The sequence below is a fragment of the Phacochoerus africanus genome, chromosome 3 (assembly GCF_016906955.1).
Source record: "Phacochoerus africanus isolate WHEZ1 chromosome 3, ROS_Pafr_v1, whole genome shotgun sequence".
NCBI lineage: Eukaryota > Metazoa > Chordata > Mammalia > Artiodactyla > Suidae > Phacochoerus > Phacochoerus africanus.
Genome location: NC_062546.1, coordinates 21,897,606 through 21,968,362, shown reverse-complemented (window position 1 = coordinate 21,968,362; position 70,757 = coordinate 21,897,606). Strand labels below are relative to the sequence as shown.

The 70,757-nt window shown below is 50.9% G+C and overlaps 1 protein-coding gene across 5 annotated transcripts; it reads right to left on the bottom strand.

Moving 5' to 3' along the window:
- Nucleotides 1-22,789: 22,789 nt before the first annotated feature.
- On the bottom strand, nt 22,790-70,088 carry KIAA1755 (KIAA1755 ortholog). Of its 5 annotated transcripts, none has more exons than XM_047771109.1 (14): nt 69,798-70,088; nt 56,826-57,023; nt 50,650-52,000; nt 49,777-49,974; nt 44,824-44,947; nt 42,136-42,229; nt 41,057-41,143; nt 39,595-39,711; nt 37,047-37,145; nt 35,253-35,401; nt 32,565-32,703; nt 30,966-31,088; nt 30,088-30,309; nt 22,790-25,488 (listed from the first exon to the last, which is right to left on the bottom strand). In XM_047771109.1, exons 1-14 carry the CDS (start codon nt 69,798-69,800, stop codon nt 24,787-24,789), a joined length of 3,606 nt encoding a protein of 1,201 aa, XP_047627065.1. In that variant the 5' UTR covers nt 69,801-70,088; the 3' UTR covers nt 22,790-24,786. The 5 variants fall into 5 exon arrangements, with proteins under 5 accessions (XP_047627065.1, XP_047627068.1, XP_047627066.1 ...); XM_047771112.1 differs by having other exon boundaries at nt 32,565-32,670; XM_047771110.1 differs by having other exon boundaries at nt 56,844-57,023.
- Between the last annotated feature and the right edge of the window lie 669 nt (nt 70,089-70,757).

The following is a 70,757-nucleotide window of genomic DNA, read 5'->3' as shown; positions in this document are numbered from 1 at the left end:
GGGTGGTAAGAATGGGTAGGATTCTGGAGAGGACCTTGAAGCCGTGTCAGGAGGACTTGCTAACAGATTGAGTGTGAGTGTGAGAGAGAGGCATTGACGATGATTCAAGGGCTTTGACCTAAGAAAGGAAGGAGCTGTCATTGTCTGCGATGTGGCCACTCTGGGAGGAGCTGGATTGGTAGGCGAGAGCAGAAGCTTGGTTTGGGACATGGGAAGTGGGGGCTGCCTCAAGCGGGAATATCAAGTTGATCATCATTAAATAAAGAAGCCCCACTGCTTCTCCCCAAGGAGCATGCACCTGCTGGACTCCGACAGCACACACTTGACTTGGTGATGGTAGCTTGGCCAAAAATGGGTGTCTGCAGGAGTTCCCATGTGGCTCAGAGGGTTAAGGATCTGTGCTGTCACTGCAGTGGCTCAGGTCGTGCTGTGGCCCAGGTTCGATTCCTGGCCTGGGAAACTTCCATGTGCCATGGGCATGGCCCCCCAAAAATCAGCCTACATCCGGAACTTGTTTTATCTCTTTGCCTGGATCCTGAATACACTTGCTCCCTCTCCCACCTGTCTCTCTTTCTGCCTTGGGTCCAGCCCTGCCGGATGGTAGCTGGTTTCTCCGGAGATGCTCTGGGTAGACCTGGAAACTCCGAAGTCAGTTCTGAATTCTCAAGGGCTGCCTATATTCAACATCAGATCATCCAAACATACGCTCCATAGGGGGTAAAAACCCACTCAGTTGCTTTTGTATGATACAAGAACAGACAGTTTATTTTATGTAAGAGGCTTATTAGGCATGTGGAAGGGCTCTGGAACCCACCCCTGCCACTGAAAAGCAGGAAACGGCCAGTGAGTTCCTTCCTCTCCAAGCCTGTCTCCTCATCTGTAAAATGGGCATGAGGTCCTTGCCTGCGTGGAAAGGAAGAGCTCATCAGAGTGAGGCTCGGACCCGTGTCTTCCTCGCTGGCTCCGCATTAGATGGTCCCCTGAGCCGGGTCTGGGATTCCGCCCCAACTGTCAATTGCTCTAGAAGGAACCCTTTAAGACCAGACAGTTCCAGCTCCTGGCCTCCAAGAAATCTGGGACCTATGGATGGGCAGTGGCTTTCCCATGTCACAGACCCTCCCTCTCCTGACCCCAGCATCACCCCCCAGCCACAGGCACATACCCTCAGGGTCTCTTAACCTAAAGTGGAGCGATGCATTCTCCCAAAGAAAACTCCCTCCTCCTGGGCCACCTGCTGCCTCGCCTGAGAGTCTCCCTCTCTCCTTCCTCCCTGGACACGCCCCCTGCCTGTCCTGCTGCCTATTTGTTTGGAATTGCTCAGGCTCCTGCAAACTAGACTTTCAGCGAAGGGTCTAGACTTCCTGAAAGTCCTAGACTTCAGGGCCGTGAACCTAAGTACAAACTTAGGATGGAGCATTGGCTGTGTGCCGAGTGCTGCTATGAGCAAATGTAGTATCACTTACTCAATCCTCTGGGCCACCCCAAGAGGCAAATACTTTTATTTTTCTTTTTACGGCTGTGCCCACGGCATATGGAAGTTCCTGGACCAGGGTTGAACCAGAGCTGCAGCTGCTGGCCTATGCCACCGCCACAGGAACACTAGATCCGAACCACACCTGTGACCTAGAGATGCAGCTTGTGGCTACAGCAGAGCCTTAACCCACTGAGCAAGGCCGGGGATCAAACCCACATCCTCACAGAGACAATGTCAGGTCCTTACCCTGCTGAGACACAACGGGAATGCCTAGATGCTATTCTCAATCCCATTTTACCATTGAGTAAACTGAGGCCCAGCAAAGTTAGAAGAGAGAGCTGGGATTTTTAAAACAGCAATCAGCCCCTTCACCATGGTGTGGTGCTTGTCCAGCAATCTCCCCCTGGTCAAGCCCTAGTGGTCAGTGCTCCAGGCAGCCCCCTTGGCCCTCACTGCTGCTTGTCCCTGATCTGGGGGAGACAGGCCCCTGAGGGTGGCCTCCAGGGAAGATACGTCCAGGCTGAAAAGCAGGACATGCCAAAGTGGGGCCAGGCAAGGTCGCCCCTGGTACCTCCCACCCCAGCTGAGGCCTGGCTGTGCCAGGGGCTGGGCCAAGCAAGCCCTAAAAGCTTAGGAGGGGCCGCCTCCAGGGAAGGCCAGGCCTTGCAAAACAAGCCTCCTCCCTCTGCCAGCTCAGCCTGCCCATCCCTGCTGGGGGCCTGGTGGCAACTCCACCCTCCCCAAGGCCAAGGCTGTGCTTGGCAGGACGTTCAGCCCCAAGAGTTTGAGGCTCCCAGCCCTGTCCTGGGCCCCGACTTCCTCTTTTGAAAAGAGACTCCTTTTCTCTCCCTGGACACATGTTTTGGCCTTTCACTCCCCTGCCCCCCTCCCTGGGCCAGGAGACAGGGAAAGGAGACCCAGGGTACCTACAAATATCTCCTAAGATGCCCATGTACCACCTGGGGAAATCGAGGCCATGAGCATGGAAATGACTTAGCCAAGGTTAGTTAGCTAGCAAAGGGGCGGACCTGAAGCTGGAACTCGGATCTGTGTGCTTCTTAAGCTTTGAATGAACCACACTGCAGGGCCTCGCAGAGGAGGTGGGAGAGGCCGGGAGGGCACAGCGTGGGCTGGGAAGCCCCCAAAGTGGAGAGGGCCAGTGGCTCCCCAGGGACCTGCCTGATGATACTTCCAGGATGCCAGGACCCATGAGTTCCTGGTAATGAGAGAGTTAAGACAGGGCCTTTCAGAGCTGAAAGCATTTCCTTAGAAAAGGAAAAACCAAAAATGAAAGCCCAACCAGACAAAGCCACAATGGATCCACCCCTACCAGGAACATTTGAGCTATAAACTTAGCTGATACATCTGGGCAGCTTGCTGTCTTCATTCATTTATTCACCAAACATTTCTTTCACCGCCCTGTGTCTGGGATTCAGTGATGAGCAAATCAGTCCCTCTTCTCCTGGAGGCAGACCGGTCAAGAGGCAGTTACAAAAAAAGCACATATGTGACCAGCTCTGTGTGAGGTTGGGAATAGGAGATGTGGGCATCCGAGGAAGACTATGGCTAGGAAAAACTTCCAGCAGGAGACGACATCTGAGCCGTGCTTTGAAGGGTGTGTAGGAGTTCGCCCAGGCAGGCAAATGAGAACAGCAGGTGCAAAGCCTGGAGGAGTGGCAGAGCGCAGCTTCTTTAAAGAACAGCTAGGAGGCCAATCGACCTAAAGCAAGGCTGGGGGAACCCACATAGATCCCTGATGCTTAGGTTTCTGAGAACCCCAAGACCTGCTCTGACCAAACAAGGGGCAGAAGGATGCTGTGGTCATGCTAGGGACTGGGCCAAGGACACTCAACAGAGACAGGGAAGCTGAAGGCCAGGCAGTTTCTTTGGAACTTTCTAGAATAGACTCCTGGTACATGCACAGCTCAGGCCAGTGTGGCTCCTTTACTGGACTTGTATTTCCCACTTGAGGTTTCCACAGGTGAGGGGACCCAGGATGTTTAGAGTGAGGCCATGCTGGTGACAGGAGATGCGCTTTTACTGTCACTGAGACCCAAGACCGGCCTGGCCTGCATCCGACACCCCACAGATGCCATTTCTAACTCTTGCCATTGCTTGTTACAGAGAAGCCTGGGGAGGTGGATGAAGTTGCCCTGGGCTGCAGAGCTGGTCAGATGTAGAGTTGGGGCTAGACCCAGGAGTGTCTGACGCAAGCTTCTGCCAAGCACAGACAGGTCCTGAGTGAGGTGGACAGCCACTGAAGCAGCCCTAGGACAGGTTCTGTGAAAGTGGTTTACTTTATTTATTTTTAAAAATTTTTTTGTTTGTTTTTTTAAGGCTGCACCTTCGGCATATGGAACTTCCCAGGCTAGGGGTGAAATCGGAGCTGCGGCTGCCAGGCCTTTGCCACAGCCACAGCAACACCAGATCCGAGTCGCGTCTGCAACCTACACCACAGCTGACGCCAATCCTTAGCCCACTGGAGGTGGGTGGGCAAGGATTGAACCCACTTCCCTATGGGTACTAGTTGGGTTTGTTACTGCTGAGCCACAACGGGAACTTCCAAAGGTGGTTTATTGGGGAAATAGCTCCAGAAAATACTAGAAGGTGAGTGGGGAAGTAGGACCAACTGGGCAGGGCAAGAGGTCAAGCAAAGGGGTACTAGCCAGACAAGTGTCCTGCCGGGCAGATGGTGCAGAGAACAGGGGTCTCCATTACGCTGTACCCAGCAGGCTTTGGCAGGTGCACACCCCAGGGAGTGGGCAGGGGGCCTCCCAGGCATTTCCAGCTCTCCTGGGCACAGGGGAAGGGGCTTCTGCTGCCTGAGGCAGCCCAGGACAGAGGCACAGTTGCAGGCGGTGGAAACAGCTTTGATAAGCTGGTGTGCAGGAAACCAGAGAGAGATCTGAGGGTGTGGGCAGAGCACGGTCTGAGAGTTTCAGAAGGAAGCGGAGCCACCGTCCCAGTCCCTGTCCTCTTGTCTGCATGTGCTGTGTGCATTGTCAATAGTCACGGAGACCCCGTAACCCACCCACCATGTGCTAGGCTCTGGGAATGAATGGAAGAGGCCGCACTGTCCCCACCCTCATGGAGGTTGGAGGCCAGCTCAGGGCCCAGAGGCCAGATTGTCACCGCAAAGAGATGTGAGGAAGAGAGTGTGATTCTTTGAGAACAGAGGAACTAGACCGAAGCCAAGGGTATCCGTGAGGGCTTCCCAGAGGAGGCAATGTCTGCGATGGCGCCGGAGGAGGAAGGGGCACAATACGGGGAGTGGGAACAGTGCCCAGCCCTTCCCAGATTGGGGCCCTTCTGCCCAGGGGCTCCTATGGGAGATGGGTCCTGCTCAGGTCCCTTGGACAAGTGGGCTGAGCTTCAGTTTCCTCATCTATGCAATAGCACTGAGGAGGCTTGGCTTTCTAGCTCTGATCCTTGGTTGAAAGCACCCAAGGATCAGCAGCCTTCTCAGGACTCTCAGGGACCCCCCCTCCCCCTGCGGTCTGACCATGATCTCTGGGCTTATCAGTCTGACCACTGAGTTCCGCTACATGTGACGCCTGGGATTGCAAAACAAGTGCCCAGTTCCTCAGAATGCTGGCAGCTCAGACTCCCTCGGCCCAGACCCCAGATGCCTGTTTTTGCCTGTCCAGGAAATGTGAGCCACCAGGGGAGGCTGACCTGGGGTCAGTGCTTTGAGGCCCTTCCAGAAACAGCTCCTTTTCTGGAGAAATCCTAGCCTCAGTGGTAGCAAACCTGGGTCCAGAACTCAGAGCAGCCAGTGTCTCAGGGAGAGGTCCTTGGGCAGCCTGTGACTGCACAGTCATTACATCTTACTTATCCTTTTGTGGCCTCTGACCCTTCAACGTGTGTTCTTAAATTAACAAACATTTGCTGCAGACCTACTATGTGCCAGGCACTAGGAGAGACAACAATAAACAAAAAACAAGCAAAATAACAAAAACAAAACCCCTGCTCTTGTGAAGCTCGCATTCTGTTAAGGGAGTTAATAAAAAATAGACACGTGTTTGAGTTACCACTGTGGCACAGTGGGTTAAGAATCCAACTGCAGCATCTCGGTTTGCTGTAGAAGTGTGGATTTGATCTCCAGTCCAAAACGGTGGGTTAAAGGATTGGGCGTTGCTGCAGCTGCAGTGTAGGTCACAGCGGCTGTGTCTCAAATTCAACCCCTGGCCTGGGAACTTGCTGATGTCATGGGTGCAGCCATTAAAAAAAAAAAAAGACAAATGTCCTACAATATTGGTGACAAGTACTTTGCAGAAAAATGCAAAAAAGGATGGAAGCTACTAAATAAGACAGGGAAGTCAAGGAAGCATTCCTTCTATGTTCCAGTAAAGACCTGAATAAAATGAGAAAGGAGACTGTGTGGATATCTGCAGAAAGGGTGCACCAAGCAGAGGAGAGGGCAGGTGCAAAGGTCCTGAGGCAGGAATGTGCTTGATGTATGAGGGTGAGCGGTGGTGTGACTGGAGTCCAGTGATAGAGATGGAGAGTGTTAAACGGCAGGGTTGCCGGGTTCCACCCCTGGCCTCGCTCAGTGGGCTAAGGATCCGGTGTTGCCGTGAGCTGTGGTGTAGGTCACAGACGTGGCTCAGATCTGGCGTGGCTGTTGCGTAGGCTGGTGGCAATAGTTCCAACTAGACCCCTAACCTGGGAACCTCCATATGCCAAGGGTGCAGCCCTAAAAAGACAAAAGACAAAAAAAAAATCAAGGTTGCACTGGGGAGTGCATTTTGTTAGTGTGTGTGTGTGTGTGTGTGTTTGAGAGAGAAAGAGACCTAGAGATTCAGTCTTCTGTCTTTCTTTCACCTCCCCCTCCTCATCTTGGCATCTCAAGATTAAGAGGGGGAAACACAGATGATTAAATGATTTAAATATGCAAGTAAAATACCACCTCAGTGAGCACATTATGCAAATATATGCAATTAACATCACAAATGAGGTGAAGCCTCCGGGGCCAGGAACTAATTTCTCTGGGGGCTCCAGCTCCCTTCTCGCCCCTCCCTGCAGCCAGAGACTTCTCAGGGTGGAAGGGAAGGGGCTGGGCAGGCGCTCACAGGCCTGGGCTGTAGGCAGAGCGTCTTCACCTTCCTTATTTCCTCCCTCTGCCCTGCACCTGTCAGAAGCAGGAAAAGTTATTGTTCTATTTTGTAGAAGGAACGAGGGGGGTCTGGAGAGAATGAGGAGCTTAGAAACCAGATCTCAGGCCCCTATACTTAGAGCTTTCTGATGTAAATTTTCCAACCCATCCCTTGGGGAGGTTTGCGTTGCTTGGGGAGGGGCTGCAGCCTCCTCAGGCCTTTAAGGAAGGCAAACTCTCTGGAAAAGGCCAGGTAGTAAAAGTTTTAGGCTTTGCAGGTCATACTCAATGGTGCCCTTGAGATGTGAAAGCAGCCACAGGAGATATGTAAATGAGTGGGCATGGCTGTGTTACAATAAAACTTTATTTATAAAAACAGGCAGTGGGCCAACCCCAGGGCAGTCGTTTACGATGGCTCTAAGGGATCTGGTTTAATCAGAGCTTCCCCTGCAGCAGGACATAGAGCCATTGAAGGCTGTGGGATCCTAAGTAAGTCTCTGCTCCACTCAGCTCCCCCCACCCCCCCCTACCTGCCCCCTGCAAATGTGTACCTTCACCTGTATAAGGCGGGGATATTTGGAGAAATTCTGGCTGAGGTTCAGTAAGGACAAGAGGATGAGACCCATGAGGTTGGGGGATGGCTCAGGATTCAGGTGGGACAGCCCCTGATGAGGCCACTGTTCCTGTACCATCTCAGCATCACAAAGCACCCAAAACTCTGTGTGACAGCTCTTTCGTGATGCTCCCTGATTCTGTGAGCCAGGAAGTCAGACGTGGCAAAATTAGGGATGGTTTGTCCTGATCCATGTTGTCAGCAGGGGGCACTTGAAGGCTGATTTAGTGGCTGGAGGCTGGAATCACACCGAACATATCCCCATTGCAGGTCTGGAAATTGAAGCTGGCTGTCAGCTAGGAGCTCAGTGGGGCTGTGGCTGGAACACCTACACCAGGCCCCTCCGGGTGGTCACTTTCCAGGTGAACTATTTGGAACTGCCATACAGCATGGTGGCTGAGTTCCAAGATACTAGCAAGGCAGTAAAAAGCAAAGGATGGGGTCAAACCAGACTCTGTGATATCTTGCCGAAGAAGAATTCCAGGCAATAAAAGAAAGTGTCACATGCAGCGGACGAGCTTAAGTTAAGAACCAGAGCGTGAATTTCAGAACCCTCTGTGTTCTCTTTACCAAGACCTGGGGAAAAGGTAACGATAACCTCCTAGGTCTTCAGATGGAAACCAAAAGAGGTCTCAGTAATTAAATGGTTTTTAAAAGAACAAAGAATGTAGGAACAAACGATTATTATCAGGCAAGAGATGTAACCATAGCAAAGATAACAAATCAATCATAAAGGCTCCCAGTTCTGTTTCAAAGGTGGGGATCCACTTGAAGCGCATTTTTGAGTTGTTTTGCAGGATCTAACCCCCTCGAGCACTCAACGACCAGACTAACTGGAGCCTAAGGGATGCCGGTGTTGACCTTTGCTGACCCTGGGAACTTCGGCTCAACTAGGTGCCTGGATTTTATCAACCTGGAATAAGATTTGCATCATTTTAATGCTCACATCTCCACCCCTAGGGTAGGGAGGGCTGCTGTTTTTGAACACACGCGTGTGTTTGAGCATGCTGTCACCCCACACAATTGCATCTAGAACTCTGCCTCTACATGGAGGGTCACACCTGCCCTTTCACGAATACGCATGTGCCCTTAACTTAAAACTCTCCTGATCTTGTTTGGGGAGGCAGTGCTTGGAGCGCTAACTCCCTGTCTCCTTACTTATCACAAGTAATAAAGGCATCTGCTTTAATCGGAAGTACTTGGTGTGTTCACTGGCTAAGCACCCCAAGCAGCAGACCCATTGCATCCGGTAGCAAAGACAGCCAAGTAGATTTGCATCTTTATGACCTAGTTTTGGAAGTCACTTTGGCCACACTCAATTGGTCAAAGCGTCACAAAGGAGAGGGAACATAGACCCCACTGGCTCAATAGGAGGAGAGTCAAGGTCAAGTTATAAGAGAAGCATGTGAGATGATAGATGCCGTTGTGGCTGCCTTTGGCAAATACAATCTGTCCCATATATATGTGTGAAGGCCCCAGAGTGGGGCCTGGACCCAGGACCTTCTGGTTCAAGGCAGCATCAGTGCTGTCCCTGGGAGCCTGTATGGCTCAGACCCCTCTCTCAGATGCAGTCATGCCTTTTCTGGTCAAACACAGCTGATGCTCAATCCTGGATCTCCTTCCAGAGTGAATTTGCAGCAGGAACATATTAAGAGTCAGAGCTGCTGAAGCCTTTTTCTTAGAAACAATAAAGGAAACAAAAGCAAAACCCCCACCCACCCGTCAGCCCTGTGACCCCAGCTTTGCAGGACTGTTGGCCAACAGATGGGGAAATGTTGAGACAAAAACCGGCTGGAAAATGCTTCCTTGAGCCACAGGACGTCGTTATGTGTGGAGGGCTGGAAGGTGGGGCTGGGATCCTGGCTTGGACCCACAGAGCAGAGACCCTCAGAGAGCGGATGGTCGAAATTGGGCCCCTGAAGAGGCCAAGAGGACCCCAGGGTCACAGAGTCAGGAGCAGATTTCAGGGTGGAAAGAATCATTGAGATCGGGGTTGCTGAGATTCAGGGGTAAGAAGGGAGAGCCAGGCCAGCCTCCAGCTAGGTTAACAACCAGCTCTCTTCTCCAGAGAATTCCAGATTTCCACCTCCTCCACCATCTGATACTCTTCCAGCAAAAGGAGGAGAATCTGGGGCTTAGAGAAGGGGAGGGACCTGCCTGGGGGCTCACAGCAAACCAGTGGCCGAGCCAGGGCTCTGCTCCTAGGGGCCCCTGCCTCCTTCCACTGAGGCGGTCCAGCAGAGGCCTCTCGGAGTTCAGAATCTCTTGTAAATGAGTCAGGAATAATGACAGCCACCTCCCACTCATGGCCCTTCAATGCGGAGCATTCCATGCGTCTCCTTCAACTTCACGACAGCCCTGGAGGGTAGGGACTCTGACTGGCAGGCTTACTTTCCAGAGGAGGAAATGTGGCTTTCAGGGAAATAAATGATAGAGTGGGATGAGACCCTAGATGCGGCCCTTATGCGCAGGTGCACATTTAGGGGAGGGAAGTGGCCCACCCTGAGAGCGCTGGGGATGCTGGGATATTTCCTTTCCTTGCTCAGAGGCATTGGAGCTTCCCGTCTCAGGTCATTGGCAATTAGATCTCCCAAGAGCCCCGGCCAAATGTGGCTATGTCAACAGGACTTCATGGAGGAAGGGGGGGGGGCGGTAATTGGCCCAATTTTAACAGATGGGCCAAATGAGGTCTGGGGACGAAAGCAGGTCATCCCCCTTCTGGAGGAGTTGAGGTTGGGGAGCTAGACCCTGGCTGACATCCTGCCCACAGCTTCTTCCCCAGGGTGAATGGGATGCTTGGGATTGATAAAGAAACAGGGAGGGGCCAGCAGCTCCCTCCCTGCAGGCCTCAGCTGATTGGATCATCTCCATGACTCATCACCACATCCCCGGGGCCCCAAGGCTGCCTGGACGCCACTTCTTTGCCCCAGCCTTGCTTCTCAGCAGTGAGGGGGCACCAGACCTGCCTGTCCCCACCCCCTGTTCCCAGGAATGTGTTCTCCTTCAGTGAAACACACCAGCTGGGTAGGGTTACCACGTAATATTTTTTTTTCTTGCTTTTTAGGGCCACGCCTGTGGCATATGGAGGTTCCCAGGCTAAGGGTCTAATTAGAGCTGCAGCTACCGGCCTACACCACAGCCACAGCAACGTGGGATCCAAGCCATATCTTTGACCTACCCCATGGCTCATGGCAACACCGGATCCTTAACCCACTGAGCAAGGCCAGGGATTGAACCCGCAGCCTCATGGGTCCTAGTCGGGTTCGTTAGCTGCTGAGCCATGAAGGGAACTCCAACTACGTAATTTATTGTCCAAACAAGAACATTTTGGGGCACTATTAATAATTATGTGGGGACAGTAGACACTAATCAAGACTGTCCAAGGCAAACGTCTGGCTACCCTACTGTTGGGTCCTTGCTTAGCTCAAGGTATTAGGAGGACAAAAGTCAGACACCAAGGCACCAGGCATAAGCTAGGACAGAAGACTGGAAGACTTCTGGGGCAGGTATATTTTTGAGAACTCCTCAAGTCACGGGGCACCGCTAAGGGGATCCAAATCTACATTTAGAGATTCAGAGCACATTCTGAAATGAGACTGCCTGGGTTCACATCTGTTCTACCACTTACGGGCTGTGTGAGTTCAGATCTGTTACCTAACCTCTCTGACCCTCAGTTTCCTCATTTGTAAAACCGACCTACCCACAAAGGACTGCGGTGAGGAGGAAGTGAGATAACCCAGGCTAATCAACAATGCTGGCACAGAATAAATGGGCATGGTTATTATATCAGTTTTATGAATATTAATTAACAACGTCAGAGAGTGAGTGGGGCAGACCTCCAGGCCTCAGGGCCCTCAGCTTATACACAGTCCCATGGGAATGAAGGCCAGATGAAGGGAGTTAGTGCTAGGCATGAAGGGTAAATCAAGGGCTGTGGGGATCAGAGATGTAGGAGAGGTTTTCTGACTTGAGTCGGGGCATCTGGGTGGGCTTCCTGGAGGAGGTAGCCTCTGGGTAGTGTCTGAGTCCAGGCTCTTTGAAACAGTAAGATCATAGCTCCTGTTTCTCAAAGAAAAGAAAAAGGTTAACTTGATACATAAACCCCAATGTTCACAGCAGCATTATTTATAGTAGTCAAGATCTGGAAAGGAGGGTATGGATTGACTGGGAGTTTGGGGTTAGTAGATGCAAGATATTACATTTAGAATGGATAAGCAGGAGTTCCCATTGTGGCTCAGCGGTAACAAACCCAATTAGTATCCATGAGGATGTGGGTTCAATCCCTGACCTCACTCAGTGCCATGAGCTATGGTGTAGGTCACGGATGTGGCTCAGATCTGGCGTTGTTGTGGCTGTAGCAACGGCCTGCAAGGGTAGCTCCGATTTGACCCCTAACCTGGGAAGCTCCATATGCCACGGGTATGGCCCTAAAAAGCAAAATAAATAAATAAGTTAATTAAAAAGAGAAAAGTAAAAAATAAAATAAAATAAAAATTGTGAATCACTATGTTGTCCACTCAAATCTTATATAATATTATAAATTAACTATACTTCGATTAATTTTTTTAAAAAGAAAGAAAAAGTCATATTTCCTGTTTCTAAAGAGATTATGATGCCCCTTTTTCCTGGTATAGACACCAAAAGAGAAAGTTTATTTAAGTTCTGCTTTCTATCTTACAACAACTTCCACACTCTTTTTTTTTTTTTCTTTTTAGGGCCACACCGGCAGCATATGGAGGTTCCCAGGCTAGGGGTATAATTGGAGCTACAGCTGCTGGTCTACACCACAGCCACAGCAATGCCAGATCCGAGCTGCATCTGCGACCTACACCACAGCTCATGGCAATGCCAGATCCTTAACCCACTGAGCAAGGTCTGGGATGGAGCCTAAGTCCTCATGCATACTAGTTGGATTCGTTAACCACTGAGCCACGACGCACGTTCTTTTTGAGAAGTCATGCCTATTGTTTCATGCCAGTTTCGAGGAACACAAGGCCCTAGAGCTTGCTGAAGCATGGAAAGAGCAGAGGGCAGCAATAATTGAGCGCTAGAAGCACTAGCGGGCAGGGCAGCCAGGCCTGAGGATGGGGGCTTGGGGCTGGCGGCTAGACTGGGAGCCAGGACATTTGCTGCCTATGTGTGTCCTGAGGCTGGCTCTGGGCCCATCAGCTTTGGTCCTTCCTCACCTGGGACTCCTTTTTTGCTTTCTATGGAAACAGCTGGACAGAGTAGCCCTCTGAACTTGAGTTTACACATGATCAGTTCAGAAACCATCCAGCATCTCTGACTCCCAAGTCCAAAACCGGGGAAAGAAATTTTATTGGTGAACTTGGGTCACGTGTCTACCTCTTCCTCCAACTGGTTTATGACCAAGGGGTTGTGCCACAGTGTAAGCAGAGAGCTGAAGGGTGGAACATTGGACATTCATCCTGTAGAAAAAGGAGGCGGCTTTTCCAGGAGGAGGGCACAGCGGGTCAAAGGCTCAGAGGTGGGAAACAGAGCCACCCTGAATGGCTAAAGTTATGGCAGCACTTTCTGTGATGGTCGAAGGGCTGCTCTCACAGGACCATCCCTGTCCCTGTGCCTAGACACAGACAAGGCCCAGAAAGAGAAATCACAAGTGAATCAGCAGCAGAACCAGAGCTAAACCCATTTCCTTCTCCCGGCCCAGGCTTGAGTGTCTGAGGCTTAGGAGATTGTGGGGGTAGAGGTGCAGGGAGAATGAAATCAAGAAATAACAGGCTTCGCAGGAGTGATAATGACATTTTAACTTGAAAATTGCAAGGAGACAGGGCTGTGGAGGCGTATGCAAATTTCCACTCATATGAGATGCAAATGAGCCTGCTTGCTGCTGCCTAGTGCACCTGGATGTGGCTCAGTGACAAATCCTAATGGGCACCGCATGGCTGTGTGATTGATTATCAAGGCCAGCTGGGATGACAACTGCACTCCCTTTCTGGAAGCTGGGGGAGATAAGACTGTTTCTAGAGTGCCCTCTGATGGTGGACCCTAAGGCATGGCCCTGTGTAGCTCAGGGATGGCAGATTTGGGACACATCTATTTTGCTATCCCTGCCTCCGTCCATAGCAGACATCATTAATCAGTAATAGAATTCCTTCTCACTGAGCCAACCAGGTGCTCTAGGCAGTCCCTACTAATCAATCAAAGTTGGCATTCATTCATTCATCCATTTATCTAACAAATTTTGTTGAGTTTCTTCCCTGTGCATTGAACAGGCAGGTTCAGTTCCTGCTCTCATGAAACTCACAGTTGAGGGGGGTTATGAGCATTAATAAAATATTACAAAATCGCAATTGAGGTAAGTGCTATGAAGGAGAACCACATAGTTTTGATAAGGGGGGATTTTGACTCCTTCAGGATGGCCAGAAAGCCTGACTCTGTTGCTGATATCTGAAGGATAAGAAGGGCTTAACTAATTGAAAAGGGGCGGAAGAACATTCCAGGCCTTGAAAGGAGAAAAAAATTGTAAGCATTGTCAGAGCTACACCCAGATTGTCTATGATCGTTTTTTGTTTCTGTGCATCTCTCCTCTGCCTTCTGTTTTGTTTGTTTAAAGAAAATAAAAAGCTTTATTGCGATGTAGTTGATGTGTCATGCAATTCACCCATTTGAAGTATACAAATCAATAGTTTTCAGTATATTCATAGATACAGGCAACCATTACTGTTGTCATTTTCAGAACATTTTCATGACCTCAAAAAGAAACATTTAGTGATTCATATCCTCCCATCCCACAGTCCCAGTCTTAAGCAATCACTTCATCTAATTTCTGTTTCTATAGATCTGCCTGTTCTGGACATTTCATATAAATGGAATCATATAATACATAATCTCATAAGTCTGGCTTTTTTCACTTAGCCTGCAGTTTACAAGTTTCATCCATGTTGTAGCCTTATCAGTACTTCTTTTCTTAAAAAGATTTCTTGTTGTAGTAAAATACACATAACATAAAATTTGCCATTTTAACTATTTTAAAGTGTACAACTTAGTGACGTTAATTACATTAGCAGCCTGCAAACATTACCACTATCTATCTCCAAAAAATTTTATCCCTCCACATAGAAACTCTGTAACCATGACACCATAATTCCTTATTCCTCCCTCCTCCCAGCTCCTGATAACCTCTAATCTCTTTTATGTCTCTATGGATTTGCCTCTTCTAGATATTTTATTGAATCATACAATATTGGTCCTTTTGGTCCGATTTATTTTATTTAGCAAAAGGTTTTCAAGGATCATCCATATTGTAGCATATATCAGAACATCAGGATAATATTCCGCTATATGTATGTACCAATTTCAATGGGCATTTGGGTTATTTCCACCTTTTGGCTAATATGAATAAGGCTGCTGTGAACATTGGTGTAAGAATCTGTTTGAGTCCCCGTTTTCCATTCTTTTGGGTATATACCTAGGAGTTGAAGTTCTGGGTCATTCTATGCTTACTTTTTTTTTGGCCGCCCCCTCCGCATGCAGAAGTTCCCAGGCCAGGGATGGAACCTGCATTACAGCAGCAACCTGAGTGACAGCAGGACAATGCCAGATCCTTTCTCCATGGAGCCACATGGGACCACTTTTTTGACCTTTTTGAGGAACCACCAAAATATTTTCCACAGGGCTGTACCATTTTGCATTCCCACCAGCAATATACAAATATTCCAGTTTTTCTACATACTCGTCGATATATATTTTCTGGGGGGTTTTGTTTGTTTGTTGTCTTTTGTCTTTTTAGGGCCACACCTGAGGCATGTGGAGGTTCCCAGGCTAGGGGTCGAATCGGAGCTGTAGCTGCTGGCCTACGCCCCAGCCACAAAATCGCCAGATCTGAGCTGTGTCTGAGACCTACACCACAGCTGAAGGCAACACCGGATCCTTAACCCCCTGGGCAAGGCCAGGGATCGAACCTGCATCCTCATGGATACTTGTCGGATTTGATAACCATTGAGCCACGACAGGAACTCCTATATTTTCTGTTTTTTTGATTATAGCTATCATAGTAAGTGTGAAGTGTTACCTCATTGTGGTTTTGAGTTGCATTTCCCTAAAGACTAATTAAATTGAACATCTTTTTGTGTGCTTGTTGGTCTTTCGTTTGTCCTCTTTCGAGCAATGTCTATTCAAGTTCTTTACTCATTATTACACTGGGTGGCTTGTCTTTTTGTTTCCCAGGTGTAGGAATGCTTTATATATTCTGGATGTTAAACCCTCACCACATATCAGATTTGCAAATGTTTTCTCCCATTCTGTCAGTTGACTTTTCATTTTCTTGATAATGTCCTTGATGTGAAGTTTTTAATTTTGGTGCAGTCCAGTTTATCCATTTTTACTTTTGTTGCTTGAGCTTTTGGTGTCATAGCTAAGAATCCATTGCTTGTGAAGATTTACCTTTATGTTTTCTCCTAAAAGTTTTATAGTTTTAGCTCTTACGTCTAGGTTGTTGATTCGTTTTGAGTTAATTTTCGTATATTAGAGGTCCAACATGATTCTTTTATATGTGAAAATCCAGTTGTTCCAGCACCATTTATTTAAGAGCCTATATTTTCCACAGTGAATGGACTTAGCATCTTTGTTGAAAATCAATCAACAGTACGTGTATGGCTTTATTTCTATTTTATTTGTCTAGATGTCTATCCCTATGGCCATACCACACTCTTTTGATTAATGTACGTTTGTAGTAAGTTTTGAAACGGGAAACTGTGAGTCCTCCAAGTTTGTTCTTTTCAAGGTGTTTTGGCTACGTGGGGCCTCTTGTAAGTCCATATGAATTTGAGGACTGGCTTTTCTATTTCTGCAAAAAAAAAAAAAAAGAAAGAAGGCTGTTGTAGTTTTGATAGGAATTATGTTATGTTGAATCTATAGATGGCTTTGGGCAGTACTGAAATGTTAACAGTATTAGGTCTACCTACCCATGAACATGATGCCTTTCTGCTAATTCATGTCTTTAATTCCTTTCAGCAGTGTTTCATATCTTGCAGTGTTTTAAAGCCTTTTGCCTCTGATTAAATTTGTTCTTAAGTATTTTATTCTTTTAGATGCTTTTGGAAATGAAATTGCTTTCTTAATTTCCTTTTCAGGCTGCTCACTGAGGATGTGTAAAAACAACTGATTTTTTGTGTTGATCTTGTAACCCACAACTTTGTTGAATTTGCTTATTAGCACCAGCAGCTTTCTTGCGGATTGCTTGGTATTTTCTACACACGGAATCATGCCATCTGTGAATAGAAACAACTTTATTCCTTCCTCTCCAATTTGGATGCCTTTCCTTTCTTTTGAAAAGCTAATTGCTCTTTTTCTTGTCTAATTGGACAATTTTTATTTCACTTTTTGTCTAATATTCTTGTCTAGAACTTCCAGTAAAATATTGAATAGCAGTAGTGAAAACAGGCATCCTGTGATCTCAGGGGAGAGCTTTCAGTCTTTCAACATTGAGTTTGATCTTGGTTATGGGTTTTTCATAAATGCCATTCATCATATTGAGTAAGCTTCCTTTTATTCCAGTTTTCAAAATGGTATTTTGCTGTTTTTCTCTCTTTTTTTCTTTTTTGTCTTTTTGCCTTTTCTAGGGCTGCTCCTGCGGCATATGGAGATTCCCAGGCTAGGGGTCCAATCGGAGCTGTAGCCACCGGCCTACGCCAGAGCCACAGCAACGCGGGATCCGAGCCTCATCTGCAACCTACACCACAGCTCACGGCAACGCCGGATCCCCAACCCACTGGGCAAGGCCAGGGATCGAAACCGCAACTTCATGGTTCCGAGTCAGATTCGTTAACCACTGCGCCACGACAGGAACTCCTGTTGTTTTGCTTTTGTTTTTGTATTTTGTTTTGTTTGTTCCCTGGTGGCTCAATGAGTTAAGGATTTGGCTTTGTCACAGCTGTGATGCGGGTTCCATACCTGGCCCAGGAACTTCTGCATGCTGCAGGTATGACCGAAAAAAGTCATGAAAGGCTATTGGATTTTGTCATATGTCTTTTCTGCAGCAATTGATAGGATCATGCTTTCCCCCTCTTCATTCTATTAATGTAGTATATTACATTGATTAATTTTCTTATGTTTAACCACCCTTGCATTTCTGGGATAAATCCCACTTGGTTACACTGTATAATTCTTTTACTGTGCTATTGTGTTTGGTTTGCTAGTACTTTTTTTTTTTCAATTAAAATTTTTTTTGTTTTTTTACTTTTTTAGGGTAACACTTGCAGCATATGAAAGTTCCCAGGCTAAGAGTCAAATCGGAGCTGCAACTACTGCCTATGCCACAGCCACAGCAACGTGGGATCCGAGCCACATGCCACAGTTTTCAGCAATGCTGGATCCTTAACCCACCGAGTGAGGCAAGAGATTGAACCTGTAACCTCATGAAGACTAGCTGGGTTCTTAACCTGCTGAGCCACAGTGAGAACTCTTGGTTTGCTGGTATTTCATTGAAGATTTTTGCATTTATGTTCATAAGGTATATTGACCGGTAATTTTCTTTTCTTGTGAAACGTTTATCTGGCTTTGGTATCAGGGTAACACTAGCTTTATAGAATAGGTTAGGAAGTAACTTCATTTCTTTTTGTGGCTGAATAATACCCCATTGTATGGTTATACTACATTTTGTTTATCCGTTCATTGGTTGATCAATATTTGGGCTGCTTCCACCTTTTAGCTATGACAATTCTGCTATAGAACTCCATGTAGAAATTCTTTCGTGGACCTATGCGTTCATTTCTTTGCGTGGAATTGCTGGGTCCTTTGGTAACTTGATGCTTAACCATGTGAAGACCTGCCAAACTGTCTTCCGAAGCAACCGCATAATTTTACATTCCCACAGCAACGTATGAGGGTTCCAGTTTCTCCATATTCTGCCAACACTTATTACTGGGCTTTTTTATTCTAGCCATCCTAGTGACTGTGAAGTGATATCACACAGCGGTTTTGATTTGTATTTCCTTGATGGCTAATGATGTTGAGCATCTTTTCATGAGGTTATTGGCATTGTATGTATCTTTCCTAGAGAAATGCCTGCTCAGATCCTTTATCTATTTTCAAGTTGGAGTGTGTTTTTTTGTTTGTTTGTTTTTTTGGTCTTTTCAGGGCCACACCCGCAGCGTGTGGTGATTTCCAGGCTAGGAGTCGAATCAGAGCTGTAACTGCCAGCCTATGCCACAGCCACAGCAACATGGGATCCAAGCCACCTCTGTGACCTACACTGCAGCACATGGCAACGCCAGATCCTTAACCCACTGAGCAAGGTCAGGGATCAAACCTGCATCCTCATGGATACTAGTCAGATTCGTTTCCACTGAGCCATGATGGAAACTCCTCAAGTTGGAGTTCTTAAAACTTACAATTTAGTGGTGAGAGTTTGCTACATATTCATAATACAGAATATTATCTTATTTTTTTTTAAATTATTTTTGTCTTTTTCTAGGGCCGCATATGGAGGTTCCCAGGCTAGGGGTCTAATTGGAGCTACAGCCACCGGCCTACACCACAGTCACAGCAACGCTGGATCCAAGCCGCATCTTCGACCTACACCACAGCTCACGGCAACACCAGATCCTTAACCCACTGAGTGAGGTCAGGGATCAAACCCATAACCTCATGGTTCCTGGTCGGAATCATTAACCACTGAGCCAGGATGGGAACTCCCAGGATATTATCTTCTATGGGCCCACACCTGCAACCCTCCTCCAAGCGCTGCCCTGGGGCTCCTGGACCCTGATTCATGCAGCAGGTTTTGCAGAGGACTGCAGTGCCTCCGAGGTGTGAAAATACCCTCCAGGGGTCCCCACGTGATCAAGCAGAGGCTGGGGAAGTTGCACTTTGGTCTGAAGTTGAGCCTCGGCTTCCTTCCATTCTAGGTCCTGTTTCCCTTTTCTGTGGTGTCTCTCATGAACGCCTCTTCAGCAAATGGCCTGCACCTGAATCCTCATTGCCAGGTCTGCTTCTAGGAGAACTTGACCCCAGAAAGAGCTTGGAGTGACCGAGGGACAGAAAGGAAGTCGGTGTTGCTGAAACTTGGAGAACATGGAGATTGGGGAGTAAGGTGAGGCTAGAGTGGTGGGCGGAGGTCTGGCCGCACAGAACTCTGTGGATCCCAGCGATGGGTTGGGGGGGGGAGGCTATCTGGAGAGTTCTCGGTTGCCACTGAGCTGTTTTAAGCTGGGACTGGTTTATTTTGTTCTTTGATTTTTGTTTTTTGTCTTTTTGCCTTTTCTAGGGCCGCTCCCTCTGCATACGGAGGTTCCCAGGCTAGGGGTCTAATCAGAGCTGTAGCTGCCAGCCTACGCCAGAGCCATAGCAAAGCCGGATCCAAGCCGTGTCTGCGACCTACACCACAGCTCACGGCAACACCGGATCCTTAACCCACTGAGCAAGGCCAGGGATCAAACTCACAACCTCATGGTTCCTAGTCAGATTCGTTAACCACTGAGCCACGACAGGAACTCCAAGGGACTGGTTTATTTTGCATTTTGCAAAAATCCCTCTCTGTGTGGAAAATGGATAAAAGGGCCCAGGTGTCAGCAGGAAGGATACTGTTACAACCACCCGGGGCAGAGGGGGTGGAGGCTGGGATGCAGCTGGGAAGGTGGAGGTGGAGTAGAAGCAGAAAATTAGAGATGAGCAGCCTGGATTTGGGGGCTCTGGGGAAGTTCAACGACAACTTGCAGGTTTCCACCTGGGCACCTGGCTGGTCATACACAGAAAGGGAGGCAGGATTGGGAGGGCAGACCAGGAGTCCTGCAGGCCAGACAACACCATCTGGCCATCCCAAACCCCCCATTTCACAGATGGAGAAAATAAGGCCCAAGGAAGTACAGTGGTTCACCCAGGACCCCATCATGCCCCAGTCTGAAGGGGATGGGACACAGGATTCCTGCCACGCAGCAAGAGGCCTTGTTTTTTCTCTAGGGGGCCCCCCGGCTCTGGCCTCAGAGGCTATTTTGCAGCTGGGAGAGGGTGGGGTTTCAGGGCTGATGGGTTTGTTCTAGGCTGGAAGCCAGTTCACTGCTTGCAGAGAACAGAACATCTCTGTTTCATGAGGGCAGCCTGTCCCCTGACACCGGCCAGCTGCCCCGGCTGGGTCCAAGGTGGGTAACATGAAAACGTGAGACTGTGGGTGTCCACCTCAGGGTGGCTGGCATTCGCTCTCCTGGGCCTGGCAGGGACCAGACCCCGAGCCAGATTCCAAGGTGTCCCTTTCTCTTGTCCTTTCCTTGCTGTGCGACTTTGGGCCGGTCACCTCCCCTCTGCAGTCTTCAGTCTTTTCCTCTGTGAAGCAGAGACATCCTAGAGCATGACTGTTGTTCCCTTGGGGCTGTAGGGACTATCAGATAGAGACATGGAGGGACAAAAAGGTACTCTGTAAGCTGTAAAGTGCTTAAACGTCTCTGGACTCGGTCCTACTTCTGCCCCAAGCCACCCCCTAGTGGATTTCTCCTTTACAAAGCAGCCGCCCCTCTGGAAAGGAAAACATCCCAGTGTGGGGCTCAGGGACCCCGAGATCTTATCATCCTGGTCCTGAAGGCTTGACAAACCCATTGGACAGATGGGGAAAACTGAGAGGCAGCCATCTGCTCGGAGTCACCAGGTTGTTAAGCCTGGACTCAAGGGCTCTTCGATCCCAAAGAAGAGAAAGATCCGGATCCACGCAATGACCTGAACAGACAGACAGGTAGACAGAGGGCCAGAAAGAGGAAGAAACCTGCCGGGGTCATGCAGGCAGCTGGCAGCGGGACCACAGTGTCACGTGAGGTCCCTGATGCCCAGACCCTGCTCCTCCTACCCACCCCTTGTCTACCATCCTTGGAGCTTGAAAAGGGGGCTCCCGCCACAGTGGGGCATCTCCAGGCATGTCTCTGGCAGACTTAGGTCTTTTGTCAGCCCCATTTTCTTTCCATCAGAACAGGCTGTAAGCTTCCTTTTTTTCTTTTTCTTTTCTTTTGAGGGCCACATCCACGGCATATGGAAGTTCCCAGGCTGGGGTCGAATTGGAGTTGCAGCTGCCAGCCTACGCCACAGCCGCAGCAACGCTGGATTCTTAACCCACTGGGCGAGGCCAGGGAACAAACCCCAGTCCTCATGGGTACTAGTCGGGTTTGTTACCACTGAGCCACAACAGGAACTCCCAAACATTCTTAAAAGATCCCACAGACACAGCACCTCTGCGTCCTCCGTGCAGCCTTTAGGGATTAGCAAGGAATCTTTAGGGGGGTGAGGGCAGGGTTGGAGGGGAGCACGTCAGGCTCCCCTCCAGGGGCAGGTCAGGGCAAAAGTCAACCAACCAGCTCATTTTGGCTTTTGAGAGACAACTGGGGATCCAGAAAACTAATTAGGGAATCTACACAATTCAAAGAGTGAAAAATTTTTTGGGAATTCCTTGGTGTCCTCTGGAAAAATTTCCTCCATGATTTGCTGGGTAATGAAATCAGGGGCTGGTAGGGTTTGTGCCAAAGTAAAACAGTACATACCATTTAATGAACACCTACTAGGTTCCAGGGGCCTGAGAGCTTTTCTCATATTAACTCATCTAATACTCACGGCAAGCCTCTGAGGTCTGACGATTCTCACTTTATGAGAGAGGAAACCAAGGCACAGAGAGGCAGCCTTGGAGTTCCCGTTGTGGCGCAGTGGTTAACGAATCCGACTAGGAACCATGAGGTTGCGGGTTCAATCCCTGCCCTTGCTCAGTGGGTTAAGGATCCAGCGTTGCCGTGAGCTGTGGTGTAGGTCGCAGATGTGGCTCAGATCCCGCATTGCTGTGGCTCCGGCAGGTGGCTATGGCTCTGATTGGACCCCTAGCCTGGGGAACTTCATATGCTGCGGGAGCAGCCCAAGAAATGGCAAAAAGACAAAAAAAAAAAAAGGAAAGAAAAAAAGAAAACCAAAAAACAAAAAACCAAAAAACTTGGCCAAGGACTCACATCCTATGAGCCATGAACCCTGGGTAGGAACCTGGTCCCTCTATCCCCAGAGCTGTGTGACTGACCCCATGCCACTCTGCCCTTGGTGCTCCAGGTGGCCAGATAAGGACTCTCAAAGGGCTGAGCTCTGCCCAGCCACAGCTCCTGGGTACATGACACTGTCCAGGCACAGCAGGTCTGCTGAGGGGACAAAGCCTGCAGGTTTCCAGTCCATTTGGTTGAGGGTCGTTCAGCATTTGATTGTAATCTTGTTGTTTTTATGTGAGAAGGTGTGTTCCAGTCCTTCTATTCTGCCATCTTAATCCCGTCTGATCCTATGCCCTAGCGCCCACCCTCGCCCATTGCGCCGATGTCTTCATCAGACAGATGTGGGCATCATCTGTTCCAAACAGCAGCCTGCCTCTGGGGGTTCTAGTCCTCTGAGTGTGGGCCCATGGCCACTGCAGAACCAGCAATCAACCCAGGCTGGTCTAAGGATGAGTCCCAAGCATTGGTGTTGAATCAAGTCCTGGCTCTGCCACTCACTGTGTGACACTGGGCAGCTCTGCCACTCGCTGTGTGACACTGGGCAAGGCATCACTAAACCTCCCTGGCTCTCTGTTTCCTCCTCTGTAAAATGAGGTGAAATTAGTACTGGTTTCATAGGATTGTTGTGAAAAATTCAACAAGCCCTCTAAAGCTTTTAAAGGGTTTAATACCAAGTCAGGCACTAAAAATGCAGGATAAATATTTTCCATTAATATTATTATTATACTTCACTTCTGCATCCTCCTTTCCCCCATGGGCTGCTGTGAGTAGACAAGTTGTTAGAATTTGGCTCATTTTAGAAACAGAAGGATGCATAAGAAAGCTTTGGGGACCCCTCCCTCCCAAGGATTCTTGGATCATCCATACCCCTCCGCAGCCCCCCTCATCTCTCACAGTAGCTGTAGTCTCTCAGAAGTCAGTTTTCATCCTTGCACCCCAGGTACCCTGGCTCCCTGCCTGTGGTCCCCACTGGCTGGATGCTGTTGCTATGGCAACAGCATTTTAAGAGCCTTCAGCCCCCCTCTGAGGCAATAGGCATAGATGGAGATGGGCTGATCAAATGCCTCCTGCATTCTTAGGCCTGTCTGGACAGAAGTCAGGAGACTGGAATTCAAGAATCAGAGCTGGCTTGGGGCGGGGGCGGGGAGGTGGGTGCTCAGACCTCGACCCCAAGTGTTTCCCAACAGTACCCTGCCTCACTGTGTTGCAGGGGGGGAAACCAAGCAGTTGGTTACAAATGCAATTCCAGCCACCCCTGGCCCCAAGGGTCTGATTTTAATTAACTGGGGTGGGATCCCTTAGGAAGTTGCCTTTGATAGGCTCTGCTCGTGGTTCTGAGGCAGACCGGCCCCAGACCACTCTTGACGAAATCTTGAGCCCCGGAAGATTCCTGAAGACATTTGGAGCATTGAGGTTTGTGTGGCTCTCTCTGCCGAGATGACGCCTGAGAAACCCTGTTTGTCCTCCTAGGCCTCCTCCTGTCCTCCTTCTCCTTCCACAGCCTCAATTTGTGGGAGGATGTGTACCCCACCCTCTTTCCCAAGCCAGGAAAATTCCAGGGCTAGGCTACCAGAGGCCATCTTGGTGATGCATCCCATTAAGGCAGAGACAGGCGCACGCTCCCAGGATAATGGCATTCAGGGGAGGCACTAGCCAGGGTCACTCTGGGCAGCGTGAAGGCTCACTGTCTTCTGGAAGCTCTGAGACAGAGGTGGAAAGGCCTCCTCCACCCTCCCCCGCCCCACCTGCTGGATGGGGACATGGCTCCCTAACCCACCCAGCCCCAACGACCAGCAGAACCCAAGGACACTGGGCACCAGAGCCTGTGTCTAAAGAGAGGTGGGGCTTGCAGTAGAGAGAGGATGGCAGGCTCCGAGGAGCTCTGGTGGGGAGGGGAGGAAGAGAGAGATCTGGGAGCGGGAGGGGGTCCTCTCTGGGGTTCCTTGATCTTGAGTTGGAGGAGCCAAGTGACAGAGAGGCAGCAGACGGCCCACCTCCCTTCCGCGCTCCGCGTGCACTGACTGGCCTCCAGCAGGTGATTCTCTCTGCCCGAGGCCGGTGATGCCAGCGAGAAAATGACATGCGGTAATTCTCTTGACAGCACACCCTTTATTCCTTTCCCGACTCGCCTCCCGGCTCCTCCGCCAGTGGTTCCTGGGATCCCTGCCAAATAAACGTGCATTTGAACCCTTGTCAAGGGTCTGTTTCGTAGGACCTTAAGACAAAAGCCACTCCCAAGTCACCCCACCCCAGGTTCTATACAAAGTCAACTCTGCCCCTCGGGCCCTCGGGGGGAGTTTGTGTACCCCTGAACCCCAGCAGGGGGTTCTGCCTGCCTAAGTCGGAGGCCTGTGGAAGAGCCTGTCCCAACAGCTCTTTCCACGATGGGACTCCAGGGTCTGGGAGCCAGTCCCACGCTCAAGTGGTCCAGCATTGCCCGCCACGCTGACTTTTCTGAACGTGTGAGTCGGGTCTTCCTGGAGCTTCCTTGGGCCCGGGAGTAGGAGCGGGTTCTCGTCCTCTGAGCTCAGCGAGGCCGAACTCAGCCATGTCCTGGTCATCCGGGGTGCCCCAGCTCCATCTAGCAGGCCCCCCCACAACCCCTCCGACCCCAGAGTCTGATGTGATTGACGGGAACTCCTGGCTACAGGGACGCAGGGGGACTTGTGTGGGGTGAGTCCTCCAGAGACGTCAGTGAGCCTGTCCCCTCCGAGGAGAAGCTGCCCCCGGCAGCGTGGGGGCCCCGACTCTGCCTGGGGAGCCGCTGCCAGGAGAAGAGGGTGGTGAGAAAACCCTCAGGGGCAGGATCCAGGGGCCCGTGGGGGCTTTTGCCTCCATCAGCCTCGAGAGCCTGGCCAGCTTCCTGGGGCGGAGGGGCCGCTTGGACATTTCTGTTCTGCCCCCGTCTGGGGGCCCAAGGAGGCCAATAGGATTTGGCCGAACGATCCAGGCCTGGTGAGTCTGGGAGGGGCAGGACCCGTCCTCCCTCGGGAGTGACTTCTCCATTCGTCCCCTGGCGCTTGGCAGCCACCTCTCGGACTTCCAGGCGTGCTGGGAGGACAGGGGGACCCGTCGGGCAGGGACAGCGGGCCAGTGCCTTCTTTAGGAGGGTCTGGATCTCCTCGTGTCTCTCCCGGGCCTCCTCCCACAGGTCCTGGCCCAGGCCCTCCTGGCTCAGTGAGGCCACCTGCAGCCCCATGGCTGTGAGCTTCTCGGCCGGGAACTCGGACGCCAGGCGCTGCAGGTAGCGGTGGAGGCGACGCTGGTCCCCAGGGCTGGCTCTCTGGGCCTTGCCCAGCCTGAGCTGTGTCATCAGGTCCTGGCAGTCCATATGGAACCAGGTCACCTGGGAGACAAGAAGAGAGGGAGGTGGGGGCACCACAAGGACGGGGACGTGCCTCTCCAAGCAGAGGGGAAGCTTGAAGAATAAGTATTACTAGACTGGGTTAATACTAAATGTCCAGTCAATATTAGGGTCCCCCTCAGGTGACACTGACTTTCTCCACCGACCATGATGACAATATTCCCCCTCTGTTAGCCCTGAGAAGCAGAGCCAGCACCTGGGATCTTCAGGCCCAGTGTCATAGACCTAGAAGCCACCCTCTCTGGGGCTCAGTTTCTCCTCTGTAAAGTGGAGATTATGATAGATCATCATGAAAATTAAAAAAAAAATTTTTGTTTTTTTTTGGAGGGGGAGCATATGGAGTTCTGGGCCAGGGACCAGATCTGAGCTGCAGGTGCGACCTAAGCCACGGCAGTGCTGAATCCTTAACCCACTGTGCCTGGCCCAGGATCGAACCTGCATCGCAGCGCTCCCAAAATGCCACCTGCCCTGTTGTGCCACAGTGGGAATGCCAATCACAAAAATTTGAGAGCTGAACATGTGCATTCTCAATTGAATGAACCCCTGATAAGTGGTGCTGAGGGAGGAGTCCAGCTAATGTTTACAGAGCACCAACTGTTTGCCAGGCTCTATGCCTCTGGTGTATGATCACACTGAACCAGCAGCCCATTTTACAGAGGAGGAAACTGAGGCTCAGAGAAGGGAAATCACTGCCCCATCATGCTGCAAGTCGGAGAGGAGCTGGGATTGGAACTCAGCTCTGTCCAGCCTTCAAGACAGTACCTTCCCAGCGGCTCCTTGCCCGGATGAAACTGGCCCAGGCAGGGCCATGGCCTTGCAGTCACACAGCGAGACTGTCAGCCAGCTCAGGCCTGGAGGCCTCCTCACTCAGGCCAGGCCTCTGTCCCATTTTAGGGTTCTGCCTGTCCCCACGTCACCCACAAAATGTCTGCAGGCTGCAAAGAAGCCAACACGTTCCCAGCAGCTTGTGAAAAACACAATCTTTCTCTCCATTAATTTAGAAGCCGACAGCGAGCTGTTAGGCGGTAGGGACTGTAGAACCATTTTCTCCAAGGAAACCATCTTTCCACGGATTAAGGGAACTTGTCTTTAGATAAATGGCTTCATATTCGCGGAAGCGCACGCAGCTCATGGCTGGGAAAGGGCTCCATAAATCTCCGTTAGCGGCACAATCGTGTTATTATTATTTAGTGCCAAAGCTGTCGCATGCCCGCTCTCCACCTGGGGCTGAGCCCAGCCCCAAGCCGTCCTATCTGTCTGTCTGTCTGTCTGTCTGGGACCAGATATTCCGGGCCAAGCTGGACAGAGAAGGGGATGAATCTTGCTCCACCCTTTTTTGTGTGGAGTAAAATTCAGGGCCAGAGGGGAGAAGGGGCCTGCCCAGGTGGAACAGGGAGATATGGCCCAGGTGGGACTTGAGGGCAAGGCCACCCCCTCCTGTCCTGTAAGGCCTGCAGCAGACTCCACCCTCCCGCAGTCACCCCAGCCTTCCGTCCCCCTCCAGACTCTCACTCCTCCCACTGAGATAGAACCAGGACCCAGTCAGACCCCGTCCTCTGCCTCGGGGTGCCCAGCTCTGAAGTGACAGATAAGGGGCAGGCGAGCAGGGGCTGAAGCAACAGATTGCAAATCACCATGAAGTGATCAGGCCAGGTGATGAGCGAGAAGGAGAGGCAGGGGCGGGGTGGCCAGGAAGGGCCTCTGTGAGGTGGGGACATGTGACCTGAGTGCCACAAAAGGTAAAAAGCCAGCCTGTCCAGGGGAAGAGCTATCCAGGCTTAGGGAACAGCCTGTGCAAAGGCCTCAGAAGACCTAGAGTTGGTTTGGTTTCTCCAGGGAAGTCCAATGGGACTAAAATTAGCAAACAAGGACAGAAGCTTCCAGATGCCCTTAACTCATGTGGCAATACTCCTCTTCCTCCTCCTAATGATAAGAATCCGATTGGTGTTAAAAGTAATAATCCCGAATTCGAGCTAAAGGCAAGGGGTTGTTTGCATTTAATTTAATTCTGTCACCACCCTGCAAGGCCAGCACTACAGCCAGAAGACCTGGGTTTGAATCTCAGTTATGCTGCTGCCTCACTGTGTGACTGTGGGTGAGTGACTTGACTTCTCTGTGTTTCCTGCCTCATAGGGTGGATGTGACAATAAAACAGTATGTGAAGTGACTAGAACAGGGCCTGCACATGATAAGAACTACATACATAAGGCCTTTTTTTTTTTTTTTTGGCTGTGCGCACAGTATATGAAAGTTCCTAGGCCAAAGGATTGAACTCGTGCAATAAAAAACAACCTGAGCCACTGCAAGTGACAACACCAGATCCTTTTTCCTTTTTTTTACAGTTGCACCTGTAGCATATGGAAGTTCCCAGGCTGGAGGTCAAATCAGAGCCACAGCTACAGACCCAGGCCACAGCCACAGTAACCCAGGATCCAAGCTGCATGTGTGACTTAGGCCATAGCTTGCTGCCACGCTGGATCCTTAACCCACTGGGTGAGGCCAAGGATCGAACCCGCATCCTCACAGAGACACCATTGGGATCTTAACCCACGGAGCCACAACACTAACTCCCATGCCATGCCAGGTCCTTAACCAGTTGCGCCACCAGGGAATCAAGCATTGGTTATTATCACCATTACTACCGATGAGGAGCTGAGGCCATGGCAGTGAAGGTCGCATGGCCCAGGCAGGCATAGCCTTGACTCTGTCTCAGGTCCTGCTCTCTCTCTCTCTAACTTCTGAACAGCTGGGAGAGGGGGAACCCTTCACTGCCTCTGCCCACATCAGCCTCCCTTGTCTGCTGCCCAAGGGAGACAGAGCGTGGCCTGTCTTTCCAGTGTCCCCGGCATGAGTGGACCGGAGTCCCTCCCACTGCCCCAAAGCATCCTGTGTTCTCCATCCCCCGTGTGCCACCTGACAGCTGGGAGGCTGGAGTCAGGCTCTCCCCACACTCTGTCCTGAGTGCGAGGCGCCGCTCAGGGCGCTGGACCCAGGCCAGAGCTGTGGATTCTTGTCTCACCTGGGTTACAGATCCCTTGGGCTGCTCCCTTCTCACCCCCAGGCCTCTGTTTCCCCATCAGAAAAAGGAGGGATTTGGCTAAGTGCATTTAGGAAGGGTTGGGGCTCTTCCGTGAAATCCTGCTTGACCACCGGTGCTCTGGGGAACTTTGAACAAGCCACTTTCCTCTTCAAGCCTTAGTTTCTTCATCTGTAAAATGGGAACCATGGTGGCACCCCTCCCTCACACGGACAGGCTGAGAATTAAATTGAGCGAGGCTTGTGAAGTGATTTTAGGAGGGTCTGGCATGGAGTACACAGTTGATAACGTGGGCTGCCCCATCGCCCTCATCTAATCCTCATCACCATCGTCATTGCACCTGCTCGGACCCGGGAACTGGCTGTCATCTCCCCTCCCTCACTTTGCAGAAGAACATGGACACATCTGGATTCAAATTCCAGCTCTTCTTTTCTCTAGCTGTGTGGCCTTGGGCAAGGTGCTTCCCCTCTCTGGGCCTCAGTTTCCTCGTCTGTAAAATAGGGCTGATCAACTTTGCCACATGGAATTGAGATGACAGATGCAAAGCCGTGGTGTTGTTCTCCCCACCCCCCAACTCACCTCTGCCCATACCCCCTCCCTCCTGGCCAAACTCTGGGTTCCTGGTGAGGACTGAGGCCACTGTTCTGAGGATGCTCAGAGCAGCTTCTGGGCCCACCCTCAGCCAACTGTCCCTTCCTCCCCTGGCTGTCCCCTACACCCCCCCCCACCCCTGCCTCTGCACACGGTAATGGAGGACACAGGAAAGAGTACCATCGCTTGCTGTGTGACCTGGGCTAAGTGATGGCCCTTCTCTGATCCTGTTTTCCCAATTCCACAACAGAGGGTTGGGACAACATCAAGGTTTTTGCTTTTTGGATTTTTTTTTTTTGCTTTTTAGGGCCATACTTATGACATACGGTAGTTCCCAGGGTCGACATGGGAGCTACAGTCGCTGGCTCATGACACAGCCACAGCAATGCTAGATCCTGGCTGCATTTGTTACCTATGCCGCAACTTGCAGCCATGCCAGGTCCTTAACCCACTGGACGAAGCTAGGGATCGAACCTGCATCCTCATAGATACTAGTCAGGTTCTTAACCCACTGAGCCACAATGGGAACTCCGAGATCAAGGTTCTTAGTCTGGTCTTGACCCTATGAGGTTGCCCACAGAAGTCTAGCTGTGGAGAGAAAGTCCATGGCTTTGACTGGATTCTCAGAAATCCCCAGGCTCCCTCCCCTAATCCCAACCTTTAAGAAACAGGTGATGTCTGAGGGCCTTTGCAAGCTGACGTCCGGAGTCACAGGGTGTAGAGAGACAAGCTGGGGCTGGGGATCAGCCAGATCTGGTTTAGGAGGGGAATAACCTCACATACCTCATTTCCCTTCTGGAAAACACAGGTAACGCTTTTACCCGCTCACAGGACCACGGGATGACTCATGCAAAGAGCCCAGTGCTGTGTCTAGGCTGCCCCCTGCCCCCACCCTACCTCCTGGGGGTTTGGTGGGGTGGGGGCAGTCTAGGCGGCTGGTCCACGAGGCTCACCTTCTTGCAGAAGCGGTGGAGGTGGAGCAGCGTCTCCAGGTCCGTGCGCTGCCGCTCGGCTGCCATGTAGAAGTGGGTCAGCTTAGCCTGGAAGGCCCGCTGGGTGAAGGCGAAGGCCGCCAGCTCCGGGAGCTCCGATCCTCCTGCCTCCCCGGCCCCTCTGGCTGCAGCTTCCAGCTGGGCCGCCTGCTTGGACAGCTCCAGGCCACGGCGGTACTGGGCCTGAGCGGGGAGCGGGGGTGTCTATGCAGCTCCAGCCTCAGCCTGGGCCTCCCCCAGAAGTCGGGAACCTCCCGCTGCCCCACTGCTGAATTCTGAGACTTCCTGAGCCTCAGTTTCCCCATCTATAAAATGGGGATCCAGGGTTCACTTTGCCCAGTTGGGACTCTGCTTAGTGTCCCCTTCTTCTGGAAGAATTCCCAAGCCCCAAAGTGTGACTTAGAGGCGCCTCATCTGCGTGCCCACAGTTCTCCCTTTCTGGCTGTTTCCTTGTTGCCTCTCTTCTCCCTGGCCCCCCACCATCACTGGCCTGCAAGGTCCCTGATGGCTGGAAAAGAGGCTGAATCACCCTGCAGCCCAGAGCCCAGCTCATCAAGGTTGCAGATTCCCCGCCTCTCCTCACTGAGGCTGGTTCAGTAGGGCCGGCGTGGGACCCTGGAATTTATATTTTAGGAAACCCACCAGGGATTCTGAGATTGGTCTTCTTTGCACTTGGGAATCAGGGAAGGCTTCCTGGAGGAGACAGTATCCAGCTGCTCTCATTATTTCGGGAAGCTTTCCTGCCCTTTCCCACCTCTGCACCTTTGCCCCAGCAGTACCACCCGCTCTCCTGCCCTCTCCATCTGCTCCAGCCCTGCTCCTCAGTTTTAGGAACCCACCGCAGCCTGCAGGAAGAAGTCCTCAAACATGGCGTGGTTCTTCTCCACTGTCTCCAGGCTTCCATCCTTGGGGGTCAGCACTTGCAGGTACTGGCTTCCCTCCTGCTCCATCCAGTTGCTGACCTGGACGTGAAGGGCTGCTGGGGAGATGTCCCTTGGCCAGCTCCCCATCTTCCTAGGAGGCTGAGGTCTTGTCCTCAGTCTCTCAGGGGCTGGGCCTGTGCCCACGGGCCTGAACTAAAACCATCCCAATTCCAGGGAGGAGAAGAGACAGCTCACGGGGCATGGGGTACACTGTCCTATTCTTAAATTATCCGGAGGGGAGAGGGCGCCCCACGTGCACCACCTGAAGACCAGAGCCCTGAGCACCGTAGGCCCCGAGGGCAGACTCTCCAAATGAAGTCACAGGATGGCAAATGCTGTTAGCTTACTCTGTCCACTCAGGGCTGTCCAATCAGAAGAGGAGTGATGAGCTCCCCATCCCTGGGGGCATGCAACCAGTACTAGAGAAAAAGCTGCCTGCTGTAGAGGAAGGTGTATGGGCCTGTTCTGCACTCCCTGTGTGAACTGGGCAAGTCACTGCCCCTTTCTGGGCTTCAGTTCATTCAGTGGTAAAACGGGGTAGATGTGAGGATTCAGTGAGACTGAGAAGGTAAAACGGCTCTAGGCTTCATGAACACAAGTCCTCTTTGTATTCTGGGGTGTCCTTAATTTTTTTTATTTTTATTTTTTTGCTTTTTAGGGTCGCACCTGCAGCATATGGAGGTTCCCAGGCCAGGGGTCGAATCAGAGCTGTAGACACTGGCCTACACCACAGCCACAGCAATGTGGGATCCGAGCCGTGTCTGTGACCCACATCATAGCTCACAGCAACACTGGATCCTTAACCCACTGGGCGAGGCCAGGGATCGAACCTGCAACGTCATGGGTCCTAGTCGGGTTCGTTAACTGCTGAGCCACAAAGGGAACTCCTGGGGTGTCTTGAAGAGCATCAGTCACTTTATCCTCATAAAGCCCCATGGGGCAGGCATTAATATTATCCCCCATTTGACAGATGAGGAAACCGAGGCACTGAATGGCTACACAGCTTGTCTAGGGTCGCACCACTCGCTAGTAAGTGCAGGAGCTGGGACTGGAACCCAGGCCGTCTGGCTCCAGGCGCACTGTCCTCCATGGCCCCAAGCATGAAGGAGAGGCTGATTTGAGGCACCAGTATTTGGACAGAGTGGTGCCAGGTGTGGGCTCCAGGGTCAGACCCCTAGGTGTACGACTACGGGCAGGTGACGTCACGTCTCCTAGTCAGTTTCCTCATCAATGGGTAGGAGAAACCCTAGCATCTTCCCCATGTCCCTTGTAAGGGATGAGGTTATAAAATGGTGGGGGCCCAGGGCTTGGCACAAAGTTGGTGTTTAATAAAGGCAGCTTCCAGCGTTATGTCTTCACCCATCATGCATGTGTGGAGTGCGCGTCAGGTGCTCCAAGATGCCCACCTGGTGTCCTTTGTACCAGAGCAAAGCGCGTGGCTGGGGCAGGGACTGGGGGGGCAGAACCCCGGCCCGCTCCCGCCCCCACCCCAGTCCCTGGGCAGCCTCCTCTCACCTGGTGGATGGCGGCTTCCAGGCGGCCCAGGCGGACACGGAGCCCCAGCCTCCTCAGGAGGTGGTTGGATGCGGTGACGAGGACATGCAGCTGCTCGTCCACGAGGCTGTACAGGGCAGTGGCTTCAGCCAGATGGCTCCTGGGGAGCCGAGGAGGGTGAGAGAAAATGCAATAGGCTGGTCCCCCTGCCCTCCCCTGCCCACCAACACACCTGCCCCACACAGGCCCGCCTCCCTGACTCCCACCCACTCTGTGGTCCTGGCCTGGGCATTCCAGCTGCTGACTTGCTGTGTGACCTTGGACAGGTCCCCACACCTCTCTGGGCCTCAGCCTTGGCCCTCTGTGGGACTGGGAGGACCAGAGGACACAGCGGGAAACCAAATGACCCTCCCTTTGCCTAGGAGTGTATGAATCGAGCTGGAAAGTTCCAGGTTCAAATCCCAGCCCTACTACTTTCTAGTAATAGGACTTTGTGCAAATTTCTCACCCTTTCAGTGTCTCCATTTTTTTTTCAGCTATAAAAAGTGGGAATAACAAGACCCACTTCACAGAGTGGTTGTGAGAATTAAACGCTCTAACCAACCCCTTGGCTTTCAACCCTGGCTACATAGTAGAACCTGTTCTAGGAGCTTAAAACATCTCAGTGCCCAGGCTCCTTCCCCATCCGGGCCAACCGAGTCTGGCTCAGAGCACCGCCTGGATATCAGCGTAATCCCACCATCGCACACTCAAAACACTTAACCCAGTGCTCGAGCCACGGTGCTGTTGGCGCTTGTTATTTCTATTGCAATGATGGTGAGTGGTGGTAGCACACTTCTCCACTCTGGCCTCCATTTTACAGATGAGAAAACTGAGATCCAGAAAGAGGAACTGACTCTCCTGCATGGCAATCTGAGTTGGAACCCAGTCCATGGCCTTTTCTGACTATTTTTTTAAAAAATGGTCAAGGAGTTCCCATCGTGGCTCGGTAGTTAACGAATCTAACTAGGAACCAGGAGGTTGGGGGTTCCATCCCCAGCCTCGCTCAGTGGGTTAAGGATCCTGTGTTGCCGTGAGCTGTGGTGTAGGTCGCAGACGCAGCTTGGATCCCATGTTGCTGTGGCTCTGGCGTAGGCTGGCAGCTGTAGCTCTCATTCAACCCCTAGCCTGGGAACCTCCATATGCTGCAGGAGTGGCTCTAGAAAAGACAAAAAGACAAAAGACGAAAAACAAAAAACAAACCAACAACAACAAAATGGTCAAAGCCAGCAAGATAATAAATGATGGGGCACAGATGGGATTTCATGTGAAACTTGGGTGAAAGGAGGACTCTCAGGGCCTTCCGACACCCCTCAAATCCCACCCATTTTCCTCTGCCCTAGAAGGAAAAGGAAAAAGAAGAGATAAGGGAGCCCGTTTTCCTGGAGGAAGGCTTGCTCTGAGCCTTCTCATCTGTCTGCAGCTTCCCATGGGTCACTGCCCTTCCAGGGAAGGGGCGAGCGCCCAGGGTATGTGAATGGGATGGAAAATGCCAGTCTGTCTGGCAAAGGGAGGGAGGGAGGGAGTGGTGGACAGGCAGGGGCTGCGGAACAGACATGCAGAGTGGCTCACATGGGACCACAGCGCCCCCTGGTGGAGCGCTGGCTAATGGCCAGCGGTCTCCAGGGGCCTGTGGTGGACCAGAGGGGCTTGGGGGCCGAGCCTGTGAGACAGGGGCAAGCTGGGAAGACAATGCCAGCCCCACCCGGAGCTGCAGAGAGACGAATCCACACCCAGCATCAGGGCCCACCACTGCCCAGCACTCACATCCGCATGAATCTGTGTGTGCAGTGCTGAGCCCTGGACCAGGCTGCCTGGGTTCAAAACCCTGACCCCAACATGTCCCAGCTGTGACCCTGGGCAAGTGACTTAACCTCTCTCAGAGCCTCAGGCTCCTCCCATACAAAACAAGGATAATACTAAGATCCACTTTGTGGGTGGAAATTAAACAAGTTAATATTCGTAAAGCCCTTAGAACAATGCTGTGTTCATACTAAGCTATTTAGGGTTGGTTAAATAAACAAAATGTTCTTGGAAGCTTGGGCAAACTTTGTAGTTGCGTTCCTTCTAATAGAGATAAAATATTTATAATTACTGGCTGATTTAATTACTGATTCCCCCACCCCTATATTTAAGAAAATTGGTACTTTCTAGGAATAAGTATTGTTTGCTTTGTGGTCCTGAGACCCTGACACACCACGAGGCTGTGTCCCCACACCAGGGAAGGCAAGGCGACGCAGGGATTAGTGCTCAGATGGCCTGGCTCTTGCTTCCCTTCGCTCAGCCTCAGTATCCACCTGCCAAATAGGAGGATGTGAGTCTCACGTGGTCTTGTGAAGAATAAGAGATGGATCCATGAAAGCGTTCAGCACAGTGTCAGGGTCAGAGAGACTGCCTGGTCCGTGAGGGGGTTCAAAAATGGGCAGGAACGGTCCTCGATGCCCATCCTGACTATGTCCAGGGCTAGGAGGGGTAGCAGAGAAGGGACAGGAAACTTGCCAAGATGGGGTCCTATGACTGAGCCTCAGCCTGGGATATGGGCCCTGCAAATACCCCATCCTGGGCATCCCCGGGGCATGCCCTATGTGTCCCCTCAGAGAGGGGCCTCAGCTCCGACCCCCTGCCCGGGGAACAGGACAGGGTGGAGGAGGAAAAGACTGGTGTCCATACCTGACGTCTGGGTTGAAGTTGAGCCTGCTGCCCTCCTGCTGCAGCTGGGCCAGGGTGGCTCCGCCTTCGCGCTGGAGGCTCAGCAGGCCTGGGTCCCTCAGCACGGCCTCCATCAGCTCCTTGGACTTGCTCAGACACCTGGCGGCCTCCTGTCAGGGTAGGGAGGTGGCCTGAGACCCAATCCCCACTCTCTCTCGACAACCATCCAGGGCTCCCCACACCCTGATCACGCCTGACTCCCCTAGTCTGACATTCAAGGTCCCTGTGTCTTTTCTATCTCTAAAACAGCTCCTGAAGCTGAGCTTCCTCTCATTGCCATGGCAACCTCACAGTTCCAAGTGCCATCACGTCTTGCTGGGACACCCATCCCAGCCTCTTCACTCATCTCCCCACAGCACTCTGGCTCCCCCTGCCGTCTGTTCTCTGAATGGCAACCAGAAGGATGTCAAAGCACCAATCTGATCATCCCGCAGCTACTGCTTAGAACACTTCAGTGGCTTCTCTGCTTGTTTAGAATTAAATCTCAACCCAACTCCTCCCTGATACAGCCCCATGGATCCATAAGATCCTCCAGTTCTCTCCTTCCCCTCCCCCACTCTGTTCCACACTGGCCTCCTTGTTCTTCCCGAACATACCAAGCTCAGTCCCCTTCCCGTTCCCATGGTAGCCTTCGTCTCATCCTTCAAGGCTCAACTTCAATACCGTCTCTTCAGGGAGGCCCTCCTTCCCCTTTATGCTCAATCTTACGTTCAGAGCATTCAGCACCACTTGTAATATGTCCACTTTTTTTTTTGTCTTTTTGCCATTTCTTGAGCCGCTCCCGTGGCATATGGAGGTTCCCAGGCTAGGGGTCAAATCAGAGCTGTAGTCACCAGCCTACGCCAGAGCCACAGCAACACGGGATCCGAGCTGTGTCTGCGACCTACACCACAGTTCACGGCAACGCCAGATCCTTAACCCACTGAGCAAGGCCAGGGATCTAACCCCAACCTCATGGTTCCTAGTCGGATTCATTAACCACTGAGCCACGACGGGAACTCCGACATGTCCATTTTTCATCTGTTTTTTTATTTTTTTACTTTTTTGTCTTTTTAGGGCTGTACCTGCAGCATATGGAGGTTTCCAGGCTAGGGGTCAAATCAGAGCTGCAGCTGCTATGCCACAGCCACAGCCACACCAGATCCAAGCCATGTCTGTGACCTACACCACAGCTCACGGCAATGCCGGATCCTTAATCCACTAAGTGAGGCCAGGGATCAAAACCTGCGTCCTCATGGATGCTAGTCAGATTCGTTTCCACTAAGCCACAATGGGAACACCTTCATCTACTTTATTTTTTTTCTTTTTTTAGGGCTGCACCTGCAGTTCCCAGGATAGGGTTCCAATGAGAGCTACAGTTGCTGGCCTCTGCCAGAGCCACAGCAACATCAGATCTGAGCTGCATCTGCAACCTACACCACAGCTCATGGCAACACCAGATCCTTAACCCACTGAGCAAGGGCAGGGATTGAACCCACGACCTCATGGTTCCTCGTCTGATTCGTTTCCTCTGCGCCACGACAGGAACTCCTCATCTACTTTTTAAATGATGACCTCTACTACTACACCATAAAGCCCCATGAGGACAGGGACAAATCGACTTGCTCCAGGATGGGTCTCCAGGGCATGACACCTAATGATGGTTTGATAAATATCAGTTAAATGAATAAATGAAAACAGGGCCCCTTCACTGAGCCCTTGGGCCACAGAACCCAGGGTGATGTCTGGCTTTCCCACCTCATGCTCCTGGCTCACCTGCACCCCTCCAGGGGGGTCACCCTTCTCCAACTCCTTGATGGACGCCTTTAGCAAGGAGGAGGCCCTCCGGAGGTCAGCAAGGAAAGGATCCAGCTTCTGCAGGAGAAAAGGCAGAGTGGGGGTGTCAGCCTGGGCCAGTGAAGATGCTGCCTCTCCCACCCGCCAGGAGGACATCAGGGGACATTAGGCAGTGGTTCTCGCGTGTCAGCTGTATCAGAATCATCACCTGGAGGGCTGCTTAAGATCCAGGCTGCCGAGCCCTCCTCCTGAGTTTCTGGTTTAGTTTCTCTGGTGGGGCCTGGGAATGTGCCTTTCTTTCTTTCTTTTTCTTTCTTTCTTTTCCTTTTTAGGAGTGCACCTGAAGCATATGGAGGTTCCCAGGCTAGGGGTCTAATAGGAGCTACAGCTGCCAGCCTACGACACAGCCACAGCAATGTCAGATCCGAGCCGTGTCTGTGACCTACACCACAGCTCATGGCAATGCCAGATCCTTAACCCACTGAGTGAGACCAGGGATCAAACCCGCATCTTCACCAGTCAGGTTCTTAATCCACTGATCCACAATGGGAATTCCAGAATGTGCATTTCTAACAGGTTCCCAGGTGATGCTGATGCTGCTGGTCCAGGGACCACAGTTTGAGAACCACTCATGCTGAGAAGGAGAGAGAACAAGAAAGAAGACAGGCCTGACCCCCTCCCAGGCCAGTGTGGCTACCCTGGGGGAGGGGAAGGGAGGAGGGGTGACAGGGCAGGGGGAGGAGGACATGCTCTGCTGGGTCCCACTTCAGCCCAGCTCTATCTCTTACTAGCTATGAGGCCTTGGGTAAGTTACTTAACCTCTCTGTGCCTCCACATCCTCTTCTGTAAAATGGGATCACAGTAGTTCCTGCCTTAGAGGCTCGTGAGAGTTCAAAAGTGGATTGATTTGTGCCAGGCCCTTAGAATGGCATCCACGGTCATCCTCATTATCAGTTGTATGTGTTGGGTCTAGAGATAAGATTTCATTTAAAGGGAAGGTCTTAAAGCAAAAATAAAGTTCAAAAGTCACTGGATTAACTGGAGCTTCTGGAGAGGGGAAATGGGGGCGTGAGGGACAAGCAGGGAAAAGAGATTTTTCTGAACATTCTTTCATACCATTTCAATTTTTTTTTTTTTTTGGTCGTTTTTAGGGCCATACCTGCAGCACATGGAAGTTTCTAGGCTAGGGTTCACATTGGAGCTGCAGCTACCAGCCTACGCCACAGCCCCAGCAACACCAGATTCGAGCCGTGTCTGTGACCTACTCACGGATACTAGTCAGGTTCATTACCGCTGAGCCACAACAGGAACTCCACCATTTGAATTTTGAGCATATAGTCTCTTCACAAATAGATACAATCTTAAAAGGAAAAGCACTAGGGCCAGAAGCAAATAAGCAAAGCGCCACATCCGAATACAGACCAGTGGTTCTCAGTGGGGGATGGTTTCTCCCCCTCCCCCCCACCTCCCTAGGGGACACTTGGCAATGTCTAGGGACATTTTTGGTTGTCATAGTGTGTAGGATGTTATTGTCAGAGTGGGCAGGGGCCAGGGATGGTGCTAATCATGTGACAGTGCACAAACAGACCCCTTAAAAGAATTCTCTGGCCCCAACTGTGAACAGGGCTGAGATTGATCTGCCCTGAGTCCAGGTTTAAGCCCCGTAAGTTCCTGTGTGCAGTTGTGGAAGTTGCACCCATCCTGTGCGTCCTCAAGGGTTCAACTGGATATGAGATGCCCCTTCGAAGGGATGGGGTGAGAGGAATTGAGGTCACACGGGAAAGGAGCCCAGCCCTGGCAGTTTCCTTCCTTCCTCCTCCCTCTTACAGGAAGGGGCACATCTGCCTTCCCCATCAGACCCCAGCTCCTCGAGTTGAATTGAATTGTAGTTAATATTAACAGAGCTCGGAGTTCCCATCGTGGCTCAGTAGTTAACGAATCCAACTAGGAATCATGAGGTTGCGGGTTCGATCCCTGGCCTTGCTCAGTGGGTTAAGGATCCAACGTTGCTGTGAGCTGTGGTGTAGGTTGCAGACGTGGCTCGCATCCTGAGTTGCTGTGGCTCTGGTGTAGGCCGGTGGCTACAGCTCCAATTAGACTCCTGGCCTGGGAACCTCCATGTGCCACGGGAGTGGCCCTAGAAAAGGCAAAAAGACCAAAAAAAAAAAAATTAACAGAGCTCTTAGTGTGTGCCAGACACTCATCTAAGCTCTTCACCCGCATTAACTCAATCCTCACATCTGCCCCATGAGGAGGTGCTATTACTATGCCCCACTCTGTCATTGAAGAAAAGGGCTCAGAGAAGGTATATCACTTATCCAAGGTCACACAGCAGAGCTGGGGTTGGAACCCAGGCCATCTGCTCCAGAGCCCGAGCTTTTAATCACTCCACTCTGCACCCTCAGTATAAATTTTGGTTGAATGACTGGTTTTGAACTTGACAAGCTCAGTGGATCCATGGGGCAGGACAGTGGAGGGAGAAAGAGAAGGGGCGAGGGTGTGGGCTGAAGGCTGTGTGGTTAGACACCTGGAAGAATTGCACCCACTCGCCGGGGCAGTAGGGGAAGGGGCCTTCCAGGGCCGTGGGCAGCTGGCTGGGGTCCACGTGGTGGCTGAGGGCCTTCAGTGAGGGCAGCACCTCTACCTGCAGACAAAAGAAGCAAGTTAAAAGGACCAGGGAACCCAGGGTAGAGACAGACTTTGAGAAGGTCCTGCCCAGATGCATGCCCCAGCATCACTCAACTCCCACGGGGAACGCTGGCCCTGGCTTTAGGTGTTGCTTTCTGGGCTAAGGATCTTCTCTGGAAGCTCTGACAAATCAAAATTGAGACCTGGACCCTGGCTAAGGAGTGGCAAATAAACAGCATTCGTACTGCCACTCCTATTCTGTGCCCAAGGCAGACATCGTCAATCAATCACGGCACGCCCTCCCTCTGAGCTGGGCTCTTTCTCGACATGGTTGTCCAGGCCATCACAGAAATCTATTAAGCTGGCCTTTGCCATGAAACTTCTTTTTAATCCTTGCACTATTCTCTAAGGACCCATCAAGGTACTATCTCCTTGGTTTGAGAAAGGTCACCAAATCCTAACAGTATCCCCTGAAACGTGGAAGAGAGGCTAGGCAGTGAGGCTTCTCCCAGGCAGGGAAGCTTCTCTCAGGCAGGGAAGCTTGAGGCTTATGCTACGAACAGCTCCAGATACCCAAGCTTGGGATGGGGAGGATTCTGTGGGCTTCTACAGCCCATTTTGCATCCCTGGTACTTAAAATGTGGTCCACCTAGGAGCATGCTAGACATGCAGATTCTCAGGCCCTGTCCAAAGCCACTTAAGCAGAACCTGCACATTGACAGTATCCCCCAGAGATTCATTGCACCTCAAAGCTTGAAGAGTATATCTCTAGCTCACAATCTGCCTCTTCACCAACTGAGAGGTAGAAGGAGACCTTTAAAATCACTTCCTAAAACAGGACAGGGGGCAGGGTGCCCATGCTCATGACTGTGGCACGTGGCCCTGACTCAAGAGAGCTCCAGCCTCTTTCTTGTGAAGTCCCGAATCAAGTCAGCATCTGCACTGGCGATGCTGAGACAAACTAGGGAGAAAGACACAGGGAGATCCAGGTGGTGGCATGCAGAAAGGGCGCCTCTGCCTCTAGCTTGCTGTGGGGCCTTGGGCCTCAGTCTCCCCAGCTGAGAAGAAGCAGGGAGGGGTTGCCTACATGAAGCTTTCAATCAGGTTTCAGGCCATGTGCCACTCTCAGTCACGTGGGAGGGCCTGGCAGGAGCTGCCAGGGAGAAATAATTCTGGGACTGATATGGGACTGGCTGCCTCACGGGCAGGGCTGGAGAGTTGCAGCATCTAATTGACCAACACCCCATTATTCCAGGGCCTCTCCTAGCTCGTGAATTCTACCATCTCCCCCCCCCCCCCGCCCCCGGCTCAGTTCAAAGCCAGCTCCTCTCCGCCTCAGTGGATGCTGCCCTCCCCCTCACCTGGATGCCAGGTAACGCCTCCAGCTGGAGAGCATTCTCCTTCTCCCCCAGGAAGAGCAAAGCACCGATGGAGGTTGGGATGAGAGCCTGTCAGAGGGAACAATTTCAGAGCCGACGTGCCTAGGAATTGGCAAGAATGGGCAATCTTGCTGGAGGAACCAGGCAATCTTGCTGGAGGAACCAGGGGCCTTGGCTGAGCCTCCCTGATAAGTCGTGGGCAAGGGGGCCACGGGGACAGGGGTGGGGGGTCCCCAAGGGCTGAGACCCGTACATGATCTGGAGAGCTGGGATCCTTATTTGGAGGATGAGTCCAATGACCTACTGGGAGTCACAGGAAGAAGTCACAGCAGCTCCAAGCTGGGCTGTAAACTCCCTAGATGCCCCGCCCCTGCTGGGTCTCAGCTTCCCCATCGTTGGTAACGGGAGAAGGAGGAGGAAGAGAAGGGGGAGGTCAGACCCTGAGGTGAGCATGGGCCAAACTCCCATTTACTGGCTGCCATACTGGTTGGTTCAGAATCTCATCCCTCCCCCATTCTCAGCTCAGAAGGTTCACATGGGCCAAGCCCAAGTCCATGAGTGTGTCACCTTCCCCTGACCACGGAGATTGGCTGATGGATGGACACCTGAGCCAGTAGGGCTAGGGAGACAAAAGCAACTTTTGCCAGGACTTCTGGGAAAAGAATCGCTCTTTCCTACTGGACTTGAATGAAAAACTGTATGAAGTCACAACCGCTGAGAACCAGACTGCCACCAAGATGAGACCCTGGCTGAGAAGAGCACTCTCCCAGGAGGAGCTAGAAATGCAGAGAGAGGAACCAGATCCTGGTGACAATATTTGAGCCTGTGAATCAAGCCATACTTAGAGCTGGGTTTAACTCTTGACTGTCCAGTCACAGGAACCCATGAATACCCTTTGTCTATAAGCGTGTTGGGGCTGGGGTTTCTGTTATTTGCAGCTAAGAATCCCTCCCTGCCTAGGGTCCTGGTCCCAGCTCTGACCTCCTCAGGATCTGTGACTATCAAAAGGCCCCCAGTGCTCCCAAGACTTGCTAGGCTGAGGCTGCCCACCTCCCACTCACCTGGGTGGCCTGCAGGGCACTGACCAGACCAGGATGTGGGGGCTGTTTCCTGGCATCGATCACGACTGCCAGCCCCTGGGTTTTATCTTCAGGCCTGTGGGTGGTAAATAGAATTGGCAGTCTTGCTGGGTGAACCAGGGCCCACCAGGGCAAAGGACCTAGTGGGAGGTAAGGGAAACTGGCTGCTAGAAGCCTGGATATACAGGTAAACTCTTCAACCCACCAGGCAAAATTCCAGTGCCTCCTCCCGCCGCTGACACATACTCACTTCTAGGAAGCCTTCCATGATTCTTCTGTAGGGAGAGTCCATTGCTCCCTCTTTGGTGCTCCCACAGCACCCCACACAGCCCTCTCTTACACCTAATAATCATAAACTATAAGCCTCTACCCCAGTTGCAGTAGGTGAGTCACCCAACCTTCATCCACCTTTTCTGTATGAGCGGAAGGCTCCTTTTATTCAAGAATCCAATTCCTTCCCTATAACCATGCCGCCCCCCGACTGTCTTCTGATTGGTTGAGGCCAACGTAGGTACCCAATTCCCCTGGTCAATGATTGGTTTAGATAGGAGCCATGTGACATTTTCTGGCCAATGAGATGTGTGGGAATTTTGCTGGGGCCTTCTGGGAAAGATATTCTCTCCTTTAAACGTTCTTACAAAGAGATACAAGGCAGAGATCTAGAGTGACACATTTCTTATCACAGAGATATTTTGAATTAGAATTTGTTACTTGCAGCCAAAATATCCTCACTGGTTCACTGTGCGCTTTTCAGTGATTCCTTGAGGATCTTCCAAACTAGCCCAATGGTCAGGACTTGCTAAAATACTGATTCCTCACCCCCACCCCCACTCCATCCCCCAAGAATTCTGTCCAGCAGGTAGGGAGGGGATGGAGCCAGGGAGTCTGTGGTCCCATGTGCCCTGGCCGTTCAGCCAGGTTGGGAAAACAACTCCCAACTGCCTTCAAGCCTTATAACCACTCAGTTGATGGACAAAACCAGAGAAGGCCAGTGTGGGGTGGAGGCCAGCATCCCCTGGGCAAGCTGTTTCACCTCTCTGGGGTCCATTTCCCATCCGTACAGGGGATAATTATTGTGCGGGTTTCTGTGGGCCGTGGTGCGCGCTGATGGATTCATTACTGTGAGGTACTCAGAGGCTGCGCAGAGTAACGGGGATGTATGTGCCTGCTGTTACCACATTCTAGGAGGGGAACCCCAGGCACAGGGTGGTGACCCGGCAGTGGGAGGAGGCTCTCGGAGGTGAGGCCAGGTCCCTGACTTTATGGCCCACACTGTGACTGCCTCTGGCTATGCCCACACTGGGAGGGAGGTTTGTTCCCACACTTGTCTCCAGAGCCAGCCTGGAGGCCCCCAGAGGTCAGGCCCGGATATGAGAGTGTCCGGGTCCCTAGCACAGCCCAGCATGAAGCCGGGCCCAGGGCAGGTGCCCAGCAATGGTGGTTCAAAGCAGGAGGGGAGAGGCAAGCCCAGCACGTGAGAACCCAGTGCATGGTTCACACGGCACCCCACTCCCACCTCTCGTGACCATGCTCAGTCCTCAGAGCCCACTTGGTCATCCCTTTCTTTTAGGTGAGCTTCAGAGAGGGGAGGTTACTACCCCTGTGTCACACAGCAAGTTGGTGGAATTCCAGCATTCTGTCTACCAAGCTGACCACTTGTGAGCACAGAAAAGGAGGGGTCCCATCTCCCCCTCAGCTCAGAAAAGCCACTCCACCCTGGACAAGAGGAAGGAAAAAGTCTCAGTGGCCAGCAGGTGGCAGTGGTGGCTCTTGTGGGTTGGAGTCCTTGAAGAAGTTTCTAAAAGGTTCCATCAGTCCCTCTACCCTCTACGCCAGCTGCAGAACCTCTAGGTTGGGATCTATAGCCACAGTCCCAAGCAAACACCATTCTGGAACCACCCTGGCTGGAGGTTGGGACTCAGAGGAAAGATGGTGCCTCTTTCCACCCCCAGTCCAACAGGAAGTCTGACTGAGAGGCAGAAGGGAGGGCCAGTGTTAGAATTCAGCCTGGTCACTCATCATTCACTCATTCTTTTGCTCTCTCACTCGTTCATTCATTCACTCACTCACCCTTTCCTTCATTTATTCAAGAAATAGTTATAATTCAGATGCCAGCTCAAAAATCGCCTCCTCAAGGAAGCCTTCCCTGATTTCTCCATTGAACTAAGCCGCCCCATCCTGCCCCATGCCCTATGCTGTAAGAGTGGCTCTCAAAGTCTGTCCCCAACCCAGCAGCATCAGTATCACCAGGAAGCGTGCTAGAAATTCACATTCTCAGGCCGTACCCAGGCCTACGGAATCCGAAACTCCAGGGAGGGGGCCCAGCTACCTGTTTTAACAGGGGTCCAGATGATCCTGATGAATGTCCAGTTTGCGAACATCCCTCTACAATAGCCCGCTGTTTTCTTCCTTCCTCACACTAACACCCCTGCAAGTTGCTTGTGACCATCTGTTTCTTGCACACCGCCCACCTCCCCCAGCAGCCTGGGAACGCCCAGATGGCAGGGACCAGGTCTGTCCTGCTTTCCTGCAGCAGCAGGCTCAGCACTGGCTCTGGCAGCAGATGACTGGACAGAAGGCTATGGAACCTCTCTATGTGGTACCTGGTCCCGGGCTCTGGGCTGGGAGGTCGAGGGGGGATGGAGGGATCAGGCTGGCCCAACCCCTTACCTGGGGATGGTGCACAGGTAGGAGAACAGCTTGGTGACCTCTGAGGCCGTGCACCATGGCGCCTCCCAGAGGCTGTTGCTGGTTGACACCAGAAGCAGAGGCCGCCCCGCCCTGTCCCGGCCGCCTAGAGGAGAAAGTGCACATGTGAGTTCGGAGAGCTTCGGTGGAGTCCCCGCCATGGGAACCTGCTCTGTGGCCACCAGGCCTTTGCCCATACTGGTCCCTTTGCCCGGAATGCCTTTTCTCTCTTCCCCCTATGAACTCTGAACTCCTATTCATACTTCAAGACCCTGCTCAAAAGTCACTTCCTCAGAAAAATCATCTCTGAAGCCTTCCTCCATGCAGAGGCCCCCTCACCCCCACTCTGGATCCCCTCTGAACTGGGCACCCTGGGAAGCAGAGCTCGCAGAATGAGCTTTGGGGTCACACAGACCGGGGTGTAAGTGCCAGCTCTGCACTGACTCGCTGTGTGTCCTTAGGCAAGTCCGTGTGTCTCTGAGCCTCCGTTCCCTCATCTGCTAAATGGGGGCGGAAACAATGTGGAGCTTTGGGGGGGGGGTTATGTCACAGACTAAATGAAACAGTTTCTGAGAAGCACTTAACACAGGGCAAGGAGCTCATGAACAGCAGTTGTTACAATGATCCTTATCCCTTTGTCTCAGCCCCAGGGGTGAGTGTGCAGCTGTGGCCGCCAGCTCACTATTTATTCTTGCAGACTTCCAGCCGTGAGTTCTTCACGGACTATTTCCTGTTCCAGGAATCAGGGCTGGGTGCCCCCCTCTTCCCACAGGGGTCAAGAGTCTGAGACCAAGGGGGTCAGCACGGCCTGTGTACACTGTGGGGAAGAGGGAATACAGTAGGGGAAAGAGGCGCAGGTCTGTGGAATCTGGGCCCGTCCTGCACCTTGGGCTCGGAGCCCTGCCCGCCAGGGTCCCTTCACTCAAGGCTGCCCTGAAGTGACAGCCACTTACTCCATGCAGGCACAACCCGCCACCATGGGTAGGTGTGTTAGACCCTTTGTAGCTCATGACGCCTTGGACAAACTTAGCCACCTTCACACGTGCTGCCTTACACAGGGGAGCAACCATCTAGAACATTCTTGCACATGTTTGAAAATGTGACATAATTTTAAAACTTAAAAATCCACATTTGCAAAGGAAGTTCCCATCGTGGCTCAGTGGTTAATGAACCTGACTAGGATCCATGAGGATGTGGGTTCGATTCCTGGCCTGGCAGGTTCCTAGGTTAAGGATCCTGTGTTGCTGTGGCTGTGGCATAAGCCAGCAGCTGTAGCTCCAACTGGACCCCTAGCCTGGGAACTTCCATGTGCCATAAGTGTGGCCCTAAAAAGAAAAAAAAAAAACCAACTACATTTGTATATGTATTTTTCTACTAAAATATATACATTAATACATTTGTATGTATACACAAGTATAGACGTGTTTGTGTGTATATACATATATTTAATATGTATGCATATATGTTCATATCCTCTTGATAGCATGGGTTTGATTTTTCCCAGCAGTCGTTTACAAATCCCAGAAGGAAAACATTTTGTTGGGGGCAATATGGGAAATTTGAAAATGAGCCGGGTATTGAGGAATACTAGGAATTATTTCTAATTTTGTTAGGTGTGCTAAATGACACTGTGGTTATAGGGGAAATGTCCTCGTAGTTAACAGATGTGCATTGAAATATTTTCAGGTAAAATATGAAGATGTGTAATTCACTTTAAAATACTTCTGAAAAAATAAAAAAAGAGGAGGAGTTCCCACTGTGGCACAATGGGATCAGCAGCGTCTCTGCAGCAGTAGGATGCAGGTTTGATCCCCAGCCCAGCACAGAAGGTTAAAGGATTCAGCATTGCCCCAGCTGTGGCATAGGTCAAAGCTGTGGCTTGGGTCTGATCCCTGGCCTGGGAACTTCATATACTGTGGGGCAGCCAAAAATGGAAAAAAAAAAAAAAAAAAAAGGATGAAATGTGGCCAAATGTTAAGATTTATTAAATCTCAGCAATAGCTATATGGATACTCATTATACTATAGTCTCTACTTTTCTGTATGCTGGAAATTGTTTATCAAAAAAGTTTTTAAAAGGTGAAATAATTAAACCATGAAAAAAGCTGCCTAACTTACAAAGTTAAAGATGTTTGTCCATAACCCATGGAAATCCTCTCAGAGACATAGGGTTCTTTAGGTCAGGAAATGCTATATTATGTCTCTGGAGCCATTTTATGGATGAGGAAACTGAGGCCTGGGGAGGGAAAGCCCTGCCCAGAACAGGGCTCTGGGCACAGATGCTGGCTGAGGGCACTGGAGGGAAGGGCAGCTGTCCGCCTGAGCTGCCTTCACCTGGGAGGTCCCTTTGCCCCGGATGCTGCCCAGGAACACCATCAGCAGCACCTCAGAGCCTGCCTGGAAGCTGCATGCTTCACTTTTGGGTTAGGAGTTTCAGGAGGAGATGGGGACAGCAGGTGGGGAGGTGGCGGGGGATGAGGGTGACCCAAAGCCACCAAACTGCCTTTCTGAGGCAGTCACTCCAAGTGTGCGGGGAAATGATATGCAGTTTAACTGGCAAGCAATTTAAAGCATTTTTTATATTAAAACAAGTGTGGGAGTTCTTTTGTGTCTCAGCGGGTTAAGAACCCCACATAGTGTCCGTGAGGATGTGGGTTGGATCCCCGGCCTTGCTCAGCGGGTTAAGGATCCAACCTTGCCCACAAGCCACGATAGAGGTCACAGATGCAGCTCAGATCTGGTGTTGCTGTGTCTGTGCTCTAGGCCGGCAGCTGCAGCTCTGATTCCACCCTTAGCCCAGAAACTTCCATATGCCACGAGGGCGGCCCTAAAAAGAAAAAAACAAAAAACAAACAAAACAAAACAAACACCACCCCAAGTGTGAATATATTCTTAGGAAGAATACAAAATATCTAGACATTTTAAAGACAATGATTTTAAGGATACAGACAGAGCAACCAAGAGTTCAGGGTGACATTTCAACCCCTGGGACAAGATCGCTGATGGAGGCGTTCAAGGGAGGGAAAGGAAAGAAGGGCCACATGGAGAACGTTCATTCGCTCAAGTAGTTTTTGAGCACTGACTCTGTGCCAGGCACAGTCCAGGCACTTGCGCCCCATCTGTCTATGATGGAAGCCAGACAAGTTACAAGAGAGTACAGTTGTGGAAAGAGTGACAGAGAGTTAAGTCCAGTCTGCTTCCTCTCCTCCTCTTATGCAAGGAGGAGCCTGAGGCTCAGAGAGGGCAAGTGATTCCTCCTAGGTCACACAGGGAGCTAGAGGTAGAGCTGGAACTAGAACGAATATCTCCTGCCTCAAAGAATGGGGTCTTTGATGGATAAAACCTGAGCTCTTGGAACATGACAGCCCTAAAAGGATCATGAGACTTTGTATGCAATTAATGTGAAAACAAAGAGCAAAAGCTTCGACAAAGACAACCAAGAAGAGGACAAAATGACAGGAGCGTCACAATGACAGAGCAATGTCTCCGTGGACATGTCCTGCAGAGATTTAGAAGTCCACGAAGTAAAACAGAATTGCAGGACAATTAGTTCTACGAAAGCGCTGTGATTACTCTTGCTGCCAGAACTTTGCACATGCTATTCCCTCTGCCTGGAACACCATTCCCATCACTTTACATGCATAACACCTATTCACACTCTATGACTGAACTTCACATTACTTCCCCCAGGAAGTCTTCCCTGACTTCTCCTTTACCCCAAACCTGGGCCGGGGGCCTTATCTGTCCTCCCACAGTCTCCTGTATGCCCCAGGGTCACATTTTTTTCCACACTGGATTATAATCACCTATCCGAATAACCTGTTGAATTTTTCCCACCACTAGAATATTGACTTCCTGGGAGCAGGCTTGGTTCCCTGCCAAATCCTCAGTGCTGAGCCCAGGGCCTGGCACATAGCAGGTGCTCAATAAATATTTATTGCAAAGATGAATAAATATTAAAGGGAATGATAACACTGTCAGTCCTGGAGGATGTTAAAGCCCAAACCAGACCCCTTCATCAGGCCAGACACCCACCCCCCAGAGGCTCTAAGTATTGGCTGTAAACTGGCTCACAGATGCCCCCTTGTCTGAAGAACCCCCTCTGCTGAACCGGATCACAGGCTCACCTGCACCCCCATCCCAGGGTCGGCCTGCAGTTGATGATGGACAGATCCAGGTGGACAAGGGGCCAGCAAACCCTGTCCCCCCTGCCACACCTTAAGATGGACTCATCTCTGTGGTGTAATTCATGCTCCGGAGCCCCCCAGGGCATCAGGCCACATCTGGGCTTCACTCCTCCCCCGCCCCTCCCTGCTTCCCTCACTCCCCATCCCCTGAGAGTAACTTTTAGGAAAATCACTTTCCCGCGTTCCCGTGGTGGCTCAGCTTGGTATCCATGAGGATGGGGGTTCAGTCTCTGGCCTCACTCAGTTGGGTTAAGCATCCAGCATTGCCATGAGCTGTGGCGTAGGTCGTAGGTCGCTTGGATCCCAAGCATTGCTGTGGCTGTGGTGTTGGCTGGCAGCTGCATCTTCAATTTGACCCCTAGCCTGGGAACTTCCATGTGCCGTAAGTGTGGCCCTAAAAAGTAGGATAGAATTGGTAGGGTAGGGTAGGCTAGGATAGAATCGAATCAAATCACTTTCTCAAGGGTCCCTGTCTTAGGCTCTGCTTCTAGGAAACCTGGCCTAAGACAGCCATCTTGAAGACCTCACTGAAAGTAGGATGGATGAATTCCTAGACATTGCTTTCATACCATCCAACTCCATCATTGGAAAGATGAAGCATCTGAGTCCCAGGGAGGCTTGGTCCAGAACACAGGCCTCCAGGACTTTCCCCTGCCTTCCCCACACCCACCAGCATCCGAGGATGCTCAGGCAGCCCCATCCCCACCTTCACAGCTCCCTCCTCTCCCCCTCTCCTCCAATCCGAGGACCTGGCAGGGATGCTATCCTGGAATGGAGGACCTCCACGCTCAAAGCCCCAATCCTGGGCTCAAGCCCTGGTGGTTCCTCATCCAGAGCGGGGCTTTTTTCTGGAGGGGCTGCAGAAGCCTCTGGGAAGCCAGTCTTTTCCTCTGTCAGTGGGTCTGAGTCAGCGTCTGGGCCAGATGTTTTGGTCTGAGTTGTTCCAGCTGGAAAAAAGCAGCAACAAAGGAAAGGGCGTTAAGCAGAAGATGAATTTTTTCCCCAGGGGAGATGTTTTCTCTTTCACATTCTGACTAATAACTATAGCTTCCAACATTGATCTCCTTCTGTGTGGCAGGCATTGTGCTAAGCTCCTTCTGTCTGGTGCGTCTCTGGAACTCACAATAACTCTAGGAGGCAGGCGAGATCCCCATTGCACAGATTGAGAGAGAGAGAGATCCAGACTTAGAGGAGTTAAGCTACAGCCACAGCCACATGGGATCCGAGCCGCATCTGTGACCTACACCACAGCCCACGGCAATGCTGGTCCAGAACCCACTCAGCAAGGCCAGGGATCAAACCTGCATCCTTGTGGATACTGGGTAGGTTGGTAGCCTTCTGAGCCACGACAGGAAGTCCCAAGAGGGGTTAAGTTCTTGATCAAGGTCACCCAGCCAGTGCATGGCCAAGCTGGGGTGTAGACTCAGGCCATCTCCACATGGTCACAACACCTTGCTCAATTCCAGACCCATGAGACTTCAAGCTTCTTGACATGCCACCTTGTACTCTAAACTGCTGAGACTGCAGAGTCTCTGCACTGTCCCTGATAGCCGGTGCCACTCTGTCACCTGATCACATCCAGAGAACAGTTACCCCTCCAGCAGAGCCAGAGGGCATCTTACCTTTCCCCAAGCACCGGTCTCGGCTGGGTTTGGGAGAGTAGAGCAAACACAAGATCTTCCAGGGCCCATCGGGCTGGAGTGAGGCTTTCTCGGTGGGCACAGCAGCTTGCCTCAGCCCCTTTAAGAATGAGAATTTGGGCCGAGATGTGGGGGACCTGCAGGAGGAGGTGTTTTGACCTGGGCTGGTCACAGGCTTGGGAAGTCTCCCCCTTCCCTGTTTGGTCCTGTCTTCCATCCTGTTTTCAGGGGCTGGAGCAGGACAAGGAGAAGCTGGGCGCAGCCGGGGAGAGGATGCTTGTTTTGGTTTAGGCCTGAGCTGGACCATACTCTCTGGGTTTCCCAGAAGTCTCTGTGTCTTGGTGGCAGCCGGCTCTTCTGAGACACCTGCCCCGAGGCCAGAGACATAATGCAGTGGGTTTACAAGGACGTGGAGGTAGGGGTCTTGGGGCTGGTGTTCTGAGTCTTGCATGGGAACTTTATCATTAAGCTTTCCCCTCAAACCCCAGACGCAGAGTTCCTCTTCCAAGCTTTCTGGCTTCTCACAAGCCCATTTTTCCAAGGAAGACCCCCCTTTGGCCCATGAGAGAGGCAGCATCCTTTCACAGAAAGGGATCTCCTTAGTTCCAGCTAGCTCCTCCAGTGCCCCCAAAGGGTACCCACTGGATGTGCCCACCTCCTGAATGGGAGACCCTCCTCTGCTCTCCTGGGAAAAGTCCACAAGAGCCACATAATCTCCCTCCAAGTCCTGGCTGGTGACGTCGTCCATCCTGAAGGCCACCTCCCCAGGCCCAGCTGGCTCCACCTTGATGAGTCCTGGGTACTTGTTCCCACGCGTCCTGCTCTTGCCCCTGGCCAAACTCCGGGTGAGCAGCACCTGGCTGCCTGGGGATCTGGCCTGGTGCAGCTCTTGAGAGCTGCTCAAATCCAGTGCCTCTAATTGAAGGGACCCCCAGGCTGGGGAGAGGACATTCTCTGTTTGGGGTCTGTCATTCACAAACTCTGGGCTGGTTATCTTGGTCCAGGGCACAGAGACTACCCCATCTTCTGAAGCTACCAAGCAATTGTGGAGGGGACCTCCTTCAAAGTCACTGTTGATGGCCTCCAGCCAGGCTTGGGTGAAAAGCATAGCATAGGCTGACACAGGAATAGGCTTCGCGTCCACTGTGCGGAGGTCCACAGAGAGGCACTTGATCATGATGCAAACGGATTGCTCCTCCTGGGGCTCAACTTGGAGGTAGAAGTCACCCTGGCGCAACAAGAGGGGATTGAGGGGTGCCAGGTGGACCACAACCTCATCTCGCAGGCACAATGGCCAGCCCTCGTGCAGGAACAGGCAGTGTGAGTAGGGGGCCTGCAAAGAGAAAGGGGTGGCATCAGAGAATCCAGCCCTGAAAGCCCCACCCATGAGTTTGCTTCCTTCTCCCCCCCCCGCCCCCAGAAAGAACCTTGAACAGGTCGGAGACGAAGATGAGACGAGAGAGGTGCTTACGACACAGCATCCAGGGAGGACCTGCTATCAGCATCCTGTAAGTCACACAGCTCCAACACAGGTGCCTAGGATGCAGCATCCAAGGAGGACCTACTCTCAGCATCCTGGAAGTCACACAGCTCCAACACAGGTGCCTAGGATGCAGCATCCAAGGAGGACCTACTCTCAGCATCCTGGAAGTCACACAGCCCCAAGAGAGGTGCCTAGGTTGCGGCATCCAGGGAGGACCGACTCCTAGCATCCTGTAAGTCGCACAGCCCTGAGAGTGGGCGCCTCCTTAAAAGTCATGCCTTCGATGCCTCCTGCCTCACCCTAGTCCTGGTTCTGACCTTGAAAATACTTGCTAGCCTACTGGGCCAAGGAAGAAAAGCTCTGAGTGTCAGGCACTAGTTAGCAAGCACCTTTCAGGGCTGGCTCCTGCTGGCTCCCTTCTCCTCATCCATGAAAACGTCTCTCAAGCCCACTTAAACTAAACTTTCTACTTTAGGGCCAAGGAGATGTGGGTTCCAAGGTCTGAATCACTAATTTGTGCAAATTACTTAACTTCTTTGAGCCTCAACTTCCCTATTTGCAAATAAGAATAACAATACAGGAGTTCCAGTCGTGGTGCAGTGGTTAAGGAATCCGACTAGGAACTGTGAGGTTGCAGGTTCGATCCCTGCCCTTGCTCAGTGGGTTAAGGATCTGGCATTGCCGTGAGCTGTGGTGTAGGTCACAGACATGGCTCAGATCCCGAGTTGCTGTGGCTCTGGTGTAGGCCGGTGGCCACAGCTCTGATTTGACCCCTAGCCTGGGAACCTCCATATGCCGTAGGAGCGGCCCAAGAAATGGCAAAAAGACAAAAAAAAAAGAAAAGAAAAGAAAAGAAAAAAGAATAACAATACATATTGGTATTATTGGGTTGCATGAGAATTAAGTGAAATTATAAATACATACCTTTCAAATACATTGTTTTTTAAAAACCAATACAATGGGCAACATATAAAAAGCTGTTCAGTAAATATTACTTCCCTCTCCTTTTGACAATGTTGGCCTTTTGAGAAATGGCAGGATTTCCAGCTTTTTAAAAAAGTTATTTATTGCCTTTGTTCTGTTCTCTACTTTGTAGAGTGATTTCAGAGTGAAGTCGAGACACTACTAAGTGAGAAGTTAGGAAAGCTGATCTTGCCACTAACTTGCTGGAAGGCCCTGAAAATTCATTCCACTGTTGTGGGTCTGAATGTCAGACCCAGAATATTTATCTGTTTATTATTTATTTACTTCCCATTAGTGGTTGACAACGTGGCAGGTGAGTCTCAACTATGAAATTTTTTTTAAAGAGAAGGTTCCAGCAAGTCTCTGCAAAGGTAGACACAGCAAGTCATCCCAGGGCAGCCTCCACACAGTAACCCTGAGTTGAGCCATTCCATGAGACTGCCAGGGCTGTACAGGCCCAGTGTTCAACGGTGACACCATGTGGCAACAACAGAAACAACAGCTTGGCCAGAGGGACAACAGGTCTTTGCCCACCTGACTTTTGGAAGAGTCTGGTCTGATCCCTGCGGATTGAATAAGCTCCAGATAATCTCAGGTAATTTGGATGTGTATATGGGATACCTCCAGAGAGTGACACTGAACTTCCTGATAATTAAGCAAGTGTTTCCTGGAATTATTAATTGCATAAATAATGAGATCTGACCATACTTGCACCTACCATGTTGATAAACCAGTTCATTTCAGTTACACTATAGATTCACCTGTCTCTGGGACTCTTCATATCCATAAATCCCAGGAATCTCTGAGTTATACCACCCTTTTTCTTTTTTTTTTTTTTTTTGGTCTTTTTGTCTTTCCAGGGCCACACCTGCGGCATATGGAGGTTCCCAGGCTAGGGGTCCAATCGGCACTGTAGCTGCCGGCCTACGCCAGAGCCACAACAACACAGGATCCAAACCGTGTCTGCAACCTACATCACAGTTCATGGCAACACCAGATCCTTAACCCACTGAGCGAGGCCAGGGATCGAACCTACATCCTCATAGATGCTAGTCGGGTTCGTTAACTGCTGAGTCACGACCGGAATTCCTATACCTCCCTTTTCACATGGCCCTCTGCTATTTACAACATCCTTTCCCTCACCTCCTCAGTGAAGGAGACAAAATAGCCCAGCGGTATTTTGCAAATAGCAAAGCACCACAGGAATGACAGTTACAGTCCCTTTATGTGATTCAGAGTAACTCTGTGGTGCAAGCAGTTTGGGAATTATTATCCTCACTTTACAGATGAGAAAACTGAGGCTCACGGGGGTGAAAGAACTGCCTCACAGTCACACAGCTAAAAAGCAGCAAAGGCAGGACTTGTGCCTAGAGCTTCACTTTTAAACTGGGCTATATTTGTCCCCAGGCCCCACTAGACTTCATTGATGGTGGCTGGCTGGCTAGCGCCAGTGGTTATAAATGCAGACTTGGAGGCTGGCACATTCTTTTTTTTTTTTTTTGTCTTTTTAGGACCGCACCCGTGACATATGGAGGTTCCCAGGCTAGGGGTAGAATCGGAGCTGCAGCTGCCAGCCTACACCACAGCCACAGCAACGAGGGATCTGAGCCAGGTCTGGGACCTACACCACAGCTCACCGCAACGCTGGATCCTTAACCCACTCAGCGAGGCCAGGGATCAAACCTGCATCCTCATGGATGCTAGTCGGGTTTGTTAACCACTGAGCCACGACAGGAGCTCCAAGGCAGGCACATTCTTGTTTCAGAGGAAGAAAGGAGGCAAAGAGACGGTAACAGCCGGCAGCTAGTGAGCAACTCGCTCGTGCCAGGCTCTGTGCTAAGCTGTGTTGATCATCTCGGTGAGGTGTCATTGACATTCCCGAGTGTCACTGACATTCCCACTTCCCACATAAGGAAACTGAAGCTCAAAGAGGTGATGTGGATCCCCCTCAATTTCGTAGTGAGGGAGACTGCACTTGAACCTGGGGCTCCTGACCCCTGAGGGCACACATTAATCCCATGCTACTACCCCCTGCTCTGAGGTGACACAAATTCACTTATAATTACAATTAAAGTTGCCGATAATTAAAAACAGAGAAATCAAACTGTTGTAACCCTTGCCCCTGGAAGAAACAGGGAAAGGGGCCCCACAAATGCAGTTTTAATGGCCAAATAAAGGGAGCAGCTGATTGTATAGGTCATCAGGGAGAAGAAGCAAGGATGGGGAAGGATATGGCTGAAATAATGTCAACATGGACATGGGGAAATTGGCTGTAGTGTGTCAATGAGAATCTTTCTTCTCCTGTAAGAACGGCAAATGTGTATGGAGCTATGTCTATGTGCCAGGTGCTGTTTTAAGTGCCTTAAACGAATGACCTGTTTCCTTTCAGTTCTAACCATCCCTAATTCCGGCACCTAAGCCTGAACTTTTAGCTGCTCCATTCAATTTCTTTCTATCCCTGAAATGATGCTCATGGTCCCCCCTCCTACTTTGTGCTCCTTATGTGCCAGGTCCCTGACAGGCATAAGCAACTCCGGAAAAGCTAGGAGGACCTAAGATGCTCTCAGTGATTCTTGAGGCTGGGGCAGCAGGGGTGGATATTGAATAACAGAAGAGCAGGGCGGAGTCAGCAACTCTGCGAAGGGTGTGGGCAAGTTCCAGCAGCGCATCTAAGGATTCAGTCTCCAAAATTCTCTCTCCACCCTTTTCTTAAAACAATCTTCACTTTCTGACCACAGAGGTAGGCATAGGGCTCAAGCCTGGCCAGTCCCGGTACTCCATGCTCCTAGGTGCAGTGATTGGTTCAGAGATGGACACAGGACCCACCTGGCCAATCCTGGTACCCCTTTCCCTGGCTGCAGTGATTGGTTCAGGGATGGACATAGGATCCCAGCTTAGCCAATCGTGGTACTCCATTCCTCTCACCGCACTGATTGGTCCAAGCAGGGACTCAGGACTTAAGCCCAGCCAATCACAATCCTTCCTTGTGATTTTCTATCTGCATCTGATGGGAAAGAGTTCATTTTCCTCTCCAGGGTAGGAGTTGATCCCAGTGCTGCCCTGGGCTTCACCCTCGTGGGAACACTTAGCCTGTAAGAACGGCACTGGCAAGCAGTAGAAGCAGAGACAAGAGACAGAGTCCTCAAGAGGCTGGATCAGTGGATCAACTCAGGCCTGGGTCTGGACCACCCATCCTGATCTGAGTTAGGATCTGTCATTTGCAGCCAGTGAGTCCTGCATAAAACACTTCCCACTTTGGCTCAGGAGAGGCCTCCCTGAGATCTGGGTTTGAAGGAGTCTCCAAGCAAGAGTCCTGATGCTGCAAGGGCTTTGATGGAAGGTCTGGGACCTTCTCTGCCATTTCCATGATGCTGCCCCACTTCAGCCAAGACAGCCTGGCGATGCCCACAGTGTCGGTTACCGGGGGCCCGGCAACCCATAAAGATGCTTTATCCAGGTCTCCCCACCTGCTAGTCAAGGTGCTAATAGCTTAACCCCTAGAGGTCAGAGGGTAAAGGGCCAAGGGACCTTCCTGTCCATTTGCAGGGCTGAAGTTTCTTTGTGGACAAGCAGCGATACCTGAACACCGTCCCACGTCTCCAGTTCTTGCTCTGAGACAGGACACACACCAACCCATTTCCTTCTCTGGTCACCTCCAGCCCCTGGCCTTCTGGGAGAACTCGCCTCTGGCCCCACGTCCCTTCCAACTTACACAGGCTGCTTCACGCACTTGTTCACACAGACGCTTGGCAGGGATCAGGAAATCCAGGAGGAAACTCAGCCCATCGCCCCGGAAGTCAGAATCCAGGAGACGGAACACCTGACCCAGGATGGTGGGAGCTGTGGCTTCAAAAGGGGGATAGAGGCCTGCCAGGGCGTGCTGGATGGCTGTGTCCAGGGATGGGGGGTCCTGTGGGTGACAGGAGGAGAGGGTGAAAAGTGACAGTAGCAATGATAATAAGGATAATGGCCACTTCCTGACCTTCCTGGTGCCATATGACCAAGGCCTCTGCTAACTCTTCGACTTCCTCTGCTACCCCCTCCCACTCACACACCCCCTCCAGTCCCACTGGTCTTCCTTCCTGTTCTTCAGACATACTAGGCACAATCCCACCTCAGGGCCTTTGCACGGGCTGTTGCCTCTGCCTAGACTACTCCTCCTTAAGACAACTTCATTCCCTCACCTCCTGCAGATCTTTGCCCAAATGTCATCTGCTGGTCCTAGGTGGAGTAGAGGAATGGGGGAAGGCATCCAGATGGGGGCCAGAGGGAAAGAGGAGGTCAGCATCCCCAAAACCTACCACCTGGCTGGCCTGCAGACATGCAGGTTGAAGCTGAGCCACCAGTAAAGCCAAACCTGGATCAGGCAAGTGATTGCTGTTGTATACCACTCATTTGGTGGGGTTTGTTACACAGCAATAAGTAACTGATACAAGTTGGTGTGGTGGATATATGAGCCCCATATTTATCTATCCAGGATGTCTCCTCTAGAAGTTATTTGGCACAGACCATCACCACATAAATCCAACTCATACTTTCCTAAGTCGACTCCTCCCCTCCCTGCCCTGCATCCCTACCTTAGTGATTGGCCCCACCATCCAGTCAGACTCCTGGGCCAGAAATCTGCTCATCATCCTGCCCCCTGCTCCTGCCTGCCCTGCCCACAAACAACCCTCAGCCACATTTATAGTCTCACGTCCAATAACTCACCAACCCACTCCCTCTGCTCTGCTCCCCAGCCCTGTCCAGGCCCCCATCACCTCTCCCACTGAATCACCTCCTCACTGGTGTCCAGTCTCTAATCTCCCTTCTAGCCGCTTCTCCCCCAGGACCCCAAAGTGACCTTTCTCCAATGCAAACCTGGCTTTGCCCATCTCCCACTCAAAACTGTATTCAATCACTTGGGATAGAACATGAGGGAAGATAACATGAGAAAAAGAATGTATGCATATGTATGACTGGGTCCCTTATGCTGCACAGCAGAAATTGACAGAACTCTGTAAATCAATTATACTTCAAATTAAAAAGTTAAAAATTTTCAATTAAAAAAATAAAATTAATGATAGGTCATCCAGAATAAGTTATTAAATAAATAAACCAACTTTTTTTTGGGGGGGGTGGAACTTGCTCAAAGGTTCAGAAAGCACCGGCCTGCCCTCAAGCTGCACTGCTCTGCACAGGCTTCCATTGCAACGGCACATGCACCCTCTCCCTCACCTCCAGGGCTTCGCACATGCTGTTCCTTCCTCTGGGGAGGCCTTCCATGTCCATTCCCACCAGGCTAACTCCTCCTCCTGCAAGACCCAGGTCAGCCCTCATCTCTTCCAGGAGACTTTCTCAGACCTCCCACTGCCACCCCAGCTGGCGCAGGAAGCCACTTTTCTGGGTGCTCACGGTGGTTCCCACATTGCTTTTATCTCCCTTGTGGAGCCCGGGCTCCCTGACGACAGGAGAGATAAGCAGAACAATGCTCCCCTCTCCCAAAGCCCACCTCCTAATCTCTGGAACCTGTGACTGTGTCCCCTTACCTGGCAAAGGAGGAATTAAGGTTGCAGATGGAATAAAAGTTGCCGATTGGCTGACCTTAAACTAGGGAGATTATTCTGGATTCTCCAAGTGGGCCCAATCCAATCACAAGGGTCCTTGCAAGCAGAAGAGAACACAGAAGAGGCAAGAGGCAGAAGGAAATGTGACCGTGGAAGAAGCAGCAGAGAGAGCCAAGGAATGCGGGCGGCTCCTAGAAGCTGGAAAAGGCAAACAGATTCTCACTGAGAGTCTCCAGAAAAAAAAAAAAAAAAAAAACCGCAGCCTGCCAACACCTTGATCCGAGCCCAGACAGAACCATGTTAGACTTTTTCTTCTTTTTTTTTCTTTTTTCTTTTTAGGGCTGAACCTGCAGCATATGGAAATTTCCAGGCTAGGGGTCAAATCAGAGCTGCAGCTGCGGGCCTACACCACAGCCACAGCAACACCAGATCCGAGCCACATCTGCAATGTATGCTGCAGCTTGCAGCCACACCGGATCCTTAACCCACCGAGCAAGGCCAGGGATCAAAGCCACATCCTCATGGACACTATGTCAGGTTCTTAACACACTGAGCCACAACGGGAGCGCCCATAATTGCATTTTAAATGAAGATTCTTATGTCACCTTACTGGCAATGAGAATGCAGCAAGACTGCCCTGGTTCAAATTCTGGCTCTGTCGCTTAACTGGTCATGTGACCTAGCAAGTTACTTAACTCTCTCTGCCTCAATTTCCTCATCTGTCAAACTAGAGACTGGAATTGTACTCAGCTTAAAGAGCTGAGCGAGGGTGAGGGAGAGAATACACATAGATTCCCTGGCACTAAGACGGTACTCTTTAAACAACAGTCATCATTGCTATTTTTGCAGTCAGATTATAGTTATCACATCACTACTTTAAATGGAAAAATCAATGTCAATTGGCCTACGGAGAGGGTGTGGAGAAAAAGGAACCCTAGTACACTGTTGGTGGGATTGTAAATTGGTGCAACCACTCTGGAAATCAGTATGGAGATGCCTCAGAAAACTAAACACAGAACTACCATTTGATCCAGCAATCCCACTCCTGGGCATCTATCCAGAGAAAACCACGACTCGCAAAGACACATGTACTCCAATGTTCATTGCAGCACTATTTACAATAGCCAAGACATGGAAACAACCTAAATGTCCATCGACAGAGGAGTGGATCCAGAAGAGGTGGTACATATACACAATGGAATATTACTCAGCCATCAAAAAGAACGAAATACCAGCATTTTTAGCAACATGGATGGACCTAGAAACTATCATGCTAAGTGAAGTCAGCCATACAATGAGACACCAACATCAAATGCTTTCACTGACATGTGGAATCTGAAAAAAGGACAGATTGAACTTCTTTGCAGAACAGATGCTGACTCACAGACATCGAAAAACTTATGGTCTCCGGAGGAGACAGTTTGGGGGGTGGGGGGCTGTGCCTGGGCTGTGGGATGGAAATCCTGTGAAATCTGATTGTTATGATCATTATACAACTACAGATGTGATAAATTCATTTGAGTAATAAAAAAAAAATGAGAAAAAAGTCAATTGGCCTAAATAGAATATAACTGCAAAAATACACTAATAATGTATTGAATAGTTTTCATGTTATTTTATTTATTTAAATATATATTTTATATTGATTCATAAAATATTTACATATATTATTATAATAGCTATGTATATAGCTGAGGTAAGTATGTCCTTACATAAACACTATAGAATAACTACAGGGAGTTTCCGTCATGGCTCAGCAGAAACAAATCTGACTAGTATGCATGAGGATGCAGGTTTGGTCCTTAGCCTTGCTCAGTGGGTTAAGGATGTGGCATTGCCGTGAGCTGTGGTACAGGTCGCAGATGTGGCTTGGATCCTGCATTGCTGTGGCTGTGGCATAGGCCAGCAGCTGCAGCTTCGATTCAACCCCTGGCCTAGGAATTTTCATATGCCATGAGTATGGTCCTTAAAAAAAAAAGGCAAAATAAAATAACTACATATTTTTTTGGCCACACCCACGACTTGCGGAAGTTCCAGGGCTGAGGACTGAACCCATGCCGCAGCGATGCCAATGCTGGCCCCTTAACATGATGCGCTACCAGACAACTCCAAAATGAACTGTTTTTAAACCAAGACATGGAAGCAACCTACGTGTTCACCAACAGATGAATGGATAAAGAAGATGTGGTGTATTTATGCAATGTTACTTAGCTACAAAAAAAGAATGAAATAATGCTATTTGCAACAACATGGATGGACACAGAGATTATCATATGAAGTGAAGTCAGACAAAAAGAGACAACTATTATAATGATCTCTTTTACAGGTGGAGTCTAAAAAAAGAATTCAAACGAGTTCCCATTGTGGCTCAGTGGTTAATGAACCCGACTAGTATCCATGAAGACGCAGGTTCGATCCCTGACCTCGCTCAGGGGGTTAAGGATCTGGTGTTGCCGTGAGCTGTGGTGTAGGTTGCAGACTTGGCTCGGATCCTGAGTTGCTGTGACTGTGGCTGTGGCGGGCAGCTGCATCTCCGATTTGGCCCCTAGCATGGGAACCTCCATGTGCCGCGGGTACGGCCCTAAAAAGACAAAAAAAAAAAAAAATTACAAAGGAACTTATTTGCAAAACAGGAACACAGAGCTACCTCATATCTCAGTGGGTTAAGGATCAGGCATTTTCACTGCTGTGGCTCTGGTTACAGCTGTGGCACAGGTTTGATCCCTGGCCTGGGAAGTTCTGCAGGCTGAGGGCGCCGCCAAAAAAACACAACAGAAACAGACTTACAGACATAGAAAACAAACTTACGATTACCAAAGGGGCAAGTGGGGGAAGGGATAAATCAGGAGCATGGGATTAACAGATACACACCACTGTGTAGGAAATAGATAAGCAACAAGGATTTATTGTACAGCATAGGAAACTGTATTCAATATCTTGTAATAACCTATAATGGAAAGGTACCTGAAAAATTAATTATACACACACACACACACATAATTGAATCACTTTGCTGTATACCCAAAACTAACCCAATTTTGTAAACCAACCATACTTCAATAAAGTAAGTTACTTTTAAAGAAAAACTAAACCATGAAAAAAAAAATACCGCCATTAAATTCCAGAGACATCTGGTGACCTCCCGAAGGTCATGTCTCTCTCCCTTCCTTCCAAAGGGAGACTGCCGCATTCTAGAAAGGTGTCCGAGACATCTTTTCACCAGAGGGAAGCTTTCTCCCTGGGTTCTCAGAAGATCAGAGGAAAGTTTGAAAGAGATCCACTCGCAATTGCCATGCGATTCCATGTTATTTAGTTCCAGTCTGTGACCACCTGTGGCTCAGCTGTGATCTGTGCCCCAACCTCTGGGAGACGATGACGTGCCTCAGTTTCCCCATCTGAAAAGGGGGATTGTAATTCCCATGGTCCCTCGCCCGGATGACTATTCTGGAGATAGGAGGAGATAATGAATGTAGGAGGTCTTGGGAAAAATAAATGTTGTTGCTGCTGTTGTCACCATTAATTGTTATTTATGTTTACCCATCCTGTGGGACAAAGCTGAAGTCTCAGCCTCCGTGTGAAGATACCTTTCCCTTCCTGGTCCCTTCCTGAATCCAAGAGTCACTCCTGTAATCATAATTTCCAGGCACCTGCCATGCACCAGGTCCCCCACTCGCATTCTCTTGCTTGGCCACACAATCACCCTAGGGGCCAAGCCAGAACAGCCCATTTTGCAGATAAAGAAACGGAGGCTGGTCTGGCTCAAGATCAAAGAGTGCAGGAGAAAGCCAGAACCAAGCTCCCATCCAGGTCTGAGTGAGTCCAGTCCACCCTCACCCCCTGTTCCCTGGAGCCTAGTCTGCCTCGGGGCCACCAGCAGCCACTGGCCTTGGGGGAGGGCTTCCCAGCTGCCCATCCTGCACTAGGGCCCGAAGACACTGTTTACTTCTCAACAAACCAAGGCTCACAGCCCAGGCTGCCTTGGCTTTCGCAAATTGGCTCAGCTGGCCGCACACTGTAACCATAAAAGGGGCAGCCAGTAAAAAGAAAGAATGTTCTTTAACAGGACTTGGAGCTCTTGGCCAGAGGAATTACCTGCTACAGGCCCGCATCCCAGAGGCTCAGAAGCTCTCCAAGTGTTGGGGGAAGCACATGGGGACTGGGCCCAGTCGGCTGCAGGGAGAAAAGCTGGCCACTCTCCACTCAGAATCAACCGGGCAGCCCAGCCCGGGACCACAGGAACCCAGACACCGTCGGCCAGACGTGGGCCCCTCAAAATGATTTCCGTGAAACTCAATCGACCTGTTTCTCTTCCTCCCCAGTGAGCTGGGGTTTTAACTGTTCCTTGGCAGGAGCTGAGGCAGCAGACAGCGTGACGCTGAGAAGGAAGAGGGTGTCAGGGGCCAGAGCCGGTCTGAGCCCCCTCGGCCCCCTCTCCTGGGACCCCCGGGCCAAGACGGAGCCCACCAAGGAGGCTGCCAGGACCAGACTGCAGGAATGGCGCCAGTAGGATGCTCACAGACCCTCTGAACTGATCCACGGAACTTTGGACAGTGCCAAAGATCAGAGAAAAGTGACTGTTTCCAGCAGTCCTGTCTGGACACGGGAAGATTGAGAATAGGGGTATCTGTAAACTCGTTTCGATGTCTTTGCCATGAGCCTCTACTATTACTGTCATCTTAGGTCTTATCTTTATGAAGTAAAAAAACACAAGTATAAAGTGGATGCATTGATGCATTTTTACCTCGGTGGGTACCCCTGGAACCACTATCCCAATTGCTATACAAGATTTCCACCACACCAGAAAGAGGCCCCCTCCCAGACCATGCCCCACGCCAGCGGTAACTACTCTTCTGACTATTGAAATTGTTTTAAAGAAAAATTCCTCAGCAGTATGACCGCCACTGTGCAAAAATGTGTGGAAGCCAAGAGGCCATGAAATAAAGCGTTAACTGAGGTTACCCCTGAGGGCCGGGGCGGGGCGGGGGGGGGGGGCTTGTAAGTCACAGTTTTAATTTTCCTCATCGTTGCTGGATTTTCCAAACATTCTGGAACCAGCCTTCTGTAGAGCTTTTATAACTGGGGGGGTGGCGATATAAAAGTGCGATTGTGTGTGTACGTTTTACGTCTGGTTCCCTTTTTAAATGGTCTCACCAGATGTTGTTTTTTGGGCCTTCTGAGATGGGGGCTGAATTCACCCAGATTTACCCACATACTCCAGCAGGCAAAGATGGTGGCATCACGCAGTATCAGCATCGCCCAGCTTGGGAAGGCAGAGGTGGAGGAAAGCTGACACAGGCAGTGTCCTAGGGTTTAACCCCTGCTCACCCCCCGTGGCAGAAAAGCCTAGGGAAGGTGATTCCACCCTTGCCTCACCGGGTCATCTTGGCCTCAGTTTCCCCATCTGTAAAATGGGGACCTTGGGCTTATCTATCTCTAAGGACCCTTCCAAGGGGGACCTTTCTAGAAGTCAAGGTACTATCAGATTCAGGAAGGTTTGGAGCTGGGATGTGGATCCCAAATGGGATCAATTAGCCTTCAGTGGGTGAGAAGGTTTATAAAGATCTGTCTCATCCATCTTAGACTCAGGTCCAAGGAGGAGCTAAATCAGCAGCCACAGATGCAAATGCCTACAGCGGCCTGAGAGTTGACGCAGAAGACAGAATTGATCCAAGTGTGAGAAAATAACCCCACTAGCCCCTTGGTGAGTGGCCCCAGACAGTCAGCTTCAGTGTCAGGGGAGCCTTAGGGAGTAGGGGGGCCTGGGATGCACACCCATCTCATCCAGCCGAGTGTTGCCTTCACCCAGCTTTGCTGAGGCTACTGATATTTTAGTAAAACCTCCCAATGTTTTAAAGAATTGGCCCAACCCAACCCATCTGTGAGCCCGATGCAGCCAGTGGGTGTCAGGTTGTGACCACCAGGCTTAACCACCTAGGATGCTTCTCTTGAATTTCTCCAGGCTGCAGAGTCTAAATCCAGCATTTGATAACTCTGGCTGCCAGGAAGTTATTGCTCACATTCAACTAAAGCGTCTCCTGCTTTAAAGCCTTTTTAGTTTTGTGTGGGTAGAGGTATGAGTGAGAACTGGTTCCTTATTAAACAAAAATTGTTTTTGAGAAAGTGGGAAAACAACCCAGATGCAGCAAACTGAAAAGCAAGGGGAATTAGAGGATCCATGTGCAAGCCCAGCTTTGCCATGTATCATCTGTGCGACCTTGAGCAAGTCAGGTCACCTCTCTGGACCTTAGTTCTCAGTTCCTGTCCTTCCTGTCCCTTTTGTCTGTGCCCTGGCACTCACCATCTCCCACCCAAACCACATAAGGATAGCACCAATTATAACTAGAGCTTCTTCTGACTGAGCGAGTCTTCTGTGGCATACCTTATGCTAAGAATTTCTCATACCTTTTTTGTTTTTTCTCATCTTCCCAACAATTCTATGGGATGTGTATATTTATTCCCATTTCACAGATTAAGAAACTGAGCCCAAGGCTCTACTGCCAGTGAATGGTAGAGCTGGGGTTTGAACCTGCACACACACCTACCAGCTCTTCTGCCCTTTTCCTAGGCTCCCTGACACTGGGCCAGGCTCCCCTTTCGCCACTACAATGGCCTTTCTAACACACAGACCCAACTGTGACCCTCCACTGCTCAACAACCTTAAGTAGCTTCCTATTACCTGCACAACTCAGCCTGGCACCAGTGGCCCATCAGTCTACACCCAGCATACACTTCCTATGTCTGATGCCCTTTATACACCAGCTCAGGGCTTCTCGAGCACCCAGGCGCCTCATTCATGAGTTTTTCGTGCTGTTCACCTAACCTAATTTATTGTTTCCTTAATATTAGTTATTTACTTCATATTTGCCTTTTTGTCAATTCTTTTTTTTTTTTTTTGTCTTTTCTATGGCTGCACCCACAGCATATGGAGGTTCCCAGGCTAGGGGTCTAATTGGAGCTACAGCTGCTGGCCTACACCACAGCCACAGCCATGCCAGATCCAAGCCGCATCTTTGACCTACACCACAGCTCATGGCAATGCTGGATCCTTAACCCACTGAGCAAGGCCAGGGATTGAACCCACAACCTCATGGTTCCTAGTCGGATTTGTTAATCACTGAGCCACAATGGGAACTCCTGTCAATTCATTTTCAACTTAAATGTTTTACTATTGTATTTATGATCCTGTGTTTGCACTGTTTAAATCACTCCCTAATACAGATTAAGTTGAAAAGCTGTGGGAGTTCCCTGGTGGTCTAGTGGTCTAGTGGTTAGGACTCAGCGCTTTCACCACTGTGGCCTGGGTTGGATCCCTGGTCTGGGAACTCAGATCGTACATCAAGCTGTTGCACACTGTGGCCAAGAAAGAAAAAATCTGCAAAATTAAAAAATGTTCATCTGAGTGCCATCCAAAGTCTCCCCTGCTAGACCCGTGGTGGGTCCCCCACTTTGGAAAGCACTGCCTGAAGTCCCCCACCTCCCTGCTCAGACTGGATGAGTTCCTTCCCACCCTTCAGAGCCCTGCTCGACCTGCATCTCTAACTTTTTCAGGACGTATGTGCTTCCAGGCTAAGGGCACCCATTATACAGCACAGAATCCTCAGAGAGCAGTCTTCCTTCCCCAGGGACTGCAAGCCCCCAAAGCAGGGACCAGGGCCCTTACTCATCTCTGCGCTCTGGTCCTTTACACGAGGCCTGACACACAGCAGGTGCTTTGGGGGACCACCCTGAAGTAGGTACCTTGGCAGTGTTGAATGAACTGAGTTGGACTCAACCAGCTCACAGGTGACCTACAAGATGACTGGGGAGGACATGAACCTGATGTGAAATTACGGTAAGAAAGTTATTCCAATTCTCTCCCAGTCCTCTCAATGACGCCAAACAGAAAGTTCTGTGCCAGTGTATCTTGGACACCTCCCAGACACTTAGCAATCACTCCTTTTAAGAAAAAAAAAAAAAAATGAGTTCCCTGGTAGCCTAGTGGTTAAGGACTCGGTATTGTCACTGCTGTGGCTCCGGTCGCTGCTGTGGTGCACGCTCAATGCTTGGCCTGGGAACTTCCCCATGCCATGGGTGCAGCCAAGGAAAAACACACAAACAAAAACAAAAAAAAAGAAAGAAAAAGAAAATAGTCCTTGGGTTTGGAATCGTCTGCATCCAACTTGATCCAGCCAGAATTTCTAACACAGATTTGCCTTCATTGTATATATTTTTACAGTTATTTTCTATTTATAACAATGAATACTGATTTTCCATGGTCATGAAATAAAATTTCCTATTTATATGCATTTTTCAGTTTATAAAGTAAGTTGATTTAAAGAAAAGTATTAAGCAATAATAGGTAGTAAATTTTGTAATTTCTTCATAATACCTTATCCAGGAAGTGAATAAACAATTTTTTTTTAAGGGCCGCACCCAGAGCATATGGAGGTTCCCAGGCTAAGGGTCGAACTGGAGCTATAGCCACTGGCCTGTGCCACAGCCACGGTAATGTGGGATCCAAGCCTTGTCTGCAACCTATACACCTCAGCTCAGGGCAACGCCAGATCCTTAACCCACTGAGCGAGGCCAGGGATCAAACCTAAGTCCTCATGGATACTAGTGGGGTTTGTTAACCACTGTGCCACGACAGGAACTCCCAAAAATTGTCATGATGATACTGAAATTTCAGAAATATGGGACTGGATAAACCCTAAGTCCCTATTATAATATGCTCTGACGATGGGCTATGCCAGAACACTAGATAGCCATTCATCAAATCACCCTACAAAAATTACAACTTGGATGGCTGCCATGAAGGAGAGATATAAAGCATGATGAAGTGAAAGTCAGGGGAATCAGGAAAAGCTTTCCTGAGGAGGTGACATTTGGATGGAAACTTACGGGATGAATAGGAATTCGTTAGAGGAAGGTGTTCCCCCCCATCAGGAAGAGCATGTGCAAAGGCCCTGTGGCAGGAGGGAGCACAAGACATAAGAGGCCCTGACCTAAGGGCAGAGCGGCTGGAGTATAGAGGTGAGGCCAGAGGGATAGGCAGGTGACAACTTTTAACATTTAAAGACAAAGGTGGGAGGAAAATCTGTCCATCATCCCCACTCAGGAAAGAGATGTTCACCCTTCGAGAGGAGCCACCCAGTGCCCGACCCTCGATCTGAGGGGTGTGGGGTTCAGCGAGGAATTTCTGGATTCTAAAATTAATAACTGTGTCAAGTCTGAAATGAAGAAAAGTTTGGCAAACACCACTTGGTGCAGGTGGCTATGGGGTGGCCATGACAGCTGAATGCAGGTTCAGAATTCAGGCTGTCCTAACTGCCACTTCCTGGCAGAGTGACCTTGTGCATGTGTGTACACCTGCCCTGCGATGCACAGGTTTAGGAGCATGGCTTTGTGCTATGCATGCAGGTGAATGCTCCTACTTTAATAATCTGGGAGACTCTGATGGGAAAAGCATCTTAGGGACTTGTTTGGAAATCAGTGATTTCAGAATTCACAAACCATTCTTCCTATCCTGGACTTGAGCTGCAACAGCCCCCAGCTAACCTAGCTCGTTTCAGACCGGCTCTTTCCAGTCCTGTTACTGTTGGTCCTGAAGTGAGTGATTTTTGTAAACAGACAAGACTGCTTGGTGTCTTGTCTGAGGTCAAACAGAGATTATGTCAGTAACCAAGGACCTCTCGAGTCCTGAGCTTCTAGCCTTGCAGGGCTTGTCCCCATACTTGAGTACAATTTTGTTAGTATGTTATGCTGTTTCGCATTACACCCTAAAGACTTTAGAATTTAGCATTTTTAGTGAAATTTTAAGTGTTAATAAAAATAGCACTGGAGTTTCCGTCGTGGCGCAGTGGTTAACCAGTCCGACTAGGAACCATGAGGTTGAGGGTTCGATCCCTGGCCTTGTTCAGTGGGTTAAGGATCAGGCGTTGCCGTGAGCTGTGGTGTAGGTTGCAGACAAGGCTCGGATCCTGCGTTGCTGTGGCTGTGGTGTAGGCTGGCAGCTACAGTGCCGATTGGACCCCTAGCCTGGGAACCTCCATACGCCGTAGGAAGCGGCCCTAGAAAAGGCAAAAAGACAAAAAAAAAAGTATTATACCCTCCCCCAAAAAATAATAATAACCTGGGAGAACAGGTGGATAAGGCTCGTGTGAGTGAGAGGGCACATGTGTTTAGCTGTGTGTGTCACTGGGAGCCTGTTTTGAGGCTCTGCGTGTGTGTCTGTGAACATGTCTATAGAACTCTGTGTGTGCCCATACTGAAAACCCACACAGATTCAACCTGTGGATCACAGTCAAAGGGTTAAAACCATAGCCAGACCTCACAGCCCTTTCCCAAATCCCCACCACTCCTGTGACACCCCCCAGGGGCTCCTGGGCCTATCTGGAGCTGGGCTGGGATTCCCTGAAAGCAGACTTTTCTTTCATTCTCTGTTTCCAGATATTGCCGCAAACACATACACGTAGCACCCCAGTCTTCTTGGGGTACAAGGCCAGGGAGCCATGGGGGGGGGTAGTAATTGCTCTTCCCCCGCCTCCCCGCCCCAGACAGACTTCCCCACCCATTACCCATGGCGTCAGGACAATGTGCAGATCTGACTCTGCTGCCCTGAGTCTAAAGTGACAACATCACCCCAAGTTTTGCCGAACGACTCCCTCTTCTCCACTCAGCACCCTCGACCCTCCTTGCTCTGTGCTGGGCGACTGGGCTGAGAGGGGACTTTAACTCCCCTCCCCATCCAAACCCCTATGGGTACAGTAGGCATACCTCCCCCTCAGCCCAAGTCTCAAATGCCACACCACCCCCAAGTCCGTCCAAGCTCCAGAGCTAGGATTCCAGCTCTGATCTGTGCTGTGGGACGGGCAGTGTTCAACTTTACCAGCCATCCAGTCTGACTCCATCCACCTCACACATGGACGGATGGAGCCGGGAGAGAAAACTGCACCAGAGCCGGAGTCTTGCACTCTCCAGCCCACCCCTCCTAGTGGGGACCCTGAAGCACAGACCCTTGGCCAGGAACAGTGAGTTGCCTCAGCCGAAACGGTAGGAATCTGTCCGCCCCCCGCCCCCGACACCCCCCCCCCCCGCCCCGGGCTGTGCCTCATCAAAAGGGGTCCGAGCAAGGTGGTCCAGGCCTTGGCAGGCGTTACCATGGTGACAGGGTGCAAGCGGCGGCTGCTTCTCTCCTGGACACCGGCTCCGTGGGTCCCGCCCGGCGTTGCTCTGTCCTGCGCAGACCCTGGCCCCGGCCTAGTCCTGGAGCCGACGGAGCGGGCTGGCTCAGGGCGCCAACTCTGGCCTCATCTCCAAGGGGAGCCAGGGAAACGGGGGTTGGGGGGGTGGCGAGGGGGGCGGGTGGATGGAGACAGAGAAGAGAGGAGCGGAGACTGGGAACGGGGAGAGCCGGGGAGAGCCGCGGGCGGCGCAGCCAGGCCACCGCCGAGCGCGGCCGCAGGGGCGGGGCGGGCGGGGCGGAGCTGCTCCCCGCGTGGGACCTGGCGGCCGACGGCGGCCCCTCGGAGCCGGCGCCTCGCCCCCGCCCCGCCCGCCCCGCGGCGCGTGATGAGAACCAGGCGCCCCCCTCCCGACCCTCGGCCGCGCCGGCTGCCAAGGGGAACTCGAGCCGGCCCGCTCCTCGCTCCTCCCTCCTCCCCCGCGCTCTGGCCTCGGTCTCGTCTGGAAGCTGTCGCCCCGCGCCGCGCCCATTATACAGACTGGCAGAGTGAGGCTCCCGGCGGCGTGGCCCAGGCGCTGAATGAAGCCCAGACTGAGATCGGAGTCCGAGCTTGGGTCCAGTGTCTTGAGTCTCTTCCTTGTCCACGTGCCAGTTGGGGGATTCTGGCAAATCATGGCCTCTCCTAAGCCTGTTTCCTCGTGTGTAAGATGGGGATGATGATACGATGATGATAGTACCTGCCTCTTAGATGTGATGGCGAGGAGTAAACATGCCCCAATGCCCTTCCCTTGTGAAGCCCACCACACGCCCCAGCATCTAATGCAAGGCGCAGAGATGATGGTGGCTGTTTGTGAGTTCTTATCTTGGTTCGCTCAAGCAGTAACTGGCTGCGTGAAGGTGGCCAAGCCACTGTTCCCCGCTGGGCCTCAGCTTT

What these genes read in the sequence shown, in the direction of transcription:
- KIAA1755 (XM_047771109.1), bottom strand. An exon ending in CAGGATAGCATCCCTGCCAG is followed by an intron (nt 44,948 to 49,776) that starts GTCCTCGGATTG and finishes TTTCTCCTCTAG; the next exon opens with GCGGCCGGGACAGGGCGGGG. An exon ending in AACTTCAACCCAGACGTCAG is followed by an intron (nt 32,704 to 35,252) that starts GTATGGACACCA and finishes TCGGCTCCCCAG; the next exon opens with GAGCCATCTGGCTGAAGCCA.